Genomic DNA, 72,089 nt, shown 5'->3' on the forward strand with positions numbered 1-72,089 from the left:
ACGAGAGCAGCAGACTTACCGTCGAATCCTCCTGAAAATACTTATAACTACGGTCGCCAGCTCTGAAGGAGCAAAAGAATAAATCAATTTTTTGGCTCGTTTCAAAGTGAAACGGCTTGAGTTGAATTTTAAACTTAATTCTGAATATTACTATTTCTGATCATTGTAGGTGATTCTACAAAGCAAATACTCTCTCAATTTCTGTGAGTTGGCTTGGTAATTACCACCAAGACAATTTAAGCAACTTAGGTTAACAAACTTCTACCCTTCAACTTATTTAATGATTTTGGGATATTACTCTTTGGACAATTGCTATAGAATTAGTTAAGTGACTTTACTTGAAAGGTTACTCAGAAAAATTTAAGTAACTATAAATAGGCGACTCATTCTGGTGTGACCATTGCTCTTTTCTACATTCTTAAACGCTAAAGTATTCTACAACCAAAAGAATTGTAAATGAAAGAGGCGATGGTGGCCTCAGTCTGATTTCACTACACTATGTTTCAGGTTACTACACTTTACAATGAAAAACATGCGTCGTAATTTTACTCATTACTATATTCTGTCCTCTGCACTTGCACAAAAGAAAACTGGTATTCTCCTTTTACATGTATACAAAGTTCGGCTTAACAATTTCAAGCAGTCTTGCCTTGGGTAGACGGGTCGGTGCTGGTGGTGGGATGCATGTTGCTAACGCAGCTCTTCACGCCTCATGCCCTTAATGGTGGCTGGAACTACGAGCTGTAGCACTCGTATAATCTACTGCACGTCCGCCATAAAATCTGGGCGCAGGAACTCTTACAATCAGCCCCAGTGGCATAGAGACGGCTTCGACAACCATTCGTCGCGTTCTACTCCACAAACGGCGACGATATTCGCCTCTTCGCGGTTGCACAATCACTTTCGCGTGAGCACAGTTACGCAAGTCCTGACACGTCAACACTCTCCAGGCCATTTCATTGTTCAGTCCCTGTGTCTCCAGCTACCTCTAGCTACGCTCGTATCACCAAGAGTGGGGGCGTTCCCCTACCACCTTTTCACCGAAATCATTTAGTATTTAAGAATATTTATATTTATTACCCTGGAGTTCATACCAGTCATAATAATTTACTACTAGCGCAGTTGAATGGAAAGGACAGTGTCTTGAAAGGAGGATATAAGATGAACATCAACAAAAGCAAAACAAGGATAATGGAATGTAGTCTAATTAAGTTGGGTGATGCTGAGGGAATTAGATTAGGAAATGAGGCACTTAAAGTAGTAAAGGAGTTTTGCTATTTGGGGAGCAAAATAACTGATGATGGTCGAAGTAGAGAGGATATAAAATGTAGGCTGGCAATGGCAAGGAAAGCGTTTCTGAAGAAGAGAATTTTGTTAACATCCAGTATTGATTTAAGTGTCAGGAAGTCATTTCTGAAAGTATTCGTATGGAGTGTAGCCATGTATGGAAGTGAAACATGGACGATAAATAGTTTGGACAAGAAGAGAATAGAAGCTTTCGAAATGTGGTGCTACAGAAGAATGCTGAAGATTAGATGGGTAGATCACATAACTAATGAGGAAGTATTGAATAGGATTGGGGAGAAGAGAAGTTTGTGGCACAACTTGACCAGAAGAAGGGATCGGTTGGTAGGACATGTTCTGAGGCATCAAGGGATCACCAATTTAGTATTGGAGGGCAGCGTGGAGGGTAAAAATCGTAGAGGGAGACCAAGAGATGAATACACTAAGCAGATTCAGAAGGATGTGGGTTGCAGTAGGTACTGGGAGATGAAAAGGCTTGCACAGGATAGAGTAGCATGGAGGGCTGCATCAAACCAGTCTCAGGACTGAAGACCACAACAACAACAGCGCTTTATAACATTAAATCATACAGTAATAGCTTATAATTACCAAGAAAAAGAATACATTTGACTCTGATAGCTTAGCGCATTGTCTGAGACAGCGCTAATTCCCAGTTTCGCCAATAGATGGCATCAGGGTGCACTCCCTGGCAGTCTCACACCAGCGCGCCCGTTTCCGACGCGCGGGCTCCAAATTACTGTCAGCCCACCATCATTTCAGTTCCGTTACAGTAGACTCAGTTGACGTCTATTTTCAAGAATCGGCCAGTTCAGTTTCTTAGGCATTTATGTGACACTTCTCCGTCATCAAAGACCTGTGAACATTCTTGCTGCCCTTCTCTGTATATGTTCAGTATCTCCTGTTAGTCCTACATGGTACGGGTCCCACTCTCCTGAGTAATATACTAAGATGTGTGCAGGGGTGACATGTAAGTAATCTCTCTTGTAGACAGATGGCATTTCCACTGCTTTCTACCGGTAATCCGATGTCTCCTACCTGCTTTAGCCACGACTCCCTTGTAGACAGATGGCATTTCCACAGCATTCTACGGGTAACCTGATGTCTCCTACCTGCTTTAGCCACGAATGAGACTATGTGCTGATTCCATTTCATACCCTACAGAGAAAGGTATTTGTAAGAACTGGCCGATTCCAACTGTGACTCACTATTATAGTCATAGTATTATGGTTATTTACTTTTGTGAAGTGCACGATTTTACATTTCCGAATACTTAATGAAAATCTGTGGCTGGTTGCGTTATTCATCAACTACTAACTGTAAAGAAAGTTGGCCGATCTTTGCAGTGCTCTGAAATTTTATGAAGGCCTGACTGACTATTTGTCGGCTGCGGTGGCTGAGCGGTTCTAGGCTGTTCAGTCCAGAACCACTCGACTGCAACGGTCGCTGGTTCGAATCCTGCCTCGGGCATAGATTTGTGTGATGTCCTTAGGTCAGTTAGGTTTAAGTAGTTGTAAGTTACAGGGGACTGATGACCTCAGGTGTTGAGTCCCATAGTGCTCAGAGCCATTTGAATCTTTTTTTTTTTTTTTTTTTTTTTTTTACTGACTATTTATACGTCTTTCACAGTAGTTCTGTATACATGACTACATTTCAGGTTACTGCTCATACGGACACATTCATGTGAGCTTGAGCGGTACACTGCAGCAGCGTTGGCGCCAGGCAAGTGCACTGTTATAATTCAACAAGGCCGACGTTACGCTAAGGGGCGTGTTAGCTTGCTGGAACAGCGAACTCAGCGGAGCGGTACTGTACAACCTGCTGCAGCAAGGGGAAAGGCGAATATCTACACTGGCAGTTACGGTAATGTTGTAGGATACGTGACTGGTTAGAGACGCATACGCACAACAAGTGTGCTGCTGCCGACTGTTAGTATTGATCGTTTTTGTTACAGAACTATTCTCAGTTTCGCAGACCGGCCCGGACGACGGGGCTGTGCTGGACGAGGACTTTACAATGACACACCAGTAAATGTCACAAGTTGGAGGCCACGGCAGGGCAGCTGCTCTACGCCCTAATACACTCCCTCGATTTAGTGCGTCGGTGCAGCTGACTACACCAGATCATCTCTAGCAGTGTGGCTGACTCTTGCCCCTGGGGCAGCGGGTTACTCACCGTGCAACGCCAGCAGTTATCCGCCACTGCGGGACGGGTTCTCCGCTTGAGTCGCCAGCGGCTGTGGCACATCACGCCACCGTCGAGAACACGCCGCTGGCGCGGAAACCGCATGGCCGGCTGACGTAACGGGGGCGCCGGCGCCGGCGCGGCGGAGCTGCCGGAACAACACCGCGGGCGTGCGGGCAGCCTACCCGGCAGGATTCAGGGGCTCGGCAGCCACTGACCCGGTGCATCAAGCAGTACAGATGCGTCGATAAAGGAGGTTGTTATATTTGCAGCTGCCTTTCTCCACCACCTGCGCACACCATCCTGACTCATAGGCATCCCACTCTGCAAGAAGGGGCGATTTAGCAATGTTATGAGACGAGGAGCGACATTCCCAACACACTTTCATGGGGCACGCGTGGGCACACCCAAAGTCACTTCTACATCTGTTGGTGACTCTCACTACAAACCGAGTGAGGTGGCGCAGTGGTTAGCACACCGGCCTCGCATTCGACAGGACAACGGTTCAAAGCCGCGTCCGGCCATTCTCATTTATGTTTTCTGTGATTTCCCTAAATTACTTGAGGCAAATGCTGGGATGGTTTCCTCTAAAGGGCACAGCCAACTTCCTTCCCCATCCTTCCCTAATACGATGGGACCGATGACCTCACCGTTTTGTGCCCTCCTCCCAAATCAATCTACCAACCAACCAGCCTCTCCTTGTAAGATAACTCTCTGCATCCTTCCTACCAAAAAATCCTGAATCTAGTCACAAATTTTGCCTGATACTCCATAAGATCGTACTTTTGGTAATAAGTCTATCTGTGGTACTGAGACAAATGCTTTGTAGAAATCAAGAAATACTACATCTACCGGACAGCCTTGACGCAAAGCATTCAGTTCGTCATGCGAAGAAAGTCGAGTTGGATTTCACATAAGCAATGTTTTGGAAATCCGTGCTGCGTGGTACGCATGAGGTCACTGTCTTCAAGACACCTCATTGTGTTTGAGATCAGAATATGTTGCAATGTATATGATGAATTTCAGTAAGGGATATAGGTATTGGGACAACGAAGATAAAATGGCTGACTCCTTGAAGAGAGTGCTGCATGACGACGTGGGTGAACACCATATTCGCTTTATGCAATGAGTACTTTGCAAATGATGAGTTACAGCAGAAGATTATTCCATAAGACATTACTGATTGGAAAGATGCCAAATATATTAGGAGATTGATTTGTTTGTTCCAAGAGCGGCCGTTATACGAAGATCAATATGTACACCAAGAATTCTACCCTGTTCCCTGATACCTGTGGCTGTGCTATATGAATTGCTGCTTTGTGCCTGTTTGGTGTACAGAAATGAATTTATGCTGTTTCCTCGAAATTTGATAGACAGTCCACTCTCAGAGAACCGCTTATTATTTGAAAAAGGATCATTAACGGTTTTTCACAGACTGTCGTCATGTCTTCTACACTGTCCAGTAAAATTAATGTGACCACCTGTCAAAAGCATGAAGAGCCACCTTTAAGAAGAGCGGACCGCTGCGAGATCCGCAGGAAGAGAGTCAGTGAGGTTGTGGAAGGTACCTACACGGATGTGGGGCCACGGTGACTCTAGTGTTGTTCTCGCGGTGAAGGATCCATGCGAGAAGAGCCCGGTCGTGCTGCCTCGCGGATTCTCGACTGGGTTTCAATTCGAGGAGGATTGGTGACAGGGGTGGAAAATTCAGCATCGTGCTCCTAGAACCACGCACGTTCACTGCGGTAGATGCATCGTCCCGAGGGTAAAGAAACCGCAAGCAGGGGTGTACGTGGTCCCCAAAGATAGATCGATACCTCTGTTGATCCAGTATATCTTCCAGGATGACGAGATGACGCAAGCGATTCCCTCCGGCCTGGAAACTTCCGACGATTGTTAAATACTGTTTGCTTTCAGGCGTTTCACGCCATACAGACCGACGGCTGTCTATCCGATGGAGAATATAGAGTGATTTACCTGAAAAGGCCACAAGGCCACCTGTCACCACTCATTGGACATCCATTTGGGGTAGTGATGTGCAGGTTTCATCCTTAGTCGCCGATGAACTTGCCCCCCTTCTCGCAGCGGTGTACCGTAGGTCTCTAGAAGAGCGTAGCGTTCCAAAGGATTGGAAAACGACACAGGTCATCCCCGTTTTCAAGAAAGGACGTCGAACAGATGTGCAGAACTATACACCAATATCTCTAATGTCGATCAGTTGTAGAATTTTGGAACGCGTATTATGGTCGAGTATAATGACTTTACTAGAGACTAGAAATCTACTCTGTAGGAATCAGCATGGGTTTCGAAAAAGACGATCATGTGAAACCCAGCTCGCGCTATTCGTGCCATAGACACGCGTTCCCAGGTAGATGCCGTGTTTCTTGACTTCCGCAAGGCGTTCGAGACAGTTCCCCACAATCGTTTAATGAACAAAGTAAGAGCATATTGACAATCAGATCAACTGTGTGATTTGATTGAAGAGTTCCTAGATAACAGAACGCAGCATGTCATTCTCAATGGAGAGAAGTCTTCCGAAGTAAGAGTGATTTCAGATGTGTCGCAGGGGAGTGTCGTAGGACCGATGCTATTCACAATATACATGAATGACCTTGTGGATAACATCAGAAGTTCACTGAGGCTTTGTGCGGATGATGCTGTAGTACATCGAGAGGCTGTAACAATGGAAAATTGTACTGAAATGCAGGAGGATCTGCAACGAATTGACGCATGGTGCAGGCAATTGAATCTCAATGTATGTAGACAAGTGTAATGTGCTGCGAATACATAGAAAGAAAGATCTCTTATCATTTAGCTACAATATAACGGGTCAGCAACTACAAGCAGTTAATTCCATAAATTATCTGGGAGTAGGCATTAGGAGTGATTTAAAATGGAATGATCATATAAAGTTGATCGCTGGTAAAGCAGATGCCAGACTGAGATTCATTGGAAGAATCCTTATGGGAATTGTACAAAAAAAAGCAAGGATTGATGATTACTTGTCAACGAATCCGTTGATAGACACACCGATATTTCGCAAAACAATGTGCTGCAACCGATTCAAACAAATATTATCATTTTTACATTTTCCCGACAACAACAACAAACCGGATAATGAGATTTTCACTCTGCAGCGGAGTGTGCGCTGATATGAAACTCCCTGGCAGATTAAAACTGTGTGCCGGACCAAGACTCGAACTCTGGACCTTTGCCTTTCGCACGCAAGTGCTCTACCAAATCAGCTACCCAAGCACGACTCACGCCCCGTCCTCACAGCCTTACTTCTGCCAGTACTTCGTCTCCTACTTTCCAAACTTTACAGAAGCTCTCCTGCGAACCTTGCAGAACTAGCACTCCTGAAAGAGAGGAGTCGTGAGTCGTGCTTCGCTAGCTGAGTTAGTAGAGCACTTGCCCGCGAAAGGCAAAGGTCCAGAGTTCGAGTCTTGGTTCTGCACATAGTTTTAATCTGCCAGGAAGTTTCAAACCGGATAATGCCGACCGGCTTTTCCAAGTGGAAATCGTAATTATTTTTCCAAAAAGTTTAAAGAAACGTTTAATCTAAGTCAAAACATCTCAGTTGATGAAGAAATGTTACCGTGGCCTGGACAGTTAAATTTTAAAGTTTACAATCCGTTTAAAATTACGAAATATGGCATATTCATTTGCATGGTGTGTGATTCGAGTACGGGATACATTTCCTCGTTCAAGATATATTTCGGCGCTGGACAACTGTTGTAACTGCGACCAGGACGGTAGCGGGGTAGTACTGACGGAAGGCGCGGCGGGAGCCGCGGCGGAGAGGCCCGCGAACAACAACACAACGGAAAAGGACGGACACGACCAACGTAGGACAGAACGAATACAGCAAGACCGAACAACAAAGTCACAAGGAAACAAACTCGTACACGAGCCAGGAAGTAATAAGTCTAGCGCAAGCGAGGTGTAAACCGATGTAAGCGAGATTAGACTGAGTGTGTGAGCTTTTTTTTTTCCTCTATTGAATTTCGATTCCCCCGGAAGGGGGCGAGCTAGCAGCAGCTTAGTATGCCGCTCTTCAGCCTACAGACTTTGTTAGAAAGACGAAACGAATAAATAATAAAAATAGGCGATAAAATCGGAGACTTAAATAGTAACATGGCGAAAAAAAAAAGTCGTGGAACTTAAAACATAGAACAGAGGGATGGTGATGCTAATAAAATACGTACGAAGCAGACAGGTAAATCAATAGACAATTAAAAAACGCGGCGACAGTCTGGTTTCTGTTCGCAAAAGACATAAAATTCACACTTAGCGACAGCATGGTTTCTGTTCGCTACACGAGAAAGACGAACAACACTGAACGTTCACTGGAACACTGCACTAAAAAGTTGGCAAATGTGACATACTGGATGAGCGAGTGGCCGGCGCTTAAGTACGTTCTCGGGGGGCGCCGCTTTTGGCCGCTGGGACCACGTGCTCCACTGCGGCGCCCCCACACTAAAAGCGCGCCAGGAGGCGTGCGCCGCCACAGCTTACGGTGCAGCGACCTCTATGGGTCTTCGACGTCCATGACGTCTGGCGCGGATTCAAATTCCGCGGCGCGCGGTTCCAGAACAACTTTTAGCAAAAAACTGTGATGAAGCTACTGACACCTTCTTATGGGAAGTGGCATCACCTTTACATGGATAATTGTTATAACAGTTTAGAACTGGCAGAGAAGTTATTCGAAAAGAAAATTCGAGTTTGTGGAACGATACGGCAAAATAGAGGATTTGAGCATAAATTAAAGCGCCCTAAAGTCAATGTGTCTGAAGTTTGTCATCAACGGAAAGATGACGAGCGGCCGGCGACAAGCCAAGTAATCCGACTTAGCGCTGCCGGCTCCAAGCGAATAAATTGGTACGAGACGTGCGGACGGCAAAGTGTTAATAGGGAATATTTGCAAGGAAAAGGCTCAGTGTGGTGCAAACGTGTGAAGCAAGGAGGAAATCGTGCCGCGGAGACGCACTCGTACTTCCTATAGCCCAATGAGCCAGTTTGAAAGAGGTCAAATTGTGTTCTTCAGAGTTGCGGGATGGTCCTTTCGGAAAACTGCCTCACAAGCGGGACTTACTCTGTCAGTTGTGCAATGGTGCTGGTATTAGTCGACACGAAAACATTCTCACCCCCGTAGACAAGATTCTGGAAGTCCACGCAGCACAGACACCTGCCAAGATCGTCGTATTGTAAGGGCGGTAGTGTGGATTCTGTCTGTGAAATGTGTTCCCAATAGAGACAGCAGCAAATAAGGAAGGAATTTAAGAGCCATACGTAATGCTACAGATTCTCGCGCGTCTCAGTATTGTCAGATGGCTTCTGCACTAGCGAGCGAGGTGGCGCAGTGGTTAGACACTGGACTCACATTCGGGAGGGCGACAGTTCAATCCCGCGTCCGGCCATCCTGATTTAGGTTTTCCGTGATTTCTCTAAATCACTCTAGGCAAATGCCCGGATGGTTCCTCTGAAAGGGCACGGCCGACTTCCTTCCCCATCCTTCCCTAATCCGATGCGATCGATGTCCACGCTGTCTGGTCTCCTTCCCCAAAACAACCAACCAATCTTCTGCACTATGTTCGCATAATGATATAATTTCGCTGCTGCACTCAGTGTTTTATGTGAATACTGTCTGCAAGACGTATCGCGAACAAAGTTAGTAGTGAAGAAGTAATAAAATAAAACGTAATGCTACAAGCAACAGTTTTACTGCATCAACAGCGTATACATAGTAAGTGATGAACATCCTTCCTTACATCATTTTGTAGGAGTTGTCAGCAGGAAAAAGTTTGGCAAAGGTTTCATAATATGTGTACAGTTTGCTGCAATTCCACAAGTGTTGTCATTCTCAAATGCAGTGTGAATGAAGTATGGGTATTTGAGAGTCGCATATTAAATAGGTACCCCACCCATACAAAAACAGTTAGTGGTGACTTCAATCTGCCTTCGATATCTTGACGAATACTTATGTTTAAAGTAAAAGTTAGGCATGAAACTTCGTCAGGTAACGTTCTGAATGCGTTCTCAGATAATTATTTTGAACAATTATTTCAGGAACCCAATCGAAATGTAAATGGTTGCGAAAACGTACTTGACCTTTTAGCAACAAATAGTCCAGAGCAAATAGGAAGCATCATGGCGGAACATGTATTAATGACCACAAGATTGTCGTTGCGAGAGTAATTACCTCAACATCTAAACTCGCTGAAAAGTAACTCAAAATAAATCTATTTAAAACAGCGTGTGGAATTTCGCTTAAGGCCTTCCTAAGAGACAATCTCCACTCCTTGCAATCTGAATATGCAAGCGTGGTTTAAATTCAAAGATGTAGTATCGGTGGCTATTGGGAGAAACATACCAAATAAATTAGTAAGAGATGGATGCCGATCCCACATGGTACGCTAAACAGGTCAGAACACTGTTGCACAAGCAACGAAGAAAACATGCCAAATGTAAAGGAATGCAAAATCTTCAAGATTGGCGTAGTTTTATAAAACTTCGAAATTTAGCGCTTACTCCAATGCGAGACGCTTTTAATGCTTTGCAAAACGAACGTCTGTCTCGAAATCTGGCAGAAAATCCAAAGAGACTCTGCTCATATGTAAAGTATACCAGAGGAAAGACACAAGCAATATCTTCACTACGCAATAACAATGGTGATATTACTAATGACAATGCCACTAAGGCAGACTTACTAAACACAATTTTCCGAAATTCCATCACCAAATAAGACAAAGTAAATATTCCAGAATTCGAACCAAGAACAACTGGCAACCTTAGTAATTTAGAAGTAGATATCCTCGGGGTAGCAAAGAAGCTTAAATCAGTTAATAAAGGCAAGGCCTCCTGTGCTAGTCGTACACTAGTCAGGTTCCTCTCTGAGTATGCTGATATAATAGCTCAATATTTAGCAGTCACATACAACTGATCACTCATTGAAAGGTCCGTACCTAAAGACTGGAAAGCTATACAAGTGACACCAATACCCAAGCAAGGGAATAGGAGTAATTCATTAAATGCCAGACTCATATCGCTGACGTCGATTTGCAGTAGGATTGTGCAACGTAATCTGTGTTCGAACATTATGAATTATGTCGAAGAAAACGATTTACTGACAAACAGCCGATATTAATTCAGTGTATATCGTTCCTGTGAAACACAACTAACCCACTACGCTCACGAAGTAATTTGCGCTATTGGCAGGAGATGTCAAATTGATTCCATAGTTTTAGATTTCCAGAAGGCTTTGGACAACGTACCTTACTGGTGACCCCTAATCAAATTGCGTGTCTATGGACTACTGTGACAGCTGTGCCACTGGGTTCGTGATTTCCTGTAAGAAATGTCACAGTTCGTAGTAAACATCGAGAAGTAGTTATCTGGCGTTCCCCGAGAAAGTGTTGCAGGCGCTCTGCTGTTCCTGATCTACATAGACGAGCTAGGAGGCAATGTGAGTAGCATTCTTAGATTGTTTGTAGATGCTGCTGCCATTTACCGTCTTATAGAGCCATCAGATGATCAAAAGAAATTGCAAAACGATTTAGAAAAGATATATGTACGGTGCGAAAAGTGCAGTTGGCTCTAAATAATGAAATCTGTGAAGTCTACATGAATACCAAAAGGAGTCCTCTCAATTTCGATTATACGATAAATCACGCAGATCTAAAAGTTGTAAATTCAAATGAATGCTCGTGGATAACGCTTACAAATAACTTAACTTGGAACAATCATACTGACAATGTTGTGCGTAAAGCAAACCAGAGATACGATTTACAGGCAGAACACTGAGGAAATGCAACATGTATACTAAAAAGATTGCCTACACTATGCTTGTACGTCCTCTTCTGGAAGCCGGCCGGTGTGGCAGTGCGGTTCTAGGCACTTCAGTCTGGAACCGCGTGACCGCTACGGTCGCAGGTTCGAATCCTGCCTCGGACATGCATGTGTGTGATGTCCTTAGGTTAGTTAGGTATAAGAAGTTCTAGGTTCTAGGGGACTGATGACCACAGATGTTAAGTCCCATAGTGCTCAGAGCCATTTTTTTGAACCTCTTCTGGAGTACTGCTGTGAGGTGTGGAATCCACATAAGATAGGATCGACGGAGGACATCGAAAAATTCGTTTTGTACTGTCTCGGAACACGGGAGAGAGCGCCATGAATATGATACGTGAACTGGGGTGACAATCAGTAAAATCAGGCGTTTATCGTTGCCGCAGGATCTTCTCATAAAACTCATGACATTTCAATCACCAACTTTCTCCTCCGACTGCAAAAAAATTTTGTCGGCGCCTACGTACATAGGGAGTAATGATCATCGTAATAAAACAAGAGAAATCAGAGCTCATACAGGAAACTTTAAACCTCCGTTTTTCCCGCGCGCCGTTCGAGATATGAACGGTAGAGAAATAGGTTGAAGGTGGTTTGATGAACCCTCTGCCAGGCACTTAATTGTAAATTGCAGAATTATCATGTAGATGTAAACGTAGATTCTCTTGTTTTTCACCTCCACCCATTTAATGGGTACATGTATATAAGGTAGCCTAAGAGTTAATTCTATTTTTAAGCCATCTCCACACACACACACACACACACACACACACACACACACACACACACACACAAACTTTAGCATTTATGATATTTATATAAGATATTCGAATTCAACGTTTTTGTATTGGCATATTTCCTTAACAACTCGTCTACAGTTGGAAACATATAGCAGGAGTAAAGTAATACCAGTATTGTCGTAGATACCTGTGACTGGCAGCAGCCTATATGAAACCTGTTTACCATATTTTAACAAGCAGTCAAGAGCGATTAACTGTTAGTAGGGCGACAAATATTTTTATCAGTGACGAAAATAAACGACAGGCAAAGCTGGGCAGAACAGACTATCAACAGAATGAAGGAACATTAGGGTTTAACCTACCCTCCGCAAACCAAAGGAACTCCAAAGGAACAAGTCCAAAATTTGCCCATTCTTTCGGCCTTGTCTTACTCTCGTTATAAATGCCTCAGTTGCCCTCAGCTTTTAGCTTGATAGAATTTCCTCACAAAATTTTTCCAGGGGTGTTTAATTGTTGTTACTTATTAATGATTTTCATCGATACTGTTATTTATTTAACGTGATTTACCATATGGAACTTTGTAGTGTACATTGTAATGACGTGATTCATTGTGTGAAATAGTGAGGCTCATATTGTAGTAATAGCTCCGAAAATTATACTTCCAAGTCTATAATGTATGTTAAACAGAAATTCCTTCAGCTGTGTACAACGCTCGCGCCGTAGCCAGGATGGAGATTGTGTAGCAGAGAGTGTGGTCGGTGCACGTGTTAAGTAAACTGGGCGAGCGTTCGCAGTGACACCAAGCTGGGAGGAGCAAGTTAGTAATTATAGACGAGGGTCGCTGGGACAACATTGCAACCAGCCGAGCAAGTCTGTGGGTTAGATGTGACCCGCTACGCCGGCGACGAAGGTCTCGGTGCTCCTGCCCTGCAATCTGTTGTTCTCGAGACAGACGACAGCAATCTAAGTCACAAGTAAAATTTCTTTACCATCTATTAATTGCCAGTATTCTTTCTGGTGATGCAATGGTAAATATACCTTTCAACTATCAAAGGAGGGACATCATCGCTTTTATAGAAAAAAGCTACTTCCCCGATGAAGGGTATCTGGACATCAAGTTCTGTATTTTTTACTAGTATTTTGAATTATAAAAGACATAAATTTCAAAAGACATTGAAATTTAATTTTAACTAAATATATGTTATAAAAATTTAAATATTGTGGAATGCACCTTGAATGGAAGATTGCCTTTTTATCTCACATATTGAATTACGTGTTAGTTTCAGGTTAGGCACACTTTACTTCTATACTATACGAAGTAAAAGGTCAAAACAAATTTTATTCTTTTAGTTGTCAACTCGTTAAAAGAATAACGCAAAAATGTCCACCAACATCTTGCTTCGTGTATTAAAAGAGGTTTTTTTTTACGAACATATCACATGTTGCAGCTTAAAATATTTAACACACTGTTCAATAACTGATTCACTGTGTGGGCAAATTTGTGTTATAATTCATACAAAATCTTGTTTTTGTAGCTTAAATACTGGATGAGATAATGATGCCTGTGTATGCAAAAACGTTGATTACGGGAACTGAAACTAAAGATTTGCATGTCAATTATTTTTCAATCATAACTTGTCAAAACAGTCAGTTCCTTAATCTTGATGATTATCAGTCTCCTTTTCATCTTCTTTTTTTTCCCTTTTTTATTATTGCCTCCTTTCTTATGCTTTCAGCAGCTTTTTCACCTTGGGTTTTACTTTGCCTGTCCACTCGTAGAAATCAGTTTTTCATATCGTCACCAGTTTTTATGCTTAGTCTGCTAATGGTTTTTAATCTGCTCGTTACTCCATCATTAAAACAAATCATGGCATCTGTTATACCATCCAAAAACGCCGACGTACCAACAAAAACAGTATCTGGCAAGCGATCCCAAAAGCAACTGTTGAAACACTCATTTGGTTTCTGTCTTTCGTCATGGAACCATTTTTTGAGGATTTAAAAGTCAGAAAGCTCTCTGTCTATTGGATGTAGTTCCGCCATAACAGTTTTTGCCATTGGATTTGAATATCCGTTTTTCTTTGTCCGTTGAATTCACACCTATTTTACCTGCATGACAGAGTATTTCCTTTTGGGCAAAGGCTGTGCAGAGGTTGCTCCTCCGTGGACATTGTGTGAAACAGAATTTCCTTAATAGATTTTCTCTTCTCACTGACATTTTCACTGTTCCTCCTCATGGACAGTTACAACACCACGTTTACAACATGAACATACGCGCAGAAAGGAAATAAATTGAAGGTAATTGCTTGTATTGAAAGAAAGAAAGACTGAAATAAATCCTTGCTCGCAGTACAGTCAGTTGTTCCTAATGACAGTGCACAAACCAGTTGCTGTAGAAGTATCAATAGCAAAATTAAGTAACAAGATATTTTAGGTAAGGTTTTGTGTTTGATAGTAGTATGACAGATTGGTGTTGTGAGTTAACGAGCATTTCGCTCTCATTTAAGTATATGGATGAAAGGAATTGTGAAACGAACCCTATCGTCCAGGACTATGTGCAACAAAGGGCGCGGATTCACCACGAGATGGGGAAACTCGCAGGCGTCTATTGTCTATTGATGCCTAAGCGCTGTAGTGTGCAAGTGAGACAGACGAGAACCTACTATAGGGAAACCCAGTAGAAGCCGTTAGTGGCCAAGGATACATAGCAGTGTTAAATATAGTGGACCTAAGATCGGCCATAAAGGGAAACATTTATGAAAACTATTTAATTCTGTAGTAATTCAAGGAATGAAGCAACAGTCATTTTAATCTGCCATCCTCCATAAACGTTCATGGTGATCCCAATAAAACATGAATATTGATCATCTCTATAATAGTTTGGGATTTACTGTTGAAGTGAAATTAACAAATTTTGTAACAAAGACCTGAATGTTAAAATATGAGCTGTTTGGTCGATCATAGCGAACGACGTTTCATATAGAAGCCCATCATTAAAATGACGAATGTTGTAAATATAAACCATGTAACTTTATTTGTTTAAAAGGTATAGTAAATTTAAATTATGAGTATTTTCAGCTAAGCATCAGATCATCATTTCCTCCACATAAACCACATTGAAGGATGACAGCATGACACCTCATTGATTCATTAGGTAACAGAATATTCGTTGTAAAGCTTAGTGCATAACAGTTACTTTTGTTCGTTATTTATTTATCAGTACTGGTTTTATGTAAAAGAATTTAATAATCGATATAATTGTTACTTTATTTAGAACGTGAAAGTGGTCAAGATTTGATTATTTAAATATGTTAAAATGTAAAATAATGTAGAATAAGCTGTAGTCAATCAGATGGATGGCTTCAGAGTTTAAGAAATAGGGGCCCCATTAGTTTTAAAAAGCATTTAAACACGAAAATGGTGAAGAAAGACATATAACGTATATATTTTCAGAATCAGGGACAATCACAGAATTTTACTAAACAAAAAACAAAATTTCCATTTCTGTTCCCTCATGACGTTCAGGTTCGCTTAAGGGTGTTTCTTATTTGAAAATAAAACTTCACATTATCAATTTGAATTAATACAGAAACAGACGAGATCACTTATAAATTTACTCTCGGAACGGCTACTGTGAAACCATCTTCGATCCAGTTGATAGGTAGAAGAAGAAGATGAGTGATGAAATATATATGAAATGCAATATAGTGTAAGCGTTTTCATCTTACAATGTTCGGAATGAAGTTGTAGCTACGATTAACCTCGATAATACCAAGCCGAAGTCGTCAGCGTTGTATACCGATCTGGAGCCTTATGGAGATTCTATATTTTTTTCTTAATTTTCCAACACTGTAATGTAGAAGGCTACTCTGATTAGATTATTTCGATGTCTAAAGATATATTTAAGTTAAACAAGCATTAATGGCCTACTGATTTATCAACAGACTTGATAAGCTGAAGAATATGAGAATATAGATTCCGTGCCGTAGCGGCAGTAGAATTTGCGCGACGAATATTTGCATCTGTTGTACACATTCCATAAAATGATTCCTTTCGGTAGCAACGAGCTCCGGCAAACAGTTGTTGTTGTTGTGGTCTTCAGTCCAGAGACTGGTTCGATGCAGCTCTCCATGCTACTCTATCCTGTGCAAGCTTCTTCATCTCCCAGTACCTACTGCAACCTACATCCTTCTGAATCTGTTTAGAGTATTCATCTCTTGGTCTCCCTCTACGATTTTTACCCTCCACGCTGACCTCCAATACTAAATTGATGGTCCCTTGATGCCTCAGAATATGTCCTGCCACCCGGTCCCTTCTTCTAGTCAAGTTGTGCCACAATTTTCTCTTCTCCCCAATTCGGTTCAATACATTAGTTATGTGATCTACCCATCTAATCTTCAGCATTCTTCTGTAGCACCACATTTCGAAAGCTTCTATTTTCTTCTTGTCTAAACTATTTATCGGCATGTTTCACTTCCATACATGGCTACACTCCATACAAATACTTTCAGGTACGACATCCTGACACTAAAATATATTCTCGATGTTAACAAATTTCTCTTCTTCGGAAACGCTTTCCTTGCCAAAGAGTGTCATTTCCTAATCTAATTCCCGCAGCATCGCCCGATTTAATTCGACTACATTCCATTATCCCCGTTTTGCTTTTGTTGATGTTCATCTTATATCTTTTCAAGACGCTGCCCATTCCGTTCTGCTGCTCTTCCAGGTCCCTTCCTGTCTTTGACAGAATTACAAATCATCGGCGAACCTCAAAGTTTTTATTTCTTCTCCATGGATTTATTTCCTACTCCGAATTTTTCTTTTGTTTCCTTTACTGCTTGCTCATTATACAGATTGAATAACATCGGGAATAGGCTACAACCCTGTCACACTCCCTTCCCGCCCACTGCTTCCCTTTCATGCCCCTCGACTTTATAACTACCATTTGGTTTCTGTACAAATTGTAAATAGCCTTTCGCTCCCTGTATTTTACCCCTGCCACCTTTAGAATTTGAAAGAGAGTATTCCAGTCAACATTGTCAAAAGCTTTCTCCAAGTCTACAAATGCTAGAAACGTAGGTTTGCCTTTTCTTAATCTAGCTTCTAAGATAAGTCGTAGGGTCAGTATTGCCTCACGTGTTCCAATATTTCTACAGAATCCAAACTGATCTTCCCCGAGGTCGGCTTCTACCAGTTTTTCTATCTGAAACCTGTCAGTATCTCCTGGCTTCTTCCATGTGTACAACCCTATTTTATGATTCTTGAACCAAGTGTTGGCTATTATTACGTTATGCTCTGTGCAAAATTGTACGAGGCGGGTTCCTCTTTCATTCCTTAACCCCATTCGATATTCACCTATTATGTTTCCTTCTCTTTCTTATGCTACTATCGAATTCCAGTCACCCATGACTATTAAATTCTCGTCTACCTTCACTATCTGAACAATTTCTTTTATCTCTTCATATATTTCATCTCTCTCTTAGTCATCTGCGGAGCTAGTAGGCACATAAACTTGTACTACTGTGGTAGGCATGGGCTTCGTATCTATCTTGGCCAAAATAATGCGTTCACTATGCTGTTTGTAGTAGCTTACCCACACTCCTATTATTTTATTCATTATTAGACCTACTCCTGCATTACCCCTATTTGATTTTGTATTTATAACCCTGTATTGACCCGACCAGAAGTCTTGTGCTTCTTGCCACCGAACTTCACTAATTCCCACTATATCTAACTTTAACCTATCCATTTCCCTTTTTAAATTTTCTAACCTACCTGTCCAATTAAGGGATCTGACATTCCATGCTCCGACCCGTAGAAAGCCAGTTTTCTTTCTCCTGATAAAACTTGTAAGTAGGCTGTTTATGTTTTCTTATTGGCAACGTTACGTAGCGCTCTGTATGAAAATCACTGGCTGTGCTGTGTTCAATCTGTGGCTAGTTTGCATTGTTGTCTGCCATTGTAGTGTTGGGCAGCGGCAGCTGGAAGTTAACAGCGCGTAGGGTTGCGCAGTTGGAGGTGAGCCGCCAGCAGTGGTGGCTGTGGGTAGAGAGATGGCGGAGTTTTGAAATTTGTAAGACTGGATGTCATGAAATGCTATATATGACTATTAAGGTTAATACATTGTTAGTTCTCTATTAAAATTTTTCATTTGCTAACTATGCCTATCAGCAGTTAGTGCCTTCAGTAGTTTGAATTTTTTATTTAGTTGGCAGTAGTGGCGCTCGCTGTATTGCAGTAGTTCGAGTAACGAAGATTTTTGTGAGGTAAGTGATTTGTGAAAGGTATAGGTTAATGTTAGTCAGGGCCATTCTTTTGTAGGGATTTTTGAAAGTCAGATTACGTTGCGCTAAAAATATTGTGTCAGCATAAGCACAGTCTTATATAATTTTTCAAAAGGGGACGTTTCATATGGCGACCCTTAGCCTAGGATACCTCCCTTGAATCTTCTGATTTTTTTCTTGTAGTTTGTGTAATTAGTGTAGCTATTGTTTATTGCTAGGGCGTAATTATAGAGAGAATTTCCTTTGTAGTTGCAGTCTTTCATTGTTGTACAGTAAAACAGGTGTGGCACGCATGTAGATTTGCACCAAGTATTTCACAGCTGCAATTAACCAGATATTATTTTCAGTGCTATGTTAATGTGTTCTCTTATTTTTGCTCTTCAAATTGTGCTTTTCTGTGTTGTCATGTGAAATATTGTGACAATAATGGCGTGTGAAAAATGTAATACTAGTCTCCAAAGTGAACTGAGAAATGACAGTGAAGACGAAAGCAGAGTGTTAGCGCCACCATGTAATGAATTAACTAATATTCAAAGTAGTAATTTGGTAACTGTGCATAGGGAAATGGAGCGGGCGTCAAATAATGGTGTAGACAGTGAAACAGGTAGTGAACAGGGAAGCATTATTGATCGATCGGTCGGCAACAGCTCGCCTCAGGAATCGGGAATGACAGAACACAATATTGCAAATACTGTAGACTCAGGTTTTGGGTTCTCACCGTTTTCTCAAATGAGTCAACACATATTTTCCGCTTGTCAAAATGTGAATGTTGCCGGTGCAAATTCACTGCCGAAAAGCACTGAGGAACATGTTTCAGACACCTGTGCATTGTTATTACAATTAATGCAACAAATGGGACAAAAGCTTCAAAAGTTAGACACAATGGAACAACACCAGAGACAAACACAGCAACAGTTAGACACAATGGAACAAAATCTTCAAAAGTTAGACACAATGGAACAAAATCTTCAAAATTTAGACACAATGGAACAACACCAGAGACAAACACAGCAACAGTTAGACGCAATGGAACAAAATCTTCAAAAGTTAGACACCACACTTGAACAAACACGTGAAGATTTAACTACTGAGTTACATAAAATTGAATCGAAATGTCAAAAAGTCTGTAATGACGTAAAAACACAAATTTGTGAGCATTTTCAACCTATTTTTTCGCCGCATGAAAATGCATTACAAAATCACGAAGCAGCCATAAAAGAACTGCAAACTATTGTTCATGAAAATCATGAGACCTTACAAGCTAAAATTGACTCAGTTGCATCTACCGATTTGGTTACGCAACTTGCAAAAACTCAGGAAAACTTGAAGGACACAATAGATACTCTGAAAATTGGTTCAGAAAGACACATGGAGGAAATTAGTTCATTATCAGAGAAAGTAGTTGAACTTTCGGATCAGCTAAATAATTTATCTACGAAGGTAGATGATAATCTGAATGACACAAAACCGGTAGTCTTTAATGACACAGAAGAGTGCGAACAAATTAGAAAATTCAAACAAAATCAAAATCAAATCAATACACAGTACAATAGAGAAATCCGGGAAGTACAAGATCAGCTGACACAGGTAATACTAGAATTACGTATTTCAGAGGACACTCGCGCCCCAATCCGGGAAGAGGGACATAGAAATACGGAACAGCCACAAAATAATAACACAGGGCACTTCGGAAGTTATGAAAGAAATTGGCAATGTGCACCGAATTTTGAGATGGAACCGCCGACACAACGTAACAATGACCGACATGCGACTCGCCGGCATGATGATTTTGACTATAAACTGTTCATTAATACATGTAAATTCAAAACATTTAAGAATTGTGGCAATGACATTCATCCACAAGCATGGCTCCATCAATTCTCTCATTGTTTTCCTCCCAACTGGTCGTTATAACACAGATTAAAATTTATATGTGGCTATTTAGAGAATGAACCAGCTGTAAGAATGCGATCGGTCATTCACGATTGTCACAGTGAAGGAGAATTTTACCAAGCCTTCCTCTCAGCATATTGGTCTCAAGCTACACAAGACCGAGTAAAACATAGCATCATAATGATGAAACATTTCGAACAATCTGGATTCTCCAGTCTTGTGAAATATTTTGAAGAAATGTTGCATAAGAATCAGTACCTGTCAAACCCATACAGCCCCTCAGAACTCATCCACATTTGCTTAATCAAATTACCTGAACATTTACGACATATTATTTTAGCAGGACGTGTCAAAGACGACATTGAAGCTTTTCAGGGACTCTTACAAGAATTAGAAATTGACACTGATAATCACGGAACGTGAAAACAGGAACACAACAATTGCAGGTCACATCCGTCACAATTCCATGACGACAGAAACAATAACTGGACACGACAAGTCTATTCTTACAACGCAAATCGTGACCAAAACAGACACCACCCATATGACAACCATTGGCAGAGTAGTAATAATTACAGAGAAAGATCGCATTTCTGTAGTAATGAATATGACAGAGATAACCATAGAAACAGGCAATATGGGAACCAAAATAATTATTATCAAGGGAGACAGAATAACTTCAGACGCAACGGTCCACCACGCAGTTACGATTCCGGGAGAAATTCTCTACCACATGACCGACAAACAAGAAACTATGTAAACTACCGACAAAGTGGCAGACCTGAATTCCATCAGAACTGGCGAGCTTTAAACAGGGCAGGGCCTTCTCGTCAAGGTGAATTTGTAGAAGTTAGGTCTCCTAATCCCAATAACGACACGCACCAACAAAGAGACAGACAATGACTCGCACCGCAGGCAGCCACGTGCGCCGGCTGCCTCAGAGAAAAATAACATAGATGCTAACCTTGAGAAAAATTCCAGCATTCTTTACCGACGTATACCGCATGATAATTACGTTCAAGTTGAAACTCTGAGTACGGGGAAGAGTAAAGGTTTACGCCACATTTCACATTTAAAACCGTTTATTGAAAGATAATCTGCTTTTTAACTTTGACTTTGCGATATAAATTTTCACTTTACATTACTAGTATGCTTTGTTAGACTTAGAAACTGTTAACATGCAACAGTGTTTGAAGTTAACTATCCAATCTAGAACCTAGGACACATATTTAGACAGTAGTTACGAGTGCATTGTTATAGTGAACAGACGACACAGTGTTACTGTGTGTGTACTTTCTTGCTTGTTAGTTGCACGATTACGAACGACTATAAGACTTACATACTTAGAACATATACTGGTACTGATAATGAGATTTTAATGCAACATTTTGGTTTACTTGAAAATACATTCTGGATTTAAAGTACTTTCTGAGAGATAGCAGATGACACAGTGGTTAGTTTATGTGACAGCTACACGATTTTATCACGACGCTACTAATGAGTGACAATTTACAATGTTGCTTTTACAGTGTTTCTGTTTTATATCTGCACAGTTTTTCTGTATTATTCTGGAAAGAAAAACATGTTTTAGTAGTAACGTTTGTGGTATACCTACAATGAGACTGCCTTTTCCATAGCACAACAATACGTCACAGCACAGTACTTTATTCATCACAGCAATAAGCGTAATAACTAAGATATCTATACGCAAAGCATTTCACTTTTGTTTATTACGAGGTGAGTACATTGACTTCAGCAGAACTTTGCTTACAGAGAATGATAACTACGACACTTCCACAGAATTATCATACAGAAAGACGCACATTTAGCGCTAAAGGACACGTATTTGACTGATTAATTTTGAACTTAAAACATTTATTTTTCAAGATTTTTTCAATTACAAAGAAAGTTTTCCGTGATACATTTTATTCTATTACTGTAATATGTAACACCTGAGGGTATAATTACATTAATCCTCAGGGGGGTACACGCTTACTTTGTGTCCCATGTGTTTGGCAAGCACAAGGAGCCCTAGCTAATATGGTATTTGCTTATACAACTTTACACTTCGGTACCATATTTCTCTAACACATAAATTACACAGCCATCTGATCATTTAACTGAGAGACAAACATTTTTTTTTACTACATCAGTGACACAGTTGGATAATTTCATACTTACGAAATTGAATTTTGTCTGTACTTTGTGAACTGTTCATATTTTTTTGGAATCATTGTGAAACTATGAGAGCTTTGAATGATATATTTGGTGTGAGATCATAATTTTTAAAGTACGTTTGAGGTAGATGACATTATTGAAATGAGCAGAGAATATTTCTTAGGGTTTGAAATTATTGCAGAAAGCTACGAAGTTTTTGAGATTTGGCTGAGGTTTTATGATGTTATTATTACAATGACAATGTGTATTATGCTGCTGCGGTATGTTTATGATCAATAACCTGATGCTATATAAGGAATTTGATTATGCTACGTATCTGTTATGATGAGATATTGAAGAAGTGTCGACGAATAAGGTAAAGAATAATGAGTAGTGGTTTGGGACTCTGGTTTGTGAAAAAGGTTGTTGGAAACCAAGAATCGTACATTAAGAGTTATGAAATGTATGTAAATGCGTGAATGTATTACAATGCTGACGAAAATTTTTTGGACACTTTTATATCAATAGGATTTTGTTTCTACAGATTTGTAATGCAAATTCTTGACCTGTGAAATATTTTTATATGAGACTGCCACTGTAGCGGAAACTGCTGTCGTAAATATTTCGGTAAGAAAGTTAAGTGACCACCTTCACGCAATGCGTCGTGGGCAACCAGCTGCACTACAGATGCCTGGAAAAAAGCCATTAGTGTGTGCCTTTCAGAGGCACAGGTGGAGGAAAAGAAAAAGAGGCCATTATCCTCGCTATTGACATTCCTTTGTAGAAATCATCGTAAATACGACACCCTCGAACTTGAAAACATGATTACACTGTAGTGTTCTTAATTTATGATATTTACTGAAATGAAATGATGAGACACATTTCATGTCTATTGTCTTGCTAGTTGAAAGATTGTTTACTGCATTATGAAATGCCATATGGCTAGTGAATGGCGTTTCACGCATTGCTTTGCCTATTTTGTTTAATATCTAGTTCCTAGCTGCACTGCAGCATTGGTTAAAATAAAATTTTATAGATGTACTAATATAAATATTTTATGCCTACAGATCCAGTAAAAATAACTTTATGATGGATGTACTCCAAAAAAATGAGGGAGCACAAAAAGACATTTCCACTTCACAAGAATTGCATACATAATTTTTGTCAGTGCCTTGGTAACTAGTCTGCTAGAGCAAGTTACAGTGATGCATCACTCTAGTGTTAAGATGTGACATAGGTATTAAACATGGCCATTTTTACTGTAATAATTTTTCTGCTTGAGCTATGTCATGTTTAGATATAAGTTACTTAATTTGCTGCTGCTGTTTGCCAGGCATAGTGTTACTAAATTTCACTTTGTATTACTCTGTTAAGCTAGTTTTACTACTGATTTATTTTTCTTGTTGCTGCACATTGGCTCATATTACTTGTAATGTTGCATTGCTTGGTAATATAGATTTACTGTAGCTTGCTTTGCAATTTTCCATTTTTTTGTCACAGCTGTTTGTGTTAATTGTTTTGTGCTGCTGCATTGCCACAGTCCCTTAGTTTAGCATCTGAGCTCAGTAGATTTAAGTTAGCTTAAGAGGGGGTAGCCTATAAGAGAATGAGTTGCGATGAATTTGAAGAAATGCACTGAGAGGCTATACGAGAAAAGTACAGAAAGCAGGTATAGATAGGACTTTTGGAAATAATGAAGAACGAAGGGAGATCTCCGAGAAGTAAAGAAAGTTTTGTTTGCAAAATACTGCAGTAAAACAAACCCTGTCCTTTCCTTGTGTTATCCCACTATGTCTTTGTGTACCCTTGTGTATTTATGTTCCTCCTGTCTTTAAGAGTTTATCTTATAAGACTTATGTTGTAGAATTTTTCTAATACTCAGCTACATGAACTATGATGAGGAATACTGTTATCCTCAAATATAATTTGCATTAATTATATGTTATTTACTTTGTAAAGATGTTAGACATTATTAATTCTGTTCTGTTTTAATGCTCATGTGTGAAGTTGATGTTTCAATAATTATTCTGATCTTTTATGTTTTTACTTATGTCATAATTGCTGTAACACTGATGTATATGTTTATTTCTATTCTTTTGTAAAGCCTGTTTTACTACAAATGTTATCTGTATTGTGATGTTCATTAATGATGTATTTTGTACCTTTGTTATTGTATTCTTATGTTATAAAATTGTAATTGACACCAGTTCATCAAATTAAGTAACTTGTAAGTTTCTTCTCACTGCACACGTTTCTCTTGGTCATAGTATATGGACAATATGTGAGAAGTAGGAAGTGTTAGTGTTTGCACGTGTGTTAATAATTCAGCAAGGGACTGGATAACAGCATTGCTGGTTCTAAGGACAATTTCAAAAACTTTGTGAGTACACAAGTAGTGGTTTATGGAGTTGCTATATTGTCCGCAAGACTCTTCGATGGTGATTGGGCTCCTGCACAGTTGCAACAGATGGCTGCTGGCCATCTCTACAAGGACTACAGTGGGTCTGCATCTTTGATGGCTCACCATTACCATTATTCCTACAAGGACTGCAGTGGGTCTGCACCTCTGATGGCGCACCAATACCGTAATCTCTACCAGGACTACAGTGGGTCTACTCTGTGATGACCTACATACCAATATTCTTCGAAACTTCGACTGACTCTGCGGTGGGTTTGCTCTGTTGTGGCCCATTACCTGTCTGCATGTCAAGAGTCAGCACTGTCTTTTCGTTGGAAGGACAACACTACTTCTTCAAGACTGCATGGAAATCCACTACTTCCGTGTGCATTTTCTTTTACTGCTCAGACTTTCAGAAAAACACTGCTATTTTACTGTGATGAACGATCAGGACTGTCTTTATGGACTGTGAGAAAATTTTAGCTTTTGACCAACATTGTCTCGATAAGTGTGTGCATTTCATTTCTTTGTTATTGTAATTATGATTATGAAAAATTTTATCAAATCATTATTGGCCACTGCCCAAAACAATTTGTAAAATTTTTTGTGGGGAGCATGGGGGCTATGTAAGTAGGCTGTTTATGTTTTCTTATTGGCAACGTCACGTAGCGCTCTGTATGAAAATCACTGGCTGTGCTGTGTTCAGTCTGTGGCTAGTTTGCATTGTTGTCTGCCATTGTAGTGTTGGGCAGCGGCAACTGGATGTGAACAGTGCGTAGCGTTGCGCAGTTGGAGGTGGGCCGCCAGCAGTGGTGGATGTGGGAAGAGATATGGCGGAGTTTTGATATTTGTAAGACTGGATGTCATGAAATGCTATATATGACTATTAAGGTTAATACATTGTTTGTTCTCTATTAAAATCTTTCATTTGCTAACTATGCCTATCAGTAGTTAGTGCCTTCAGTAGTTTGAATTTTTTATTTAGTTGGCAGTAGTGGCGCTCGCTGTGTTGCAGTAGTTCGAGTAACGAAAATTTTTGTGAGGTAAGTGATTTGTGAAAGGTATAGGTTAATGTTAGTCAGGGCCATTCTTTTGTAGGGATTTTTGAAAGTCAGATTGCGTTGTGCTAAAAATATTGTGTGTCAGTTTAAGCACAGTCTCGTATATAACTTTTCAAAAGGGGACGTTTCATATGTCGACCCTTAGCCGAGGATACCTCACTGGGATCTTCTGATTTTTTTCTTGTAGTTTGTGTAATTAGTGTAGCTTTTGTTTATTGCTAGCGCGTAATTATAGAGAGAATTTCCTTTGAAGTTGTAGTTTTTCATTGTTGTACAGTAAAACAGTTGTGGCATGCATGTAGATTTGCAGCAAGTATTTCGCAGCTGCGCTTGCAATTAACTAGATATTATTTTCAGTCCTATGGTAATGTGTTCTCTTATTTTTGCTCTTCAAATTGTGTTTTTCTGTGTTGTCATGTGAAATATTCTGACAATAATGGCGTGTGAAAAGCGTAACACTAGGCTCCAAAGTAAACAGAGAGATAATAGTGACGACGAGCGTAGCTTACCAGCACCGCTGTGTAATGAATTAACAGACATTCAAAGTAGTAATTTGGTAACTGTGCATAAGGAAATGGAGCGGGCGGAAACAATGGCGTAGGCAGTGAAACTATTAGTGAACAGGGAAGCATTATCGATCAATCGCTCGGCAACAGCTCGCCTCAGAATGCGTTGCGCTAAAAATATTGTGTCAGGATAAGCACAGTCTTATATAATTTTTCAAAAGGGGACGTTTCAGGGACGTTTCAAACTTCCTCCTGAGTTGTCCCTGCCCGCAGACCCGAATGGGGGCCATTTTACCTCCGGAATATTTTACCCAAGAGGACGCCATCATCATTTAACCATACAGTAAATCTGCATGCCCTCGGGAAAAATTACGGCTGTAGTTTCGCCTTGCTTTCAGCCGTTCGCAGTATCCGAACAGGTACGGCGAACAGTAGCACACCGATAGCGTTCTCAGTTCGACAGAATCCACGTCAATCCAAATTCTCATTCCTTTCAGAGCAGCGTTTTGTATGCTGAACAACACCTGACGCTTCAACATTGTGGAAGTTGCATATGGTGACTACAATTTGTACTTCAAAGAACATTTTGAAAACATTACACATTATAGGTTGATCACTTGCCTACATTGGCCCGGTAGATCCTCTGACAATATACTGACGACTGCGCGTCACAGAAACACTGAACGTATTCAATTTCGTCTTGATTTTACAATGAACTCAGCTTATAGTAGGAATAGCCAACAGAATTTTCCATGCCAATGTCACTTTCTTCTCGATTTACTTCAAGGCTATTTTTCCGAGTCTGGTGCAACCTGTTCTGGAACAGATCCTTATCATGTTCGCTCAAAATACCTTCGAGATAACTGGAATCACATTCATCCAGCAACCGAAGAATTTCATCATCTGAGATTAGTTTGCGGAATATTTTTCAAAATTAATTGCGTTCACATTATGAAAAATAACAAAGAAATACATTAAAATATGTAACACAGTAAACCAAATGGGAGTCTTGCAGGACCACAAGTGCGGTTTTATTACTTATATTTCTTTGGCAAATGCATCATAGATCTAATAATGTAATATACATCTTACACAGATCCAGGACATATATAAAAATTAAGACTACGTAAGATCTTACAGTAGCAGTAATATCACCAAAAATCACTCTCTGGGGTCCAAGAGGACGACACTTGGTATGTTAATTGTTAAGTGTTACCTTATACTAGTTACAAGTCAACTTTTTAATCTAATCAAAGAAAGGTTTCTTATGTAACAGAAAAAGAGCTTACTGGAAACTTTTAAAATTTTAAATTTATTAAAAAAATTCACTAACATCTTTTATAGTTTACAGTGAATAAAGATGTAAATTAGTTTATAAAAGGTGCTACCTAAAGGCGTGCAGCACGGCGTAAGCCAAGACGACTGTGACTTTGCATATAAGGTCCCAATGACGACAACATTGGTTAATGCTTGGAGAAATTATGAATGCTTACACTCGTGTATAGCTGGACATGTCGATTTGCTCATTTCATCTGCTTAGACCCTGTCAAGCAAATTGATGGGTCACCACAGCTATGTGGAAAGAACACCATGTAATGGCGTAACAACTTGAACCCGCAGAAATGAATTCCAGACTTAGAACAAAAAGCACACCCGATTTGCCGGTCATCAGCTCGCGGTGGTGGGGAGAGTGTGGGTGAGGGGAGGGGGAGGGTGACGTAGAGCAGTGCATTCAGCGAGCAGCCGCAGGTGACAGGGCGCCGCATGTTTCTGCCAAACAGGTAAAACAGCACGGGACAGCTGGCTACCCAGAAATAACTGCATCTGGCTGCTTGCTGGTCCCACTCGCTGAAACGTCAGTCACTCGAGTTTATTTAATCCACGTCCAGTAAAGTACGTTAAAATGGGATACATTAGAGACTGCACCATTTTAATCCTTTCGATGAGAGTGTGGACCACAACTACATGTTCATGTTTCTTTACTGGTGAGTGCATGGCAAGCTGTCGAATCAAAGCACATGTCTTGTCTTTTGTCTAAAGTTGCTTGGCAATCCCCAAGACTATGAAATTGGATAATCATCACAGAAATAAAGAGTTTCTTTGAAACGAAGAACGATTTTGTACAGAGAAACAGTTGCTTCAAGAAAGTGGATGTAGTTGTGAACTGAAGAACAGAACAAAAAAACTGGCCAAGTGCGAGTAGAGCTTACGCACTGAGGGTTCTGTACATACTTAAAATTGCTACACCATGAAGATGACGTGCTACGGACGCGATATTTAACCAACAGGAAGAAGATGCTGTGATATGCAAATGATTAGTTTTTCACAGCATTCACACAAGATTGGCACCGGTGGCGACACCTACAAAGTGCTGACATGAGGAAAGTTTCCAACTGATTTCTCATACACAAACAGCAGGTGACCGGCGTTGCCTGGTGAAACGTAGGTGTGATGCCTCGTGTAAGGATAAAGCTCGGATTGTAGCCTATCGCGATGGCTATTTATCGTATCGCGACATTGCTGCTCGCGTTGGTCGAGATCCAATGACTGTCAGCAGTATATGGAATCGGTGGGTTCAGGAGGGTAATACGGAACGCCATGCTTGATCCCAACGGCCTCGTATCACTAGCAGTCGAGATGACAGGCATCTTATCCTCATGGCTGTAACGGTTCGTGCAGCCACGTCTCGATCCCTGAGTCAACAGATTGGGACGTTTGCAAGACAACAACCATCTGCACGAATAGTTCGACGACGTTTGCAGCAGCATGGACCATCAGCTCGGGGACCATGGCTGCGGTTATCCTTGACGCTGCATCACATACAGGAGCGCCTGCGATGGTGTACTCAACGACGAACCAGGGTGGACGAATGGCAAAACGTCATTTTTTCGGATGATTCCAGGTTCTGTTTACAGCATCATGATGGTCACATCCGTGTTTGGCGACATCGCGGTCAACGCACATTGGAAGCGTGTATTCGTCATCTCTACACTGGCGTATCACCCGGCGTGATGGTATGGGGTGCCATTGGTTACACGTCGTTACACGTTGTTCGCATTGACGGCACTTTGGACAGTGGACGTTACATTTCAAATGTGTTACGACCCGTGGCTCTACCCTTCATTCGATCCCTGTAGAACCCTACATTTCAGCAGGATAATCCACGATCGCATGTTGCATGTCCTGTACGGGCCTTTCTGGACACAGATAATGCTCGACTGCTGCCCTGGCCAGCATATTCTCCAGATCTCTCACTAATTGAAAACGCCTGGTCAATGGTGGCGGAGCAACTGGCTCGTCACAATACGCCAGTCACTACTCTTTATGAACTGTGGTATCGTGTTGAAGCTGCATGGGGAGTTGTACCTATACACGCCATCCAAGCTCTGTTTGACTCAATGCCCAGGCGTATCAAGGCCGTTATTACGGCCAGAGGTGGTAGTTCTGGGTACTGATTTCTCAGGATCTATGCACCCAAATTGTGTGAAAAAGTAATCACATGTTAGTGCTAGTATAATATATTTGTTAGTAATTTTAATGGCTAGTAGTGTACATATAGTTTATCCATTCCGGGAGTCGAGATATATCGACGAATTTTCGCTGTTATCGTTATCAATACTGGCCTGACATTGGTTCCTGGAATTCCGACACTGTATCAAAACCATACAGTAGTTCCTCAGACTACCTAGGGGTTAAAAAAACAAAAAAAAACAATTATGGGACTTCACGCAATATATGTAGGAAAAGAAGATTTAATAAAGTATTTTAATTTACTTACTAAAACATGAATACAACGTTCAATTTACGTTTGAATGCAGTAATGTTCATCTATTATACCTTTTTACGGATGGTGAATGCAATGTAGCCAGGACATCAAAAAGAAGCGAGCAGGCGACTGCAGTGAGAATATTTGATAAAATATTTTTTATTTACTTACTAAAACATGACTGCGGCTTACGTGTTATGTTTGCACGTAGCAATTTTTGTCTGTTATGCTTTCTTACGGACTGTGAATACAATGTGCGTATGTTCAAACGGCAAAAGATATTTTTATCTAATATAATCACAATTCAAGAAGTTTCAGATATTTTACTTTACGTGTACTGTGAAACCATGCTTCTTTGCGAATTTTATGATTCTAGGTCAAAGGGAAGTACCCTAAAGGTTTTGATGAGTGAGTTTGCGAATATCAAAGTATGTTATGTAATTGACCATATCTTTTAACGGCACTGACTTAGAAGTCTACAATTTTTATACCGCCAAGGGAGCATGCAACTTAGTATGCGACATAAATTTGAACTTGATGCGTCGAACTGTTCGAGAGAAAAAGGTCTTAACACACGAACAGACATACATTTCAGAAAAAAAATTACAAAAAACTTTTTTTTTGTCTGATATAATTATTGATCAACAATTTCAGGATTTTTTCCTTCACTTTTACTGTGAAACTTTGCTTATTATCGAATTTCATGATTCTGTGTCAACCGGAAGCACCCTATAGATTTTGATGGGTGAATTTTCGAGTATCAAAATATGTGACATAAATAGCCATATCGTATGACTGCATTAACTTAGAAGCTTAGAAGTTTTACACCTCCAAGGTGTCATCTTAATATGTGAGATAAATTTGAACTTGATACGTCAGCTCTTTCTTGAGAAAAAGTTTTCTTAACAGTGGGACAGACAGGCAGAAAGTGATCCTACAAGGGTTCAGCTTTCGCAAGTTGAGGACACGTAATCCTAAAATGGACTATCAGTGCTTTTACTATCACGCAACCGAAATTGTTTTTGACTTATAGCATAGGATGCTGTTTCATTTGCACAATTGTTAATCGTTCTATAAACACAAAGAAAACTTCCATTCTTGACATTTGTGAGTTCGCTTAGTTATAAAGTCGTATTTCTAAAACACGCTTGCAGGTGCGCAATAATTTTAGTCACAGCAAAGTTTGATAGTTGGTTAATATTATGGGCTTAAATACTATTATGTCAGTCTCAACTCTTTAACGATATCTGTAATGCTTGGTATTTTGAGCTTCTATGTACGGAAAACCTAAATCAGGATAAGCGGAGGAAAAATAGTGTGTGGACAGCCACATTAATCCAGTCTTTGATTTGAAGATCACAAAAAATACAATGCCTATATGTTTAAAACAGCACAGTCTGATTCGACATTGTACATTGTGGATCTAAACAGTTCTAGCCTTACAGATACTAAAGTCTAAAAGTGCGTAATATTTGATATGTTCATTTGCACTTAGGCGTAGTCGAAACAATAATTACCAACGTAATGCTACAAGAAACTGAAGAAGAAAAGACAAAAATTTAAAAATGCTACCTCATTCGGTTTATCCCGTATGTACAATGATATCGTGTAAGTAGCTTCTTGCAAAGAAGTTATTTAACAATGCAGAAAAGTTATCACTAAACAGGTGATTCATTTCTCAACACTAATCACTCCATAAACTACAGAACTATACATATGCTATTAGTTGAGATTGGTACCGCAACATGATGCTAGATTTCGATTTTATGTACCACTACTTTGCATTTCCGCGCCTGAAAATTAGAGCAGCCATACATCTATTCTGAGTGAGAGGTTTAGTGCGGACGGATGATTAGATGAAAGTGTTATCCATTGGAGAGAATCCGTGTAATTTGCGAAAATGTGTTATGGGTTGACGTGACTTTTATTGTTACTTACTTCTGTTACATGTTGACTAAACGCCAACCCACTCTTATGTAAGTAATTCTTCACTGTGTAGAATGTTGATAAACCTGTGTTTTGTAATTAGTTTTTTAGATAAATTTTCTTTAGAGTCTTCTTTTAATTCAATAGCCAATTATGGTATACTCTATACCAGAAAAACATGTTTTGCATTGTGTTTTTTCCTTACTAAATGTAATTTAGGTTCAGATAGTACTTCAGAGTCATGGACAGAACAATTCGAGCTGTGATTATCAAGCGCATATTTCATGTTTGTAGTTGACAAGAAAATGTTCACACAGTGTGTACTTTAAATACCCAATATTTACAACTGTTGTTCAAACAACTTACAGAAATGCAAGTGGATGACAACTTCGAGAATCACCAATATTTCGACAGGTGCACACCTCGTCATTTTCAAGCCACAAATGCTATGTGAGTGCGTTGTGCTAGGAAATGGAAACCCTCGGTAGGCAGAGATACGCATACCAAGAAACAGATAGATGACATATTCAAGCCGTAAACAACCAGCCCCATCGCCGAACCAGAAATGACCGACATCAGAAGTTGTCGGTAGTGAATATTAATTAGCAACGGGTGAGCAAATAGGATTAACTATGTCGCTCTGTTGTTTGGCCAGGAAGAGAGAGAGCAGGATTCCCAGCAAGATTTTAGGACAAACCTCCGCTCCTATTTATAAAATCACTAGCAAATTTAATCTTAACTGCCTCCTTAATAAAACCATGCCAACAGCTGGAAGTGCAAGCCAAAACCTCTGTGTCATTATGATGTCTACAGATTTACTATTTACTTTTAATTTAACACTGTCACTTTCCGCCTTAAAGTAATTTATTTGTTTTCTCTATGTTCGGTGTTACTTTATTTCATATTGACCAGTTGTAAACACCGTTGAAGGCCTCATTTACGTTGTCTACAAGGAGTTCTCTTTTGTCAGTTACTATGAGACTGCAGTCTTCACAAAAGAAAAATTTTCAGCACTGGGAAAGTGACTGATGTACATCCGGAAATACTGGCCCAAATATGTCGCACAAAGGTACCCCTGCATTAATGTATTTTGGTGCAGGTTAGTGTTTCACCTAAAATTTATCCTTGTTTGAGGCTGTAACACATCTGCTAGGTATGATGAGAACCAGTCCTTAGCTACAGCTCTTATTCGTAAGAATTCCAACTTATTGAATACAACCTTATTGATCACAGTATGAAAAGCCTTCGGTAGGCTAACAATATACCTTTGACACACATTGTCAGTAGCATCGTTTAATACTTTTGTAAATTACGTTATGTCAAATGTTTTTTATTCCAGTCTTTGATCACAATATAAAGCTCTTCGACGATGACCGGTTTCAGTCAGTAATGACCATCTTGAGATTTACAATATAAAAAATATGCAATTAGTGGGCAGTCTGTTTTTCAAAACAATGCAGTATTTCCTATCTAGGTATTCTCTGATACAAACTTGGAATGTACGGATAAAATAAGATAAAGCGTATCTGTTTTACTCCATGTCCTAATGTGATAAAGCCGTAATGGCGTCGTCAAAACATGTACATAAACTCAGCAAAGCATCGTCACGTAAAATAAAATATAAAGGAAATGGCAGTAGCCAACGGTTTTTCTGCTAATTATGTTATGCGCCCGTACAACCAGATTAAAAAGAAAAAGAAAAAAAAACAGAAAATAAATAGTAGACAGACGCAAAATCATCGAGAAAAAGAAGTAGTAAAGAAAAACTGCGAACTATGCCAATGAAATTTTATGGAAAAATGTCTCACCGAGTAGACGAATATTTTAGGAAATCTAAGGTTAGATGTGGTTTTCAAGTTGACAACACTCTGCAACTACGTGTAAAACATAAAGTGAGTTATAATTCTGATAAATTTGATGTTTCTGTGGTTTAAAAAATCGTTTGTAGCAGTTGTGACAAATTTTAGAACTGCAATATGGTGTAAAATAGGCCACGTCGTCCACACAGTCATTTTGCAACTGGTGTTACTATACAAAACATACTGAAGTGCAGTAGCTACCAGAAATATGTTTGCCTATATTCTTCATAGATGTCGCTACTGTGGGCTTAGATGTGTTCTTCATTTACGGAAGAACCATAATTTGGTGAATATACAGTTGGTTAAATACGTATAGCAGACTTTTAAATTTGGTAATTACTATAGAAACCGATTGTGATAAATAAAAGACGAATATAGTAGCATACAGAATTATTTAAAGGAAATGTATAAAGATAATAGGTTTTGACACTTTTTGGCGAATTTACGGGCAAAAATAAAATATACGTAACACAGTGCCTATAGCAACCTATAAATTACGTATAAAATGTCTATATGACAAAATAACTGTATGTAAAAAAAGACAGATCAGTGATCAGCGCCTTCTGTTGGCTCGGCCGCCAGGATGTTTCGTAGGCGCGTAGCGAGCGTAAGAACTTAAACACTACAGGGCTTTCCGTATATCTTGATACATCTCCCATAGAAAAGATTTATACAACATATTAACAGCCAATAAATAAGATTATATAGTCTGACACACAATCCATGAATAGATAGTACATGAACAGTTACAGGATTAGAGCGACGAATGTATGGAAGCAAGGCATCTACATCTACATCCATACTCCGCAAACCACCTGACGGTGTGTGGCGGAGGGTAATTTGAGTACCTCTATCGATTCTCCCTTCTATTCCAGTCTCGTATTGTTCGTGGAAAGAAGGATTGTCGGTATGCCTCTGTGTGGGCTCTAATCTCTCTGAATTTATCCTCATGGTCTCTTCTCGAGATATACTTAGGAGGGAGCAATATACTGCTTGACTCCTCGGTGAAGGTATGTTCTCGAAACTTCAACAAAAGCACGTACCGAGCTACTGAGCGTCTCTCCTGCAGAGTCTTCCGCCGGAGTTTATCTATCATCTCCGCAACGCTTTCGCGATTACTAAATGATCCTGTAACGAAGCGCGCTGCTCTCCGTTGGATCTTCTCTCTCTCTTCTATCAACCCTATCTGGTACGGATCCCACACTGCTGAGCAGTATTCAAGTAGTGGGCGAACAAGCGTACTGTAACCTACTTCCTTTGTTTTCGGATTGCATTTCCTTAGGATTCTTCCAATGAATCTCAGTCTGACATCTGCTTTACCGACGATCAACTTTATATGATCATTCCATTTTAAATCATTCCTCATGCGTACTCCCAGATAATTTATGGAATTAACTGCCTCCAGCTGCTGACCTGCTACATTGTAGCTAAATGATAAGGGATCTTTCTTTCTATGTATTCGCAGCACATTACACTTGTGTACATTGAGATTCAATAGCCATTCTCTGCACCATGCGTCAATTCGCTGCAGATCCTCCTGCATTTCAGTACAATTTTCCATTGTTACAACCTCTCGATATACCACAGCATCATCCGCAAAAAGCCTCAGTGAACTTCCGACGTCATCCAGAAAGTCATTTATGTATATTGTGAATAACAACTGTCCTACGACACTCCCCTGCGGCACACCTGAAATCACTCTTACTTCGGAAGACTTCTCTCCACTGAGAATGACATGCTGCGTACTGTTATCTAGGAACTCTTCAATCAAATCACACAATTGGTCTGATAGTCCATATGCACTTAATTTGTTCCTTAAACGACTGTGGTGAACTGTATCGAACGCCTTGCGGAAGTCAAGAAACACGGCATCTACCTGGGAACCCGTGTCTATGGCCCTCTGAGTCTCGTGAACGAATAGCGCGAGCTGGGTTTCACATGATCGTCTTTTTCGAAACCCATGCTAATTCTCAGAGAGTAGATTTCTAGTCTCCAGAAAAGTCATTATACTCTAACATAATACGTGTTCCAAAATTCTACAACTGATCGACGTTAGCGATGTAGGTCTATAGTTCTGCACATCGGTTCGACATCGCTTCTTGGAAACGGGGATGACCTGTGCCCTCTTCCAATCCTTTGGAATGCTACGCTCTTCTAGAGACCTACGGTATAACGCTGCAAGAAGGGGGGCAAATTCCTTCGTGTACTCTGTGTAAAATCGAACTGGTCTCCCATCAGGTCCAGCGGCCTTTCCTCTTTTGAGTGATTTTAATTGTTTCTCTATCCCTCTGTCATCTATTTCGATATTTACCATTTTTTCATCTGTGCGACAGTCTAGAGAAGGAACTACAGTGCAGTCTTCCTCTGTTAAATATCTTTGGAAAAAGACATTTAGTATTTCGGCCTTTAATGTCATCCTCTGCTTCAGTACCATTTTGGTCACAGAGTGTCTGGACATTTTGTTTTTATCCACCTACCGCTTTGACATAAGACCAAAATTTCTTAGGATTTTCTGCCAAGTCAGTACATAGAACTTTACTTTCGAATTCATTGAACGCCTCTCGCATAGCCCTCCTCACACTACATTTTGCTTCGCGTAATTTTTGTTTGTCTGCAAGGCTTTGGCTATGTTTATGTTTGCTGTGAAGTTCCCTTTGCTTCCGCAGCAGTTTTCTAACTCGGCTTTTGTACCACGGTGGCTCTTTTCCATCTTTTACGATCTTGCTTGGCACATACTCATCTAACACATATTGTACGATGGTTTTGAACTTTGTCCACTGATCCTCAACACTATCTGTATTTGAGACAAAACTTTTGTGTTGAGCCGTCAGGTACTGTGAAATCTGCTTTTTGTCACTTTTGCTGAACAGAAAAATCTTCCTACCTTTTTAATACTTCTATTTACGGCTGAAATCATCGATGCAGTACCCGCTTTATGATCGCTGATTCCCTGTTCTGCGTTAACTGTTTCAAATAGTTCGGGTCTGTTTGTCACCAGAATGTCTAATATGTTATCGCCACGAGTCGGTTCTCTGTTTAACTGCTCAGGGTAGTTTTCAGATAAAGCACTTAAAAAAATTTTACTGGATTCTTTGTCCCTGCCACCCGTTATGAACGTTTGAGTCTCTCAGTCTATATCCGGCAAATTAAAATCTCAATTTCTTAGGTCATCAGTCCCCTAGAACTCAGAACTACCTAAACCTAACTAACCTGTGGACATCATACATATCCATGCCCGAGGCAGGATTCGAACCAGTGACCCTAGCGGTCGTACGGTTCCAGACTGTAGCGTCTAGAACCGCTCGGCCACTCCGGCCGGCTTAAGTGGTTATTGTAATATGTTATCGAATAAAGGGAAGTAGGCGTTGGGCACAAAATCGCTGTCTGTTGAGTGCCCTTTTGGGCTCCTGCTTTTTGCTTCATAAATCTCCAACTCCTCTAGGAAATCGAGAGCGCGTCCCTTTTTCGCCTTCTGCAGAATACGCATACAACTCTCAATATTCCCTATAGTGTGGACGATCCCTGCCAAATGCATTTCCAATGCAGTTATGTTGTGTGCCTGAAAATGCTCCTTGAAACTTATTTTAAAAGAACGGCGAATTTGACTGAAAAGTTTTCCACCTGGAATGGATTGTTCCTTTATCCATATGTTATTTAATTTATGTTTCTCATTCCTCTCTTTTCTGTTTTGTGATAGCCCATTCTGTGCTTTTATTCTCTGCATTGTACTTTACAATGTCATTTAATAAGTGTTTCGCGGAAATCCGTGTTCTCCTATAAATATTTTTGTTCTTGCAGGAGAAACTAAAGAATTTTTGCTTAGTACGTCTGTTTTTTATATAGAAATGAGGTATTTGTTTGTCTGGTAAGACTTTCTGATACCTGCTGTAATCCATTTGAGTTTGTGAAACATTGCTACTGATACGGTGTACATATTCAGTAACGAACACCTGTAATTTTTTCCTCTTGCTTTACTTTATTTTATTGTACAACATTTTCTTACGACTAACATTGTCTCTTGTTAACAACAAATGTATGTTTAAACACAGATTCAACTTATTGATGTGTAGTCTATGTAACTGGAACTTGTGATAACCTGAAATGCACTATCGGTAGTGGGGTTGGAATTTGGGGTGTATGCGTGACACTAAACTGCAAAACGTGCAAACTACCTGTGTTTTTTACATGTGGCGCGGATTGGCAAAAATGTGGAAACTGCAGTGTGAACTGGAACAAATACAGACAACAAGTGGACAATGCCTAACATTTAACAGTTTTACAGTGACATATAAAGAGGTATCCAAAGACAATTCATGAGTGCTACAGACACCAGGTACTTATTTGCAGTTTAAACAACGACAGACCGATATTGATGATAGCCTGAAAATTATCACAGCAACACCTTGTCGGGTACACTTAATGTGTTAGGGAAATTTTCCGACTTCCCTGAGAATACACATGAGTAAATACTCACTTTTGTCTGAGTCATTTCGTCACAGAAATAAATGAACACTAGTTGCCAGCCCTAAATTCTGACCAAGGTTTTTAGGTTTTCCTTCATTGTCAGGAAAATACCTCCTTTCATTTATTTCCAATTGGGAATCGCCACTGTACCACCATCTAATCGTGTGGTGATTGAATGAACACAACTCCACTCTGTAATGAGCTGAATAATAAAACAGCCCGCTCCGCTCTTTGGATCGAAGAATGAAAAAAAAGGCTTCTATGAGTAAATTGTAAACTGTACTATATAACCAAATAATCTATTACGGTGTCGTTAGCAGTACGGACTGTGGCAGTGTACACCCAGTTATGACCATTGATTAACTACGAGATATGCGTTCACATCATGGACGTCCTGTTACTCGAATGCAGCGATATCAAAGCTTGGACAGCACAAAACAAGAAGAAAATAGTCGGACCGTCATTTACAACGGACGAAATAACGGAATGGAGACTTCTGCTTGTGAGGGTACAACCCGATACTTCGGGACACCAAGCCTTTAAACCGCTCGTAACGTCAAGGATTGACCATGAAACAAGATCGATTACGCAGTATTATTTGTTTATCACACAGATGAGAATTCCTTATGGGAAAGAACGCACACAGTCTCAGTCACTTCTATTGTACTGGGTGATCAAAAGTCAGCATAAACTTGAAAACTTTATAAACCATGGAATAATGTAGATGGAGAGGTAGAAACTGACACACATGCTTGGAATGACATGGGGCTTTATGAGAACAAAAAAAAAAGAACAAATTTCACAAAGTGTCGGACAGATGGCGCTGAACAGCAAAACGCCAGTGACTGCGCATGACAATCGTGTATAAACGGAGCTGTAATGAGAGAGAGAATCAGATGCGCCAGCAGTCGCAGGATGTTGACGTTACCTGAAAGGTGGTTTTAGTGAGGCTGTATTATCAGAATGTGGAATGTGCTAGTTCAGCGTTACGATCCTATCGCCATAGGTAGGGGATTTGAACGGGTAAAGGTCCGTAGACAAATGCAGCTGTGGCGGGAATGATTTCGAAGTTCGAAGCCACGGGTTGTTTAGACAATAGACCCCGTAGTGACCGACCGAACACAATTCGTAATGCTGCTGAGACAGTTCAGGAAGCAATGGAGACTGTAGCGGGTTCGTCTATGCACGGGGAAGTCAGCGCTCGTGTAGTCGCACGTCGCACCGGTATTCCATACACTACTGTTTCGTTGGCACTTAGACATACCCTCCGATGCTATCCGTACAATATCCATCGGCATCATGAACTGTTACCCGGCGATTTAGTGAAGCGGAGGGCATTTGCGGTGTGGGCGTTTCAAAAGATGGCGGAAGATGACGATTGGTTTAGTAACGTGTTGTGGACCGACGAAGCTCATTTCACGCTCCGAGGGTCTGTCAACGCCCACAACTGCAGAATTTTGGCTACCGAGAATCCTAGAACTGCCGTGGACACTCCATTGCATGACGAGAGAGTCACGGTATGGGTTGGATTTACCACATCTACCGTTATCGGGCCTTTTTTCTTCGAGGAAATGCTTGATTCTCGTTTTGTGACTGCTACCATGACGGGTGAGAGGTACGCCGATATGTTACAGAATCACATCATCTCCAGCCTGGTTGATAAACACCTGCTGGAACGTACGATGTTTATGCAGGATGGCGTTCCACCCCATATTGCTAGACGCGTGAAAGATCTCTTGCGCACGTCGTTTGCTGATGATGGTGTGCTCAGCCGCCACTTTCGTCATACTTGGCCTCCCAGGTCCCCAGACCTCAGCCCTTGCGATTATTGGCTTTGGGGTTACCTGAAGTCGCAAGTGTATCGTGATCGACGGACATCTCTAGGGATGCTGAAAGACAACATCCGACGCCAATGCCTCACCATAACTCCGGACATGCTTTACAGTGCTGTCCACAACATTATTCCTCGACTACAGCTATTGTTGAGGAATAATGGTGTACATATTGAGCATTTCCTGTAAAGAACATCATCTTTGCTTTGTCTTATTTTGTTATGCTAATTATTGCTATTCTGATCAGATGAAGCGCCACCTGTCGGACATTTTTTGAACTTTTGTATTTTTTTGGTTCTAATAAAACCCCATGTCATTCCAAGCATGTGTGTCAATTTGTACCTCTCTATCTACATTATTCCGTGATTCATTCAGTTTTCAAATTTATACTGACTTTTTGATCACCCGGCATATTTCAGGACCAACTCTATAACTGTTTATTACACTCCACGTGCGCAATTCCAGTAATCACATAGTCCTACAAACATGGTTGCTTTTTCACTTTTTATGATATTCTTAATGCTTCACGCTATATAAGCTTCCTAAATCGTCACACACTCTACACTTCACCGTGTCTTAGAAGGGTGACTATTCAATGTTTATAAGCTCTTCTAAAAACATCACTCCGAGGGTGGCGTGTCACTCGCTGACCAAGTGTCCGCTTCGCATTGGAATGTTGATTGCTGTCGCTCGTGAAACGCTATCTATTCCACGTCCATCGTTCGTAGAGTTCACACGAGATAAAATGACACAGTTTTTCCGTACTCGTCGCACTGTGTGCACTTAACATCATCTGTTCGTTAGGAACGTCCACCAAAGTCCGTACAAAGTACGGCGATCGCTCACTTAACACATTCTCATACGACAGATTGCGAATTACACAGTTCCATATAGTTCTAGTCACGGTTTCTATTGTCTCTGTGACTACATAAATGTTTTCCACAGAACAGGTTAATCACAGATTCTGTCACTTACATTATCTGTCTTTTGTTTAGAGGCAGGTGTTACAATTTGTGAATTACACAATTAATTGCTTACGTTCCTGCACCCCATGACACATTTGTCTGACCAATGGATCATCAGTACTTGTACTCATACTCTGGCCTTACTTTACAATAGTAATGGCTTTGCCACATTATACTCAACAAATAACCTACATTTTTATATTTTATCAGGACCGCCGTGCATGTTCCTGTGTTACACGGTGTGTAGTACATGTTTCTCAAGCCGAAACTGAGTTAATCCATGGGTCCAAAAAATCTAGCAAAATCATGCGATAATATGGCATGACATATCCTTGTTCGATTGTTTCTAAAATTGTTTCTGTGAAATCAGATTTGCTGATGACCCATGGTGTTTCCCTTTAACATGGGTTTTACTCATGGTCTTCTTTCTTCTTACTCTAGTAGCTGAAATATTACAAATAAATGAGTATTCCTTTTACGAAAATTAAACTTACGTCTCTATTAAACCTTTCACAAGCTGAACCTCCCAATGAAATAATAACCGTAACTTTACCTCACAATATGGAATTAAATCAATTGTTCTTATGAAAAATAGATATCACTTTATATTCACTATTCTACTTCAATTTCACGGAATTTTGTTCCTGCGTTGCACTTTTCAGTAACTAATGTCTTTCCTATGCACCTTTGAAAAACAAGTAATATTGTTCTTTTGTCAAGTAAACTCACATGGATGACACTTTCTGTGTCCTAAATACAGAAAAATATGCCATGGAAAAACATTTATATACTACTATATACAGGAAAAATACATAAAAAGCTGAAATAAAATCTTATATCTACATTGTCATTTGAATCATTTTATATACAGTTTGATGTCTTTATAAGGATATACAGGGTGAGTCACCTAACGATACCGCTGGATATATTTCGTAAACCACATCAAATACTGACGAATCGATTCCACAGACCGAACGTGAGGAGAGGGGCTAGTGTAAGTGGTTAATACAAACCATACAAAAATGCACGGAAGTATGTTTTTTAACACAAACCTACGTTTTTTTAAATGGAACCCCGTTAGTTTTGTTAGCACATCTGAACATATAAACAAATACGTAATCTGTGCCGTTTGTTGCATTGTAAAATGTTAATTACATCCGGAGATATTGTAAGCTAAAGTTGACGCTTGAGTACCACTCCTCCGCTGTTCGATCGTGTGTATCGGAGAGCACCGAATTACGTAGGGATCCAAAGGGAACGGTGATGGACCTTAGGTACAGAAGAGACTGGAACAGCACACTACGTCCACATGCTAACACCTTTTTATTGGTCTTTTTCACTGACGCACACGTATATTACCATGAGGGGTGAGGTACACGTACACACGTGGTTTCCGTTTTCAATTACGGAGTGGAATAGAGTGTGTCCCGACATGTCAGGCCAATAGATGTTCAATGTGGTGACCATCATTTGCCGCACACAATTGCAATCTCTGGCGTAATGAATGTCGTACACGCCGCAGTACATCTGGTGTAATGTCACCGCAGTCTGCCACAATACGTTGTTTCATATCCTCTGGGGTTGTAGGCACATCACGGTACACATTCCTCTTTAACATACCCCACAGAAAGAAGTCCAGAGGTGTAAGATCAGGAGAACGGGCTGGCCAATTTATGCGTCCTCCACGTCCTATGAAACGCCCGTCGAACATCCTGTCAAGGGTCAGACAAGTGTTAATTGCGGAATGTGCAGGTGCACCATCTTGCTGATACCACACACGTCGACGCGCTTCCAGTGGGACACACTCTATTCCACTTCGTAATTGAAAACGGAAACCACGTGTGTACGTGTACCTCACCCCTCATGGTAGTGTACATGTGCGTCAGTGAAAAAGACGAATAAAAAGGTGTTAGCATGTGGACGTAGTGTGCTGTTCCAGTCTCTTCTGTACCTAAGGTCCATCACCGTTCCCTTTGGATCCCTACGTAATTCGGTGCTCTCCGATACACACGATCGAACAGCGGAGGAGTGGTACTCAAGCGTCAACTTTAGCTTACAATATCTCCGGATGTAATTAACATTTTACAATGCAACAAACGGCACTGATTACGTATTTGTTTATATGTTCAGATGTGCTAACAAAACTAACGGGGTTCCATTTAAAAAAACGTAGGTTTGTGTTAAAAAACATACTTCCGTGCATTTTTATATGGTTTGTATTAAACAATTACACTAGCCGCTCTCCTCGCGTTTAGTCTGTGGAATCGATTCGTCAGTGTTTGATGTGGTTTACGAAATATATCCAGCGGTAATGTTAGGTGACTCACCCTGTATTCTTTTAACCTTGCCTCCTTCTATGTTAGACAAGAGAAAGCTACAATTATGTGGTATGTCAATGATTCTGTATGGCCCAATGTATAACATCTGCCATTTCTTGTTTGTCTTTTTCGATAGCTATGACTTGGGGTGATTTTTCACTAAAACCAAGTCTCCAGTTTGATACTGTACTATCTTTTTTATATTTTGCTCATATTTTTTCTTTCTTCCTTATTTCTTTTGTAACCACCTCTTCCTGTGCCCACGGTATAGAATGTGTCGTGACAGAAGATTTCATGGGGAAACACCTCTATGCTGTATTCGTAACCCTTTATTTCCAAGTTTCTCCGAGAAAACATTTAAATAGTGTGACAGCAAACAAGGAAGCTCATGTTACTGGCTACTGCTCAGATAATCCGATTCCTTAACTTTGTCGTAAACCATTTCCTGTATTTCCGTAGTGTTCTCTATTCTCTTTTCATTATAATGGTATTCCTTCCCTTTTAAATAACAGTTACCTTGTAAAATCTTGAATCCGTGGCATTTGATTTGAAAATTCTGGCAGTACTTGCCATGTACTTCTTTCGCTCTGACCATGTTCAGTACAGTCCTCCTTCCACCATACATTAAACTAATTTCCCCGGTGCAAAGGTCAATTTTGCCTTTCTGCATCTCATGAAATGACAACCCAGGATACAAGCTCCTGAAGAACCTATTACTACTAGGAAAGTGCATTTGATCACTCCTTCCCTAAAAGGTCAACCTGTACCTGGAATTTAACTATTTGTGCCTTTGCCCTAATAGCTCCAGACACGCGACAGTTTTGTACTGGGTAAGTCAGTATTTTATTTGTCTTCCATACTGCCTTATATTGATGCAATCTCAGAACACTACTAGTCATGCCAGTATCAATGTACGCGTCGACCGTAATATCTTCTATCACAGCCTGTGTCTGTTCTAGATCGTTGCTTTTGCACTTACTGTGTTCGTTTACTAAGTCATCCTGCATTGCGATGTCACCATTACACCGCAGCAGGGCAATGGTCTCTCGAGTTTGTTTTGGTGTGCCCCCACTTCGCCCGCCGACCAACAATAGGGAGCCTATTGCGGTCAGAACTAGTTTGTTGTCTGTGGAGGGGCCTGGGCGGTTGCCATCTGAGACATCAGCTATCCTAACATTGGATTGCTGTGCTGGCAAATGTTGCTGATTTACTTTTTCTCCGCGACTTTCATTTCTTTGTTCCCTTTTCTGTCCCGGTGGGGGGCCTGTGTTTTGATTCCATTGGGGCGAGAAATTACTCTGCCACTGGTTTCGATTGTTCCTGTTGCTATTTCGCCGCTTCGAGTTGCTTTGGTATTCCACTTGCTTTTTCTATTTGGTTGCGTATAACCATCGCCATTCGCTTGGCTTCCATTACTGGTTGATTGATCATAAACTTTATCATTGTTATTATAGTGGCCTTACTTGTTATTTCTATTGCCATTTTTCTGACGAGAAGACGAATGATTTGTATCACTTTTTTGTGCCTTCCTCTTCCCTAGTGCCCAATCAATCTTGTTAATACTGATAGGTATTTGTCTAAATCTTCCGCGTCTACATTAGTTAACTTATCGTTGATATGTCTGGGAGGCCACAACTTCAGCAGTCGGATCACATCTTTACTAGCCATTGACTCATCCCAGTACCTGGTCTTACCAATCTATTTCTCAAAATGTTTCCTTACTGGGATTATAGCTTTATGGACAATAAACTTCGTTTCTCAATCTCTCTCGAATATTCGGCGACCAATACTTGCCTAAGAAAGCCTTTTCCAATTAATCAATATTTGCCCAATGTTCAGCATCTCCCTGTATATGAGATACACTAAACTGAACTTTTTCGTTTTGTGCACACATCCTGGGCGAGATATTCCTAAAACTTTTAATGAAAATGACTGGGTGAACCGATTTCTTATCGTTATTAAAAATTTGGAATTTCCTAAGTTCCATCAGGTTAGGTGCCATTACCTCCACCCCCGGAACGCTAGGCAGCATTTGTCTGTACACTACTAGGACTGTCGCTGTTCCGGCCACTACCACGTGGTTGATCACAATTAGTAACCATACTCGGTGCGTTACCATACACTTTACGAGTCGGCGTGATACTTTCTCCAAAGTATTGACAGTCGAGAGCCTTGCGCTCTAAGTTGGCAATATGCTCAATTGTTCAAATGGTTCAAATGGCTCTGAGCACTATGGGACTTAACATCCATGGTCATCAGTCCCCTAGAACTTAGAACTACTTAAACCTAACTAACCTAAGGACAGCACACAACACCCAGCCATCACGAGGCAGAGAAAATCCCTGACCCCGCCGGGAATCGAACCCGGGAACCCGGGCGTGGGAAGCGAGAACGCTACCGCACGACCACGAGATGCGGGCACTCAATTGTTGGCAAGGTCAACGCCACCCATCACACGCTGTATCGTAGTATTTACTTTTTCGTCTCTCTGTTGTACTATTATTTGTTCTTCCGATTAAAGCCATTCCTGGAATTGTTTTTCGATTTTGTCAGCCGGATCGGCTGAATTATTTTGAATACACGCTCGCTGTGAAACTTCTAGTTGCTCCATGCGACTAGTGATTTAATATACCTCCTCCTTCAAAGTCGTTTGCGCTGTCTGTATAGCCATTACCGCCAAAGCTAAGTTGCTGACTAGTTCAGGCAGACCCTGATGGGAATTCTTTAATTCAGTTACCTCTGAGGAAATTTTCTCAAGGTAATCTGATAGCAGTTTTCATTATTTTCTTCTTGCTCAGCCAACTGTGATAACAGTTTCCTATCTCTCTCAGCTGGTAGTCGATCTCGTTCCTTATCACTTTCTTCCAATCTGCGTAGTAAAGTAGCAAACGGATCGGACAGTGGAGAGCACACAAGTGACATAGAAATTCTCTCCACTGGCAGTTTCGGCGTCAAAACCTTTTCTGTTAACAGTGTGACATCCTCTACATCCAACATATTTGTTGGTGTCAGGTGTTACACCTGACAACAAATGCCAGCCGCCCCCAGCAATTCAACTGCTGAGGCAGTGGCTGTACTGTCATCAACATATCTACTCATACGCTGCACGTTATCATGCTGAACAATATCTGTGTTTGATTTCTCATTCATAATTCTGCCCACTTTGCCCATGACTTCAATTTGCTATTGTAACAAGTCTGCACACGCTTAGACACAGTACACAAACATATACACTTCTAATCACACGCGTTGAAATCGAGTGTTATAACAAATGCACAATGCTAACCTAGGATGTTGTGGCAAAGTGAAAGTTAAACGCAATAACATTACACTGTCTTTATATCAGTAATTGTTCTAAAATTGTAACTTGAATTTCTGCGTTACCATGAGTCATCAGTTCAGCAGTGCATGTCAAACTTTAGTCCGATGACAGGATAGTATGCAAGGTAGACCTTACCCTTATTACTGTATTCGATATTGGTTTACTTCTTTTTATTTTCAGCTTGGCAGCTCTCTCTTTCATATATCCCAGGGTCGGTTTTCTTAACATACGTATAACATTTCTTATATGCTCGTAATTTTCATGTAAAAGATGTTCGGATTTTTCGTTAGTGTACGAATTATAGATACAAATCTACACAGATAAAATAACAAAAATACATATGTTACTCGGAAATTCTATTTGAAACTCTGTGTATTATCTGTTATTTTGGCCCCACAGCAAAGGGCACCAGTCTATTCCTTTCTTCCTGGCTAAAAATAACTGCACCGTGCACGTGTCCGGATTGGTGCTTACCATCTTGTTGCGACATATCGTTACCTCCCCTCTTGGAAAAGACTGCTGTGTCCAGTAGGCTCACAATACTCGAAAACCCATCCAACACATGAAAATACAATGCCTAGTTAATCTACGCAAACCCAACGACACAAAACAAGAAAACAAAAACAAAAAATAGAATAAACTACAAATACCCTACTACTTTCTGAATCTCAAAGCATACAGTACTTCATGCTTTACTCTATCTTCCTGGTTTTCTCTGTGCTTAGTACCTCTCTTCACTCTCTATTTCTTCCTCTTTCCTTTCTGTGACACGCTTGGAATCATATCCGCGCAACTCTTAAATGGCCGTAACGGCCCAATGTGTGTTATCGTTTTTCTAGTTGGCAGCTGAAGCTTAACATTAACTGGGGATTGGTTTCAACAACTTGGTATGGCCCTTGATACCTCGTGAGGAACTTCGTTGTTTTCCCTTTTTGTGTATAGGGGCTGGACAGCATTACCCATTGCCCCACTCTATACTGCGGTAAACTTCCTTTCCGCTTCACTGCGTCTTCCTGTCTTTCCAAAACCTTCGTATTCGCCTTTCGTACCAGTTTCCAAACATCCCGAATTGTTCTTGTGAATTGACGTACAGATTCACCGGTCCTTCCTTTCTGTAGCTTCACTAAATCAAAGCGTGACAGCAATTTTCACCTGTACACTACCTCATACGGAGACAAACCGGTACTGGTATGGATTTTTGCATTGTATGCATATACAATATGCTTCAAATACTTGTCCCACTGACGGTGTTGGGAATCCACATAAGAACTCAGCGGCCGGCCGGTGTGGCCGTGCGGTTCTAGGCTCTTCAGCTTGGAACCGCGTGACAGCTGCGGTCGCAGGTTAGAATCCTGCCTCGGGCATGGATGTGTGTGATGTCCTTAGGTTAGTTAGGTTTAAGTAGTTCTAAGTTCTAGGGGACTGATGACCACAGTAGTTAAGTCCCAAAGTGCTCAGAGCCATTTGAACCATAAGAACTCAGCATCTTCCCGATTGTTCTGTGCACCCGGTCTGTCCTTCCGTTCCCCTGTGGATGCAACGCGCTCGTCCTCAACTTCTTTACGTTCAACAATTTACACAGCTCCTTCATTAAATCCGACATGAAGTTAGTCCCTCGGTCAGTAATTATTGTCTCCGGTACACCAAACTTCAAAATCCAGTTGTTTCATATTAAACTGTAGCTGTGTCCGATACAATTTACAATCGTTGTCCGCATCCTGTAATTCTTGCCATACCGATAGGTCATAACCTATGACTTCTACTTTTGCCACCTTCCTACATAGTGCATCCGCATTACCGTGCTTCTTCCCAGGCCTGTACACAACCTCGTAGTCGAATTCACTGAGCCTCGCAGCCTATCTAGCGAGTCTAGTGGACGGATCCTTCAACCCCAACAATCACTTCAACACAGCATGGTCTGTCACTACCCGAAATCTTCTCCCATATAAATAACATTTAATACATATGACTCCATAGATCCCCTCTCTGTTGTTGCGTAGTTTCTCTCTGCTGAGTTCCACTGCCTAGACGCATAGGCTACAGTATGTTCTTTCCCATCGATTTCCTGACTAAGAAAGCACCCTAATGCTCGATTTCATGCATCACATGGTACTATAAACTCCTTTTCAAAATCTGGAAATACAAGAACCGGACTTAATGTTAACACTTCTTTCAGTTTGTCAAACGCTTTCTGACACTCTCCTGTCCACTCAAATTTCACACCCTTCCGTAACAATCGCGTCAATAGCTGTGTTAAATCTCTAAAACCCATCACGAACTTTCGATAGAAATTGCAAAGTCCGATGAATGACTGCACTTCCTTAACTGTTTTCGGTTCCCTCGGATCTGTTCGCACTTCGTCATTACTGATAATATGACCCATATATTTTACGTCTTCTAATGCAGAATGACACTTCTCCAGGCTCAACGTCAAACGAGCCGCACTTAACCTCATAATGACTTCCCTTAACCGCTGTCTGCGTTGCTCCATACTACTTGAAAACACAATAATGTTATCAAAATAGACAAAACACTGCCATGGTTTCAAACCCCTCAAGACATTGTCTAGCAACCTCTGAAACGTTGCCGGAGCGTTTTTCAACCCGAATGGCATTCTGATGTACTGTTAATGGTCTCCAGGAGCAGAGAACGCAATTTTTGGACGACCCTCTGCAGCTACCTCTAACTGATGATAACCAATTGTCAAATACATCGTAGAAAAGTCTTAAGTGATCCAAAGTCTTCAATATGTTTGGAATGAGGTATACGTCCGTTACTGTCTTATTATTGAGGTATCGGTAGTCACAACGGAACCTGTATTTCTTAGTTCCATCCATAGATTTTTTAGGCACAACGACAATGCCCGCGACCCCAACAATTATTACTATGCTCTGTAATACCGGCCGCGAGCTGCTGATTAATGATATCCTCCACAATCGGCTGAAAATACCTCGGTTCTCTGTATGGTTTATGGTAAACAAGTGCTTCATTCCCCGTTGGTATCCTATGTTGAACTAATGGAGCTGCTGGAAAAAACAAATCCTTAAATTCCCACAATAATTCTTCCGTATGCTCTCTTTCTCCTCCTTACAAATGCTTAATTTTGTTACGCAGTGCAGTTCTATTGGCAGTTAGTGCTTGATCGCTTCGCCTGTCTCTCGAACACCAGTCTATGTAATCTAGCACATCCAAATTTGCTACTAAAACTATTTTTCTCAAATTCACGTCTACAGCGCTAAGATTATCCACGTTTCTCGGCAACTACTCGCCCGTCGTTCTCCTCCTGTACACGTACAATACTGCGTTTCGCGAAACAACCCAATAGATCCAAAAAATTCATTATCCTGCAATGGTTTAATAACACATACCGTACCCACAGGTAGGTTTGACTCCTACACTAACCCAAAGCGACTTCCCGGTGCCACCAGACACACACTCATGCAAATTAAGCCTTAATGGTAATGTACGTGGTTTAATTGGTTTGTTTATTACGTTGAACGCCCCTTGTGATAGCCCTGCATCGACAGCAGCTTACCCTATCTAGCATAACATTTCAGCAAGTTCCACAGTTCGTTGTCAAAGGTCAGTTTTGGCAATATATTGATGCAAGAAGTCTACTCCTAGGATCATGTCGTAACCCTCGCTCACCCATGGTACTACCTCCACGCGTCAATCAAATCTGACTTTCTACACTCCTGGAAATTGAAATAAGAACACCGTGAATTCATTGTCCCAGGAAGGGGAAACTTTATTGACACATTCCTGGGGTCAGATACATCACATGATCACACTGACAGAACCACAGGCACATAGACACAGGCAACAGAGCATGCACAATGTCGGCACTAGTACAGTGTATATCCACCTTTCGCAGCAATGCAGGCTGCTATTCTCCCATGGAGACGATCGTAGAGATGCTGGATGTAGTCCTGTGGAACGGCTTGCCATGCCATTTCCACCTGGCGCCTCAGTTGGACCAGCGTTCGTGCTGGACGTGCAGACTGCGTGAGACGACGCTTCATCCAGTCCCAAACATGCTCAATGGGGGACAGATCCGGAGATCTTGCTGGCCAGGGTAGTTGACTTACACCTTCTAGAGCACGTTGGGTGGCACGGGATACATGCGGACGTGCATTGTTCTGTTGGAACAGCAAGTTCCCTTGCCGGTCTAGGAATGGTAGAACGATGGGTTCGATGACGGTTTGGATGTACCGTGCACTATTCAGTGTCCCCTCGACGATCAGCAGTGGTATACGGCCAGTGTAGGAGATCGCTCCCCACACCATGATGCCGGGTGTTGGCCCTGTGTGCCTCGGTCGTATGCAGTCCTGATTGTGGCGCTCACCTGCACGGCGCCAAACACGCATACGACCATCATTGGCACCAAGGCAGAAGCGACTCTCATCGCTGAAGACGACACGTCTCCATTCGTCCCTCCATTCACGCCTGTCGCGACACCACTGGAGGCGGGCTGCACGATGTTGGGGCGTGAGCGGAAGACTGCCTAACGGTGTGCGGGACCGCAGCCCAGCTTCATGGAGACGGTTGCGAATGGTCCTCGCCGATACCCCAGGAGCAACACTGTCCCTAATTTGGTGGGAAGTGGCGGTGCGGTCCCCTACGGCACTGCGTAGGATCCTACGGTCTTGGCGTGCATCCGTGCGTCGCTGCGGTCCGTTCCCAGGTCGACGGGCACGTGCACCTTCCGCCGACCACTGGCGACAACATCGATGTACTGTGGAGACCTCACGCCCCACGTGTTGAGCAATTCGGCGGTACGTCCACCTGGTCTCCCGCATGCCCACTATACGCCCTCGCTCAAAGTCCGTCAGCTGCACGTACGGTTCACGTCCACGCTGTCGCGGCATGCTACCAGTGTTAAAGACTGCGATGGAGCTCCGTATGCCACGGCAAACTGGCTGACACTGACGGCGGTGGTGCACAAATGCTGCGCAGCTAGCGCCATTCGACGGCCAACACCGCGGTTCCTGGTGTGTCCGCTGTGCCGTGCGTGTGATCATTGCTTGTACAGCCCTCTCGCAGTGTCCGGAGCAAGTATGGTGGGTCTGACACACCGGTGTCAATGTGTTCTTTTTTCCATTTCCTGGAGTGTATATGCGAAAGTCAGCTCTCTCTGACGCCAAAGGTGTGACCTCCTTATCCCCCACTCCACGAAACTTATAACGTGGTGGCTCTACTTCCTTCGTCCTATTAAACTGTTAGTAGCCACTGACATTTGCGCCCTTGTGTCCAACAAAATTTGAAACGTTTTAGTTCCTATGGATCCTACCACTGAGCATTTCACCTCTGCATACGTATTTGTAGCACTGAAATTATACGGGAGCTCCCTTAAGTGGGTCTTGGGCCCTCTCTGCCGTTTAAAGATGTCCACCTCTACGGATTCCACTTCTCCATTCTTCTCGCTGCTCATTTCCACCCCTTCCTCTATGCCTCGGTGACTGGGTACATCTCCTCAGCACATGTCCCGTACGACTACACTATAACTTTTTATACCCACTGCAAACACTGTTTGTTTATCACATACCCCCATTTCCACGTCTACTTCCTCATATTAGATTGCCAGCTGAATGGCCGAATACTAGTCTTTGAGTCCCTTCACGCACTTTCCGCGATACATGCGCCAGTAGCCCCCTCAAAAATACATCAAGTGCCCTTTGCTCGGCCTCCTGCAACAGAACACTATTCGCTTCATCGCTCTGACCCAACTCGTAATTTCTCTTATTCTGTCCGCAAATTTCTCTGCCGCTCCCTTCCTCACTGTACTCAACCTCTCCCTATAGTACCGAGCGCTATTCTGTTTCTTGTACCTTTGTAAAAGCCCCTCCTTCAACTGTTCTGCCTTCCTCAAGGCTTCAGAACACCTTACATATGTGTTTGCTTCACCCGTTAATCCAATCTTGGCTACATGTAACAACTGTTCATCCGACCATTCAAGTCCTCCACAAACGAACGCACTTCCTCAGACGCCTTACCTGGAAACAGAATCGTCAGACTCGCGGCAGCTGGATGAACCTGCTGCTGCAGCATCCTAGGTAACAGCGACTGATCCGATCTGGTTTCCCACCCACTTCTAGATGTTAATTCGCTCCTCAACAGCGTATTGATCGTTGTCATCTGTGCTACCTTTCCCAACACAATCCCTACCGCTTCTGGTTCGGACACACCTTGCATTCCTGACTCTCCCATTGTGTTGCTTTCCTTCCCCATTAATCCCAAAACAAAACAATTAAGTACAAAAATAACCTGACTGCCTACACTTCAGTATCATCATACTCAATAGCATCATACTCAAACCAATACAAAAGTAATTGAATGCCACAAAAAATAATAAATCTTACTGCCCAAATGCACTAAGACTTACTCTGACAACAAAATTACTATGCCTAAGCAAAAGATCTACAATGGCCTGCTATGAGCCATAGTCAAAACACAAAAAAGGAAGCAAACGTACAACACCCAAAAGAAAACTGTTCAAAACTCACCACATCTTGTGACTGTAACGCAGGTGGTGGGCTCGATCATCATACTGTACGGACAATGTCCGCTATTCTGACACCAAATGTAGTGGGAACTTCTGACACCGAACGTAACAGCAACAACAGGTGTAGCGGGAAGAGGCAGAAGGCACCGTATTAAGACTCGTCCGAGCTTTCCGTGTGATTTATTGTTTCCAACTACAATGCTGCATTCCCCTCAGTCTGCGTCACCGGGTCCCGTAATGCTGAGAACACCACTTCACTGACTGCGAAATGGCTTGGCGCGGAATGGCTGCCTCAGCAATCAGCCTTGTAAGGCCGCGATCTTCGCCCCTGCCGCCTCAGCGCCACTCGCCGGGAACCACAGGTGACCCGCTGCTCACTTCTTTCCCATCGTGGTTCAGATCGCGGCGACAACAAGCGCCTGCAATACGAAGTCCGAATCTGCGGTCCTCACCTTGGGATGCCTCCGGCATGTGTTGGGAGACAACAAGTCTGCCCGCGGTACCGAGCCGTGGACTGCCCCGTCACTGGCTGGCTACAGACACCGCATTGGCATCAGAGGGTCGAACCAACGACCTGCCGTGGACTGGAACGCTGGCGGCCCATCTGCTGCTGCGTGTAGCCGGTGGTGTGACATGCCCCACTGTCCAGGAGAGCTGCCTCACTTGAATGCTTTGTTGTTGTTGTTGTTGTTGTTGTTGTGGTCTTCAGTCCTGAGACTGGTTTGATGCAACTGTCCGTGCTACCCTATCCTGTGCGAGCTTCTTCATCTCCCAGTACTTCCTGCAACCTACATACTTCTGAATTTGCTTAGTGTATTCATCTCTTGGTCTTCCTCTACGATTTTTACCCTCCACGCTGCCCTCCAATGCTAAATTTGTGATCCCTTGATGCCTCAGAACTTGTCCTACCAACCGGTCCCTTCTTCTTGTTAAGTTGTGCCACAAACTCCTCTTCTCCCCAATTCTATTCAATACCTCCTCATTAGTTACATGATCTACCCATCTAATCTCCAGCATTCTTGTGTAGCACCACACTTCGAAAGCTTCTATTCTCTTCTTGCCCAAACTATTTGCTTTGTTAGTGAACCGGAACCTATTTATATGCAGCTATGCACCTCTGTTTTGCTAAACGAACTGCTCCGTGTCACCTACTCGTTCAAATGGTTCAAATGGCTCTGAGCACTAAGGGACTTAACATCTGAGGTCATCAGTCCCATAGAACTTAGAACTACTTAAACTAACTAACCTAACGACATCACACATATCTATGCCCAAGGCAGGATTCGAACCTGCGACCATAGGAGACGCGCGTTTCTGAGCTGAAGCGCCTAGAAGTGCTCGGCCACAACAGCCGGCGTCATGTACTCGTGACACCTAGGTTGGCCAATGGGCCCTTCTGCCTGTGACTTGCACCATGCAAACCGCTGTGTGTATTCTCTTCAGCGGTTCGACGGCCCTGTGGCCTTCATTCTACTTCGCAAGTGCTGGTAACATAACTTTCTCTCAACAGGCCTGTGTCTCGCTGTAACTTATACGCTGAGAAATATTGCGACAAAACTGACTTTTCCTATCCCAAACAATAGTGCTGCTACATGATGAACTCCGACAAATGCAGAATAAGGGGCAGCAACCCTGGAACACTTTCGTTACAGCCCCAAAGTTAATGTGTTTTATGCCTGTAGCCAACTGCAAGTGTACGACCTTTTCTTCTTTATAGAAAAAGTTGTCGCTGGAATTTTGTGTCTGGATACGGATTAAAAGTTTTCAATTCCACAGATCGGTTAAAACGACCGAGATGGGATTGTTTAGCACCAGCAATAAGGTGCACCACCTTATTTCCCTATGGAAGTTCGAGGTTTCCTCGATAATCGCTTTCCAGGTCAGTGGATTGGACGTGAGGGATCAATCGCATGGCTACCTCGCTCCTCAGACTTGAATCCACTGGATTATTTCTCTGTTGTTTCAGTAAAGGCCGAGCCTATGTTCCTCCCTTCAAAAAAGTTTAGCTGACCTGAAAAATCGAATCTACGCTCCCCTTGCACAAGGCTCGTCCGATTTACTGCAACGTGTCTGGGAAGGAATTGATTATCAGTGCATTGCTTGCCGCATCACAAGTGGTAGTCACATCGAAACAAAATGACACTTGACATTATTATGAGAAACTTAAGGTTGTTTTCTACATAATAACAGAGGTACCAATTCTGTAAGATTAATAGTTTTAATTTGTGCATGGAAGATGGTTGCTTACGAATTTTCCAAACGACAGTGTGAGAACATAAAAGGGTGGTGGCCATTTTATTCGAATTATTTCGTTTGCCAGAGCTGTATGAAGTGGACGTATTCATCACCGGGGATAAAACTGCGTTTGGTTCAAATAGTTCAAACGGCTCTCAGCACTATGGGACCTAACTTCTGAGGTCATCAGTCGCCTAGAACTTAGAACTACTTAAATCTAACTAGCCTAAGGGAATCACACACACCCATGCCCGAGGCAGGATTCGAACCTGCGATCGTAGCGGTCGCGCGGTTCCAGACTATAGCGCCTAGAACCACTCGGCCACCCCGGCCGGCAAAACTGCGTTTCCGTAGACTTCAGAAGCCTTAGAAGTGCGAATCGTTGACTTGTGATAGTTGCGTGTGTCATCGGTGAATACGTACAGAATCTATTTTCATAAAGTCATATGCGGTTAGGAAGCTTTTCGCGAATTGGTGAGAGAGCGGCCATATAATAAAGAATGCGAGGTAAGAGGGATTGGACTCTGAAAAAATTTTGCGAGTCTTTGAGGATTTTGGACTCGTAAATCGCACTATTTAACTCGTGTGAAACTCTAAATTTGAACACACGCGACTGAACTTAGAACAATTCTCATTAGTTTACCAGAGCTGCTCTTTAATTTACGTAGGTTACTGCCTCTTTACTTAAAAGCTTTAGTGCTGTGCTTACATTGATTCAGCTTGAGTATACGTACTTTAGTTTTTCAACTCGAAGCTTTTGTGAGTTGTGAAAATTGTTTGTTTTGACCGCAGACAAAAATATTGCCTGCAATTTTTTTTATTGTTAAACTAATGGAGGACAGTTATCACGGTATTGCAAATAATGTGTTGGTTGGCCTCTGGACGGTAGAAATGATCAATAATTAAAAATTCTTTGTCCTACAGAAAAATTAAACCAGTATATTTTCATTTTTTCATTTTATACAGTTAATTTGTTTACGGTTTGTGTCGTACTCGATCACTCATTTGTAGTAATATACACTACTGGCCATTAAAATTGCTACACCAAGAAGAAATGCAGATGATAAACGGGTATTCATTGGACAAATATATTATACTAGAACTGACAAGTGAATACATTTACACGCAATTTGGGCGCATAGATCCTGAGAAATCAGTACCCAGAACAACCACCTCTGGCCGTAATAACGGCCTTGATACGCCTGGGCATTGAGTCAGAAGTTGGATGGCGTGTACACGTACAACTGCCCATGCAGCTTCAACACGATATCACAGGTCATCACGAGTAGTGACTGGCGTATTGTGACGAGCCAGTTGCTCGGCCAACATTGACCAGACGTTTTCAATTGGTGAGAGATCTGGAGAACGTGCTGGCCAGGGCAGCAGTCGAACATTTTCTGTATCCAGAACGGCCCGTACAGGACCTGCAACATGCGGTCGTGCATTAGCCTGCTGAAATGTAGGGTTTCGCAGGGATCGAATGAAGGGTAGAGCCACGGGTCCTAACGCATCTGAAATGTAACGTCCACTGTTCAAAGTGCCGTCAATGCGAACAAGAGGTGAAGGAGACGTGTAACCAATGGCACCCCATACCATCACGCTGGGTGATACGCCAGTATGGCGATGACGAATACACGCTTCCAATGTGCGTTCACCGCGATGTCGCCAAACACGGATGCGACCATCATGATGCTGTAAACAGAACCCGGATACATTCGAAAAAATGACGTTTTGCCATTCGTGCACCTAGGTTCGTCGTTGAGTACACCATCGCAGGCTCTCAAAGGTAACCGTAGCCATGGTCTTCGAGATGATAGTCCAAGCTGCTGCAAACGTCGTCGAACTGTTCGCGAAGATGATTGTTGTCTTGCAAATTTCCCCATCTATTGACTCAGGGATCGAGACGTGGCTGCACGATCCGTTACAGCCATGCGGATAAGATGCCCGTCATCTCGACTGCTAGTGATACGAGGCCGTTGGGATCCAACACGGCGTTCCGTATTAACCTCCTGACCCCATCGATTCCATATTCTGCTAACAGTCATTGGATCTCGACCAACGCGAGCAGCAATGTCGCGATACGATAAACCGCGGTATTCTACAATCCGACCTTTATCAAAGTCGAAAACGTGGTGGTACGCATTTCACCTCCTTACACGAGGCATCACAACAACGTTTCACCAGGCGATGGCGGTCCACTGCTGTTTGTGTATGAGAAATCGGTTGGAAACTTTCCTCGTGTCAGCACGTTGTAGGTGTCACTACCGACGCCAACCTTGTGTGAATGCTCTGAAAAGCTAATCATTTGCATATCACAGCATCTTCTTCCTGTCCGTTAAATTTCGCGTCTGTAGCACGTCATCTTCGTGATGTAGCAATTTTAATGGCCAGTAGTGTAATTTACAGTGCAGTTGCAAACTGCAAATTCAGCGTCATCTAATATCACCGTTTCCAGCTGCTGTCACATGGACCCATAAAATACAGCCTCGAGGTAAACCATAACCCGCCCAGACTCTTGTATAAGGGTCTCATATGAAAAGTATGCGCGCGAGGTGTGTACAAGTCCTTCAAACTGACCATATTTTCTTTTGTCATAAATCTAAGATCATTAATACTAGCAGAGTTGGTTCAGTAATTAGCGAATTCCGTTTTAACTTTCCCTGGACCTTAGTTAATTTTCCTTATTACTGAAACGTATTCACCAAGGAAGGACACCGAATAATAAATCCTACTTACCAGTTCGTCAAAAATGCGTTTAATTTAATAATTTAAAATTTATGTAGGATACCTTTGCGACTGCGCACACACATTCCAACAGTCGGATCCATCATGACGTGCTTTTTATAAGGTCGGTTGGGGGAAAAAGATGATTTAAAATGGATTTTATTTTCTAAACAAGTGTAAAGTTGATCACGTTAAACTGGAACTACGTGTTAATCGGCATTATTGTTGATGTTTCTACCTACAAAGCCTGTCACATAACTATAATTCTTTTTCTATTTTTATTTCTCCGTTGCAAATTACTTTGAAAACAGAAGAAATATGCACTAAAATGTAGTTCCCAAAAACGTGAGGCTACAATTTCTCTCACTGTAAAATTTGCGAGCTATAAGTGGTGAAATTTGCTGTCTACCATTTTACTTCATAAACGTCGGCCTGCCGTAATTTCTGACTTGTTTGTTACCAGCTAAGATCTGTTGTAAATTTTTTATTTATGTCAGGAATTGGATCCCATCAAGACAAAACTACACATGAAACCTGTTTTATTTGAATTGTTACTTCTTTCGGCTAGCAATCAAACCATTTTCAGATCATGGAAGTTCTTGACTAGTTTTGGTGCCCCTACGGTTTTACACATCGTTAAAATCTTTCATAAAATGGCAACATCCAAACATGACATAATTAAAAACAGGTATTCATCTTTGGTGGCCGATGTAATTGAACTATGGTAATTAAACAAAGACGTTATGCCGCTACGACTTAGTAACTGACATATTCAGTATTTATGTCATTTCGTAACTCAGATTAACATAGATTATGTCGCAACAACACATATACGATGATCTGTGTTGCTAAATATAGATTATGTGGCAACAACATATATATGATGATCTGTGTTACTAAATGTTTAAATACTGATTGTGTCAGTAACCAAGTTGCAATGGCATAATGCATTTGTTTGATGACGATCACCATGAACCATGAGAGCCGTTTCCAGTTATGTCATGTATGGACGATGCCGTACTAAGAAAGAGTTTAACGATGTTTAAAGCCATAAGAGCACCAACACTAATGAGAAACAGTTTATGATCTGAAGATGGCTAGATTGTTAACCGAAACTAGTAATCAACCAAAATAAAGAAAATTTTATTTGAGATCTTGGCTTTATGGGTGTTCAAGCCTTAAAGTAAATGAAGAAGTTATATTGTTGCTTATGTTTACGTTATGTGCAACTTTTCATGAGTACATTGTCTGTGGTTTTGCCATAAGCTAGTTTACTTCCGGCTGGCTGAAATCATTTTTATCAGCAACCTATCAAGTGCCGATCGGTAACCAAATTTAATGTCACTAAAGAACAATTCGACATATTCCGGGATCCATGGTTGCATGGTTAACTTAGTCTTTCAGCTACTGAGACGGAGTGTATCTACAGCTGAATAGTTGAGTTGTGAATTACTTTTACTTTAAAGCAATTCTTATTTATTGGTCAGTCCCAATTGCACATTTTAATTAGATTACATGTTTGGATCATCTTCAGATCTAAAACAGAGCACAAGTAAATATGTACTGTCTAACATTTACAGTAAGTTGAAAAAACGAATTATACATAAATGTTGAATTTATTTATGTAGTAACGTCAGTACCCTGCCTCGTCTACTCGAACCATATATTAGGATACTGTGTTTGGCAACTGCGGGCTGTGTTTTAAATGGGTATGTCTTGGAGGCAGGGCTGAGAGGGGGGCGGGGAAAGAGAAATAGAGTGAGTTGGACTGGGGATGAAGACATGAATCAGGAGAGAAGTAGCGGGGATAACATGATTTTAAAAGGGGGGGGGGTGCTGAAATTACAGACGATATAATTGTGTAAAAATTTCTAGTTAATATACTAATAACATAGAACAGTGGGTATGTAAAATTTAAATGGTATAAAACAGCAAAATTATAAAATGGATTAAGTGCGATTTTAAGAGGGGAAAGAATGCAAGAGAGGCGAGGAGGGAGGGGTAGTGGCAGGGATATAAAAAAACCTCTGTCAAAATGGGAGAAGCGTAGATCAATAGATGGGGAAAAATGTAAAATGGATAAAGGAGTAGATTATAAAAATGTGGAAATAAAGTAGGTAAAACTGAGTTAGAGTATTGAGATATCAAACGCTAGAAATTTGAATGTATAAAACACTAATGTCTTTTTCTGAAATTATAAGAAATAAAAGTGCATAATTTTTTTGTAAAATATTAAAAATTTAGGCTTATATAATGGATGTATAAAATGCAAAAAACACAAAGGCGGTAAAATTTCAGAAGTGGAATTATTTAGAGAAGTTAAAACTGCATGAAGTGCTATTATATATCAAATTTGTTATTAAATGTTAATAAAACCGTTATGCCGATTTAATGTACCACCAAGCTGTTGTAGACGGCGTGTAAAACTCTTAATTTCTTCCAACATCATCAGTTAAGTGTCCGTTAAGTTCATTGTGCATCGCATCCAAATGTGTATCAATTTTTCCATCAGCGTGCTTGGATGTCAGAAGATACTTACCAAACGTTGTTTTATTACTGTGAACTTACGCGTGCACACTGAAGCGTTTTTCACACGTCCTGCCTGTTTGACGTACGAACTTTTGGACAGTCTCCATACTGTAGTTTACATGCAACTGCTAACGTGAATTTCGTGGCGTTTCTGTTCATACGCTGCCTAATTCTGAAGCGAATAGTGTCGTTAGCTTCAAACCCTACACTCAAATATGTATTATAAAATTGGTTAGGAATAATTTCTGGAACCTTTACAGCTCGTGGGGATGAACACGACTATGTGACCATATTCACCTCTTAGCGTCCTGCCAATAATTGTAGGCTGTTGCCTCTTAATTTTCTGGAGTAGTTTACTGTTGAGACTGAATAACCGTTGCTTTCTGCAACTTGCTTTATATCAGAGAATTCTTTATTCCTCTCAAGCCCTCTTAATGGCTGTTTTAAGAACCTATTAATTATTGATCGAAAATATTCTATCATGATTATTTCAGGGTGCCAAGACTTACAGTCAATAATAATGTCTGCACAGTTTGGTTTTTTGTACACGCTAAAACGGTGTTTACCCGCCTCTCTCGTAATGGTAATGACAAGGTAGTGGATGGTCCTTTTACGATCTTGATCAATTATAAACCTGATTTTTGGGTGAAAAGCAGTCCGTCTCTTCGCTATCTCACTGACATCGCTTTAGTCTCTTTCAACTAACAAAATAGCATCATCCACATACGTGTAACAGTAGAGAAACTTACTGGCTAATGTGCTGTTTGTGAAAATAGGTTTCTTAAATGATCAAGGAAAAGCTCAGCCTTATTGCTTACTAGGAAATTTCCCAAGGCTGGAGCCCTTCAGGTTGGTGGTTTATCTCACCGTTAAATGTGAAACAGTTGTAGGATAACGTCATTTCCAGATAGTACGAGTATTTCGTTGACAGACTTCGAAGCGCTGGATGACTTCGAGACATTACAGCGTGTCCTTTTTATGATCTCTCCTTAGTTCTTCGTTACGTTACATCTGAATATGGTCGTAAATATGACCGCTCGTGCTTTTATAAGAAAGATGCCGTTTATTTACTTCGTCAAAACCCGCGAAACATTTAGCTAGAGGAAGATTTCAACTGCGTCTTTCGTCCTGCGGACCAGACTCTCAACTACGACAAATATCGTCCTATTTGGAAGCTAAATAACTTTACATCTGACGGACGCTTCTCTGGATGATAGCACTGCTGCATTACTGATTCTGGAAATCCGTTCCCCTGCGCGTTATCCTTCAGTTATGGAATGGTGGGTTGCCTCCGCCAAACCTCGTCTTCGCACTGCACTCACCCCGTTTAGCGCTGGTGAATCGGCTGAAATGAAGAGGATTCGGGAATTTTATTATGCTGTCCTCCGTGATCTTTGAGATACTGCCCGCGGTGAACTTCCGTAATTCTTAAACGGACGTCTCGTCCATTTAAGAATTATGCAAGTTCACCGCGTGAAGACGAAACTTCTGAAGATCAAAAACTTACAATTAGATCGTCTCCGTTTGCGATGTCACAACTTTCGATTCTCCAGGATGAGTTGGCGTCTCTGTGTCATCTACTGGTTGGCGCTATGACCTGCTTCACTAAGAGCGCCGGTGCCACTACAGGACAACCCAGCGCCCCTCTTTTATATAGGACGTTTCTATTTAGAACAAAGTTATTGCAGTGTCGCGCTCACGACACCACAAATGGCCACAACTCGACGCCTATATCATGACATGCTGCAACGCCGCCCCTTAAATGTGATCGAACTAAAATATCCTGACGTACGGTAGCGTGTGGTGTGGAAGACTGTACACGATGCCATGCTTGATTCCGATGTTGTTTCCCAATGGTACGTAGTCGTTAATGGGAAGCTGGTGACGCAAGAACGTCTCTACAATATCCACCTGGCAGAATCTCCCAACTGTGTGGGTTGTAATACAGTCGATTCTGACGAGCACCGCCTCAGCTGTGGAGAGGCGGAACCGGTTTGGCACCTAGTGCGGCAGATGCTGGCTTATCTCTTGCGAGTTAGGCCTGAGCATATATCTGCACGCACGTTATTGTTTCCGGATGAGACATTTTCCCCAAGACTCGAACCAACTCTGTCACCTGGATACGTGGACATGCAGTCCATTACCTCTGTCGTGACGGACACAAGAATTTCCTTGACTTCTGGCTCGATTTGCAAGAAAGGCATCATGCTATTTCCGGGCATACCAGATATCGACAGTGCTTCGCAAACTACCTATGGAGTGCCTTTCACAGCCCGCCGTGTAGCTGGAATGTTCCAGGCAGTGGCAGATGAGGTCAGAACGAACTGCAAACGAGCATATATTGAACAATTTTTATCAGTGGACGCAGTCGCTGGAAAGCCTCACTACGACGTGGTAGCTTTCTTTTCATGTTATTTATGTTTCATATCTTCGATGGCGTCTTCATTCTGTTTTAGTTTTCCAGGCTTGATTAACTATGGCTGTTCGCACATTGATATCTATATAAATAAAAAAAAAAGATTAAAAAGAAAGTGGGCAGGAGACCTGCGTTCGAATCCGAATAAATACACAAGAACAAAATAAGAACAAAATGAACAACAAATCAAATATAATAAAGTATCATACCCTTTCCTTTCTCCTTTTATTTTATTTTTTATGCAAAGTTCAGAGGCATATTTAATTTTTGTTCGTTGGCGGAACCTGAAGTGGTGGCGAACGGCCGTCCTAGTTAGCTTTAGGATGAAAGTGGCTGTGGCACTAGCTTTGATTTTGTTTTTAGGCTCCATAGGTTTTTGGGGGTAGTATGGGTGACATATTTTATACAAAAAAAAATTAAAAAAAGCGAAAAAATGGATGCCGCAGAGGATACGCGTGTTCCCGTGAGATCACCGAAGTTAAGCGCTGTTGGGCGTGGTCTGCACTTGGATGGGTGACCATTCAGGCTGCTATGCGCCGTTACCGTTTTTCGGGGTGCACTCAGCCTCGTGATGCCAATTGAGGAGCTACTCGACCGAATAGTAGCGGCTTCGGTCAAGAATACCATCATAACGACCGGGAGAGCTCCTGCTATCCGCATCCTCCACTGAGGGTGATAAGGCGTCGCATGGTCCCGGTAGGCCACTCGTGGCCTGAAGACGGAGTGCTTCTTTATCACTCAGCTTCGAACGCGATCTCAAAGGACGTGTCTCACTTCCATTCGTTCTGTAGATGGTCGTGAGTGGTCGTGCAAACCTGATACAATTCGTGAAATTTCTCTGTAATTTTCTGACCTTTACACTGCAGTGGTATGACACAATATACCGCCTGCTTATTTTCCTTCTCTCCTTCATAGTATTGTTACGCCGGCTGTCCATAAGGAGTTTTTGGCAGATTTTCGCCTTGATCAGGTGTCTGAGATTGTAGTTCGCTTTCCTTCCCGCATATCGCCGGTCTTGGGCTTCCCAACAAAGTTTACATTCTGTTTTGGCATGTGACAGGAGGTGCGACAACGTCAATGGTGAATGAAATGATGCAAGGGGTACACATCCCGTCTTCCCTTAAGGTCGGAAAAAATTGTTTTAATTTTCGAAAAGAAGGGATGCCTGTCCGTATTCAGGTCCGATAGATAAAGCTACTCAATTTTGATTATAAAATCGTAGCACTGGCGATCGGCACCAGCTTGTCGGTTTTGCTTGCTGACATTGGCGCGCTTTATCAAAGTTGTCTGCCGGGTCGTACTCTCCTGACTCCCGTTACTGAATGTCGTGATCTCATCTCGATTGCTTCAAAATGGTTCAAATGGCTCTGAGCACTACGGGACTTAACATCCGAGGTCATCAGTCCCCTAGAAATTAGAACTACTTAATCCTAACTAACCTAAGGACAGCATACAACACCCAGCAATCACGAGGCAGAGAAAATCCCTGACCCCGCCGGGAATCGAACCCGGGAACCCGGGCGTGGGAAGCGAGAACGCTACCGCACGACCACGAGATGCGGGCCCGATTGCTTGCCCCTTTTTATTGATCTTAACAATGGGTTTGACCGAGTTAGTCATGTTTTCCTGCCGTGGGTGATGACGGCTGTTGGTTTTAACGATGCCGCACGACGGAACTTCACCCCTCTAATTACTGGTATTCAGGGGTCTCTTGAATTGTCGTCTTTATCCCCCCCCCCCCCTCTCCTTCATAGAATTGTTCCGAGGTGTCCAGCAGGGGAATCCCCTATTTGCGTCGTTCTTCGTGCTATTTATGGAACCCTTATTACGGTCCACAGTTGCTCGATTCAGTGGCTGGTCGTTATGTTGAGAAAGGTTCATCGCTCGCGCATATGCCGATGATGTTATGTTAGTCCTTCGTACTCATGACGACATACCGGTGCTAAAGGACGTTTAGGATGCACTTTGTCGTCTTGCGGGAGCAGAGATTAACGACCGAAAGGCGTTACTCAATTTGAGGGGATTTGCGGCAATTGAGATTTGACATGGCTGTGGCGGTCGCCCGCCATCGGACGTTGGGCGACATATTTGATCGTTGTCCGATGAAGAGGGCTGCGTGAAATTCGAAGCGCGTCGCTGAGAAGATTCACGGAGCGATCCTTTGACACGATCGTCACTCCCTCTCGTTACTTCGGACGTTGGAAATTTGTGTTGAGGAAAGTCTATTCTGTAGCTCAAGTTTTTTCCCTTATTGCGATGATGTCCCGATAGCTACTTCGATTTTCGGGCAAGTTTATCTGGTGGAACTCTAGTTTTCTAGTGTTCTATGACGTTATGGCGAGAGCCAGGCTGATGGGAGGTTTTGGCCTTCTACATCTACATGACTACTCTGCAATTCACATGTAAGTGCTTGGCAGAGGGTTCATCGAACCACAATCATACTATCTCTCTACCATTCCACTCCCGAACAGCGCGCGGTAAAAACGAAAACCTAAACCTTTCTTTTCGAGCTCTGATTTCTCTTATTTTATTTTTATGATCATTCCTACCTATGTAGGTTGGGCTCAACAAAATATTTTCGCATTCGGAAGAGAAAGTTGGTGACTGAAATTTCGTAAATACATCTCGCCGCGAGGACAAACGTCTTTGCTTTAATGACTTCCATCCCAACTCGCGTATCATATCTGCCACACTCTCTCCCCTATTACGTGATAATACAAAACGAGCTGCCCTTTTTTCCCCCTTTCGATATCCTCCGTCAATCCCACCTGGTAAGGATCCCACACGCGCAGCAATATTCTAACAGAGGACGAACGAGTGTAGTGTAAGCTGTCTCTTTAGTGGACTTGTTGCATCTTCTAAGTGTCCTGCCAATGAAACGCAACCTTTGGCTCGCCTTCCCCACAATATTATCTATGTGGTCTTGCCAACTGAAGTTGTTCGTAATTTTAACACCCAGGTACTTAATTGAATTGACAGTCTTGTGAATTGTATTATTTATCGAGTAATCGAATTCCAACGGATTTCTTTTGGAGCTAATGTGGATCACCTAACACTTTTCGTTATTAGCGTCAACTGCCACCTGCCACACCATACAGCAATCTTTTCTAAACCGCTTTGCAACTGATACTGGTCTTCGGATGACCTTACTAGACGGTAAATTACAGCATCATCTGCGAACAACCTAAGAGAACTGCTCAGATTGTCACCCAGGTCATTTATATAGATCAGGAACAGCAGAGGTCCCAGGACGCTTCCCTGGGGAACACCTGATATCACTTCAGTTTTGCTCGATGATTTGCCGTCTATTACTACGAACTGCGACCTTCCTGACAGGAAATCACGAATCCAGTCGCACAACTGAGACGATATCCCATTGGCCCGCAGCTTGATTAGAAGTCGCTTGTGAGGAACGATGTCAAAAGCTTTCCGGAAATCTAGAAATACGGAATCAACTTGAGATCCCCTGTCGATATCGGCCATTACTTCGTGCGAATAAAGAGCTAGCTGCGTTGCAAAAGAACGATGTTTTCTGAAACCATGCTGATTACGTATCAATAGATCGTTCCTTTCGAGGTGATTCATAATGTTTGAATACAGTATATGCTCCAAAACCCTACTGCAAACCGACGTCAATGATATAGGTCTGTAGTTCTCCTACTACCCTTCTTAAACACTGATGCGACCTGCGCAATTTTCCAATCTGTAGGTACAGATCTATCGGAGAGCGAGCGGTTGTATATGATTGCTAAGGAGGGAGCTATTGTATCAGCGTAATCTGAAAGGAACCTAATCGGTATACAATCTGGACCTGAAGACTTGCCCGTATCAAGCGATTTGAGTTGCTTCGCAACCCCTAAGGCATCTACTTCTAAGAAACTCAAGCTAGCAGATGTTCGTGTTTCAAATTCTGGAATATTCCATTCGTCTTCTCTGGTGAAGGAATTTCGGAAAACTGCGTTCAATAACTAAGCTTTAGCGGTACAGTCGTCGGTAACAGTACCATCGGCACTGCGCAGCGACGGTATTGACTGCGTCTTGCCGCTTGTGTATTTTACATACGACCAGAATTTCTTCGGATTTTCTACCAAATTTCGAGGCAATGTTTCGTTGTGGAACCTATTAAAGGCATCTCGCATTGAAGTCCGTGCCAAATTTCGCGCGTCTGTAAATTTTAGCCAATCTTCGGAATTTCGCGTTCTTCTGAACTTTGCATACTTTTTCCGTTGCCTCTGCAACAGCGTTCGGACCCGTTTTGTGTGCTGTGGGGGATCAGTTCCAACTCTTACCCATTTATGAGGTATGAATCTCTCAATTGCTGTTGCTACTATATCTTTGAATTTGAGCCACATCTTGTCTACATTTGCATAGTCAGTTCGGGAGGAATGGAGACTGTCCCTTAGGAAGGCTTCTAGCGACACTTTATCCGCTTTTTTAAAAAAAATTATTTTGTGTTTGTTTCTGGTGGATTTGAAAGAAACGGTATTGAGCCTAGCTACAACGACCTGGGGATCACTAATCCCGATATCAGTCATGATGCTCTCTATTAGCTCTGGATTGTTTGTGGCTGAGAGGTAAAGTGTGTTTTCGCAACCATTTACAATTCGCGTGGGTTCGTGGGCTAACTGCTCGAAATAATTTTCGGAGAAAGCATTTACGACAATCTCGGAAGATGTTTTCTGCCTACCACCGGTTTTGAACAAGTATTTTTACCAACATATCGAGGGAAAGTTGAAGTCCCCACAACTATAACCGCATGAGTAGGGTATTTATTTGTTACGAGACTCAAATTTTCTCTGAACTGTTCAGCAACTGTATCATCGGAGTTTGGGGGTCGGTAGAAGGAGCCAATTATTAACTTAGTTCAGCTGTTAAGTATAACCTCCACCCATACCAATTCGCACGGAGTATATACTTCGACTTCACTACAAGATAAACCACTACTCACAGACACAAACACTCCTTCCCCATGATCGGGCCAGGGTTTCTGTTTTGCTTCTTCGCTGCACTGTCTCAACGTGTCTTCACGTCTCCCAATCACTTACAGCCCGCCTTTTTGCCTTTCTCCCACCTGCAAGCTAAACCCCTCCAATAGATGTTGGTAGGATAAATAATAAATTAAGGTATATTCGTGAATTTTTTCTTGATGACAGTTATTTGTGGTTCGTCTTCTTTCAACGTCTCATCTCTCTGTGAAAATGCTGTTATGTCACCGAACGTTTCCAAATCACGCTTCCTCTGTGGAGTCGCTATCGCCAGAGACAGAAAGGAAGGTTGCTTGGTCCAATGTCAGCGTACCCGTTTTTCCGATGGCAGTGGCGTCCCCGTGGTAACAAATCGTTCATAAGCTTCTCCTCACAAATTTTCGGCTCTTTCGGAAAATTGGAAATTTGTGGTAAGCTTCTATGGGGCCAAACTGCTGAGATCATCACTCCATAGACTTGAAAGACTTCTTAATCTAACTTAAACGCTAAGGACAACACACACACACACACACACACACACACACACACACACACACACACACACACACCCATACCAGGACTCTAACCTTCGGCTCGGCCTCTTTCGGATTGTCGTTAGTGAGACAGTCAGATACGGACACATTATGTCGTCGGTTGGTGGCCTGCGGGCATAGACATTTCAGTTGGCTCCACCGATAATTGACCTTTCTTGCCAGGCCGACGTAAGCGACAATCTCCGGTGGGATTCTCCTGCGGTCCGATTTAACCTTCTTCCCCAGACCGAAGAACAGTACGGTTATGTGGCTTGTTGGGAATTATGTTATTTGCATGGTGGGGATCTGGTGTGACCAGGGCCCTTGTCCCTTTTCTCAATATATGGTTACAGCCCATTGGGCATGGCAGAGGATGCCGCGCCATCATGAGCTTTTCGCGAATGTGCTGCGCCTGGTATTTAATCGCCAATGAGTTTGATGAAGTATAGAGTCCCTTTCATGTCCGTATGGTTCACTCTTTTTACCTTGCTTTTGGTAAACTTGACAGAAGAAAGTGTTAACTGGTCCTCTTGCTATTTCCGTCGTGGTCTCTTTACAGATAAACTGTCCGCGAGTTTATTTCATTTTTGTGGAGTTGTTTGTCTTGTTTTCTTTTCTATAGTAAGAAAGTAAACAAAAACTGTCGCAGGTCACGAGTGGGAGTGAATATTTATCGTTTTTCCATTGGCAGAAACCATGCAGGATCAAGTACGATTTTGTCTTTTTCCCTTTTGAGTAGCAAGTTGTAAAGTCTTAACAAAAACGGCTAAAAAAGTCCAGTACCATGCATAGGACCACCAGAGTAGCAGGCGCGGGCGAGGGGTGGGAGAGGGGGTGGAAGCGGGGCGCCATCGTGGTCAGGTCTCGGGATTCTACCCCTGTTCTCCTTGTCTCAACTCGGTCTGAAGCTGACTATGTGTGTCCTTCCCTGCACCTAAAAAACCTTACGTTGGAAATCAGCGTACATTGCACCATTTAGATTGCCATCGATAAAATGGGTGCCAATTATCATTCCTCCCATAGTGCCGCACCATACATTAACCCGCCAAGGTCGCTGATGTTCCACTTGTCGCTGCCATCGTGGATTTTCCGTTTCCCAATAGTGCATATTATGCTGGTTTATGTTACGTTGTTGGTGAATGACGCTTCTTCGCTAAATAGAACGCGTTCACAAAATCTGTCATTGTCCCGTAATTCCTTTGTGCCCAGTGGCAGAACTGTACACGACGTTCAAAGTCGTCGCCATGCAATTCCTGGTGCATAGAAATATGGTCCGGTAGAAATTGATGTTGATGTAGCATTCTCTGTTGTGGACTGGCAAGACAGCCAATCCACAGTGACGGGTAACCGAAAGGCACGCGCTTAAACTCACGCAGGCTGGCGTGATGTCTGAAACAGGATACGTAATGAATGCTATAAAGAAAAGTACGTAGCTGCTGGAATACTTAACTTTAATCCACAATTGGTAAACATTGATCTTGTTACTGTACATGCTTCATTAGATACATAGCAAAGGGTAAATGGCGCCTTGCTAGGTCGTAGCAATTGACTTAGCTGAAGGCTATGCTAACTATCGTCTCGGCAAATGAGAGCGTAATTTTCAGTGAACCTTTCCTAGAAAAGTCGGCTGTACAACCGGGGCGAGTGCTAGTAAGTCTCTCTAGACCTGCAGTGTGGCGGCGCTCGGTCTGCAATTACTGACAGTGGCGACACGCGGGTCCGTCGTATACTAGCGGACCGCGGCTGATTTAAAATCTACCACCTAGCAAGTGTGGTGTCTGGCGGTGACACCACATTCTCAATACCGACATCTTTGAGGTTCCCTACTCTCGCGCAGTTTGTCTGCTACTGATGTGTGGATTAGCCGCGACAGCAGCTAAATCACCTACTTGGGCATCATCATTTGTTGCAGGTCGTGGTTGACGCTTCACGTGTGGCTGAACACTTCCTGTTTCCTTAAATAACGTAACTATCCGGCGAACGGTCCGGACATTTGGATGATGTCGTCCAGGATACCGAGCAGCATACATAGCACACGCCCGTCGGGCATTTTTATCACAATAGCCATACATCAACACGATATCGACCTTTTCCGCAATTTTTTTTCCTTTATTGTAATTGTCATCACCTGATACAGGCGGGCTGTCAGCAGCATAGTACGCTGCTCTTCAGCCTTAAGCGTAACAATAACAAGACATATGGGTGATACAGACACTACAGTAAAAACGGCGGGCAAAAAAAGGAGATTTAAAAAACAATAAACATGAAGCCGTTCACGCTGGACTCGAAAAAACAGGAAACACTTGGTGACATGGCGCACAGAACACGGATGACGGCGACGGCACACGTGAACAGTTGATGCGTGACGGTCACAGAACACTAAACACAAATCGAGGCACACACACGACACACAGATGGCGATGATCTCCGGCGCGCGAATGTTCACTGAGCGTGTACGAGTCCGGGGACCTGCCAAGAGAGGAGGTGGAGGAGGAGGAAGGGGAGCGGGAGAGCGAGAGGGGAGAGCAGAGATGCCACGGGCAGGGGAGATAGAGGGGGAGGGAGGAAGGGGGAGGGGAAGCCTGAGGGAAGAGGGGTGGAGGGAGGGGACGGGGGAAAAGGAAAGAGAAGGGATGGGAAGAGAAGGGAGGAAGGGTGCCTAAAGGAAAGGACACCGGAAGTGGGGGAGTGGGGCAGGGTCAAAGCTGATAGGAGGGGTAGATGGAGGGGAGGAGGACATCATCAGGGAGGGGGAGCTGGCGGAAGCCACCTTGGGAGAGGGTAAGGAGGGTGGAGAGATGGAGACCAGGTGGGACGTGCGAATACAGGCGCGGCAGCAGGCGGGGATGTGAGAGGATCGGGGAGATGAGCGGGTGAGGAGGATCGAGTTTGCGGGAGGTGTACAGGATCCATATCCTTTCAAGGAAAAGGAGGAGGTGGGGGAAGGGGATGAGATTGTACAGGATCCGCGTGGGGGAGGGGAGACGGATGCTGTTTGGACTCTGCTACTCACTCCAACTGCCATCTAGTGGCAGCTTCAAACTGGGCAGGTCAGACTGTCCATTATAGTCTGCTCCCTGTCGGAAGAATTTGCAACCTATGTGCGGAAGTGGACCTCCCAGGTCCTTTGTGCGCGCAGGTAGGATTAGCCGTTGTAACGGCCGAGCAGGTAGCTGCGAGACCCCGTAGCGGACGGGCGTGTATGTCTTCCAGCTAAGCCAGGAGCCGCAGTTGGCGCGCTGCCTGTGCAGGTTGTAACGTTTAATGTAATAAACAATTATACCAGACAACTTGTTCCGTCTAGTTATTGTGAGTGGAAACAAGGGGAGGACAGTTAGTCCTCTCGTACTATACATTCACACTTCAA

Source organism: Schistocerca piceifrons, chromosome 7 (assembly GCF_021461385.2).
Source record: "Schistocerca piceifrons isolate TAMUIC-IGC-003096 chromosome 7, iqSchPice1.1, whole genome shotgun sequence".
NCBI classification, from domain to species: Eukaryota; Metazoa; Arthropoda; class Insecta; order Orthoptera; family Acrididae; genus Schistocerca; species Schistocerca piceifrons.